Consider the following 68,583-nt stretch of genomic DNA (forward strand, 5'->3'; position numbering starts at 1 on the left):
TTTTTCCTCTCTCTCCCTCTTCTTTTTTGCATTGATGCATTCTACATTTAAATGGTTCCAAAAGATTTTTATGTAGCGTATGTTTTGAATAATTTCAAGCTACCTTTAGAAATCAGTGTGTTTAATATCAGAAATGTAAGTACTGGAAAAGTGGAAATTACATTAAGGGGTCAAATCCTGTTTCTTTTAAGCACTGGGGAAAAGTTTAAGGATTAAATCAAGTATAAGTTACATATCAGGAGTACTTTACCTTTTTTGAGGCAAGTCACATCAACATCCAGGATTCTTGTTAATCCTTAAGGTCATATTTTAGTTCGACCATTATGCCAAATGCTCTGCAATGTATGTGGAAAGTGTGGTATGTCTGTTCTTCAGGTGAGGATTTGTACTTTAGAACATTTCTACAGTTAGAGAATAGCTTTGCAATGCTTATTCACAGTACTCTAAATACTGAACAGCTAATAGACCTAAGCACACTTTGTGGATGTAACTAACAGTGATTTTGCTCAAGCTTCTGGAACTAGATGATCTTAAGGTCCTTTCCAACCCTAACAATTCTATGATTCTAAGTATCTCAGGAGTTGCTCCAGCATCAAGTGACCCGACTCTGCTCTGGTTATGTGGTTACTCCACCAACTATGAGTGCCTCAACTCCTCTCAGGGAGCAGATATTGCATCAAGACCACACTAATCAGAGCCAGTCATTGCCTTGCTGATCTATCCTCACTCTGATACACTGGGAATTGGTTTTCTATCTTGACTCAAAGCTCGCATCGTAAAACATGACGAGAGAGTCAGAAAGCCTCGGGTGGTTGTTTTGCACAACTGTAGGGTCATGATAAGCTGGATATTTTACTTCCAAACGCAAGCAGCTCCATGAAGATGCCTTGAATGAGTTAATTTTGGCTTTGAGCTAGAAAGGATGTAGCTGCAGGTTAAGGAAGACCTGAACAGATCAGCAGCCTTCCTGCAGTGCAGCCTTCAAAGCAAACTCGAAGTCACATACAGACCAACTTTGGCTGGCTGTGAAATGCATGAGCTAGCCATCCATTTCTGAAACCTTGAGTATTTGATTTTTCAGCTTCTCAAGTGTTCTTTTAAAGCTGCCAATTACAGACTGTGTTTAAGTTCCTCCCCATATGTCTTATAATTTATCCAGTGTGTAAAAGATACATTTCAAACTCTTTTTCTGTGACTGGCTCTTTAACCCACTAAAACCTAACACTACTCACAACACCATTGAGATCTTTGTTAATTTTCTAAAGAATTTACATATGTATGTGTGCATAAAAATATGTATATTTATATATACACAGATATATGTATATATATTTATATACATGCCTACAAATGGTTTGTGGATAGAATAAATTCTCTTTCCTCCCGGAAGTCCATTTTCCTGACTGAACATTCAGACAGCCCCATTTTTTCTACACTCTGTATTAAGCTCACTCTGTTTTACAAAGCAAATAAACCCCTACCAGATGGCTAGCCAAGGCTATTACAGGCTGTCATTACTTTCCACACCCACCTGTCCCTCCAGATTCAGATCTATGACTGGAGAGCTGATTTTCCTCATGTGCTTTTTCATAGCAGCCTTGCCAGTGAACAGATGATGCTTTGCAGTTATCTTCAGCTCCTCCCCAAATGCTCTGCTGACATTCAGTGGGGTGGCTTTGCTCTCCCTTTCTCAGAGAGGGAAATGTAAGTTATGAAGATGCATTCCCATTCAGAGCAAAATGCCATCTGATAGAGTGGAGTATTTAACTTTTCAATTAAAACGTGAAGAAAAATCAACTTTTTGTCCAAAAATAGGCACGTGCCAGAGCCATGGGTATCACACTTCTATAGTCAAGGAAAGGACCCCCCTACACTGGCTTATGCTATGTGGCATGCACTTAAAAAATGGACACACAGGTAGCTGTAACCAGGCTCTCGGGGATTTCTCATAAACCAGGCACTTTCTTCCTCATTTCAAGTTCCTTCCTTCTTCCCCCATTACCTTGCAGCACACGTACTTCCAACATGTGGAGGAAAGCCCTCAGGCTTGATGGGAACAGACACGACACTCCAAGCTCTGATTGGTAGCTCTCCTGGCTCCCTTTTTGTCTCCCAATCTGATCAGTGATCTGATGCGCCTCCAGCTCTGAAGGCACAGACTGTGCCATGGTCAGCTAATGGGTGTTAACGTAGAGTGCATGGGAGTACCTGAAGGCACATAGCAGCTGATTTGAGTTAGCATGTTGGTCATCAATAAAAGAGGACCATTTCAAATCACGTCACATTTGCTAGGGCTGTGCTCCCAGGCACTTACTACAGATGCTGTCACCTTCTAACTTGTCTTTTCATCTGAGAGCTTAGGGATTTGCTTCATCTGTTTTTTTTTTCCTTTATTTGCACAGATGTACACATAAAACATAATTTAGTCCTTTCTTTTGCAGAGTGCTCCAAATGCTGTTTGTTAATTTTAGAGCACACAGCAGGGCCGTAAGTCCTGTGAATGTTACAACTGCTGCAACTTAAATCTTGCTCCACAGAAAGCACGATCACTGCTAAGTGCAAACAAATATCAGCTAAGCAGCAGGTCAGCAGAGTTCCTAAAGATGGGTCTGAAGGATTATTATGGACATAAGTGATAAAGGGAGTTTTAATGCGCACGGTGGATGAGAATCTATGGCTCTTGTTATGAGGATGCACAGACCACGTGGGCAGAATGGGGCTTCTGCATCACACAGGGAGAGACAGAGCAGCTCCTGAGCCATCATGACCATGGGTGATGGTGGTGTGGGCTTGTGCCTGAGCACAGGAATGAGCAAGGCCAAGCCTGGAGGGAGCCCTTCATCCAGCCCAGGCAGAGGTGAGGAAATAACCTGACCTTTCTGGCTGTTAGATAGTGCTGACCTTGGAAGCTTTTAATAACTCTGAATGCGATAAACTCATAAATCCTCTGTTTCCTACCCAAACTCACTGCTTTGTCCAGGGATGCTGAAATTCCCTTTCCTGGCTCTGTGAGGGGCAGCCCCTTTCCAGGAGCAGGAAGGAATCTGGACTCTTGGGTGACATGGTTTAGTGTGAGGTGTCCCTGCCCATGGCAGGGGGATTGGAACTTGATGATCTCAATACCCTTTCCAACCCTAACTATTCTATGATTAAAAGGGATGATTAATCCTTATCAACTCCAGTTTGCCTTTTTGCTCCTGCATCAGCATTCCATAATTTAATATTTTATTGGTAAGTAATAGCTGCAAGCTGCCCTCAGGTCCTTCCTCCTCCTTGTATTTATCTTTCGTCACTCTGAGAGCCAGTTTTAAACTCCACATTACTGTGTGCAGGGACAGTGAATGAGAGGGTCTCTAAATTTCCTAAATGAACATTTTTACTGTGTAATTCCAGCAGCCCTGGGGTGATCCTGAAAACTGTTGTGGTGACAGTTTCACTTAGGGGAATGGCAAAGGCATCCGTCAGCTGGGCTCCAGGGGACTCAGATGTGTGATGGATAATTAAAAGTCTCAAATATCTACTATGTTTTTCACTATATCCAAAGTTTTTTCTGCTGTTGAGCCCATAGAAATGAAGGATTAACAGCCTGCATTTACATCTTCATTTAAAGGACTGTCTTTGATCCAAAGAAATGCAACAGTGTTTTTAAGTGCGACTTATTTCACAGTAATTAATCCATTTTTCACTCTTCACTGCCTTCCCAATGTTACAGTAAATGTATGGTGATCACAGGAGCAGATGAGAGCAGCAGCGATGCAGGTCACAGCACAGCCATTCAGCACACACCGAACAGGCATAAACTCCCTATGGATTCTGGCTACCCACTGTAGTTGAAATCACCCATTAATAATTTCTATCTTCAGCATTGCCACCCCTTTGATAACTGTCTAACCACAAGATGACAGCAGAAATATTGCATAAACACCTACTCCTGTTCAAACTATGGACCCAATGATGATTTTGTTTTCATTTCTACCGATTAAAGACCTAAGAACTAATCCCTGCTGGACACAACACACAAACATCCACTTGGTGACATTTCCTTCCTTCTGATTATGTTCTGTGACCTTTTTGCCAGCCAGATTTTAACATGCTTTTTAAGGCCTGAGCTCCGACAACCCATGAGGGTGCTTGTGCATGCAGCAGCATGGGGACCAGGTTGTACAGCTGCTTTGGCCACATTTACGTTCCTCAGCAAACATGTGTGATGAGGAAATGTCAACTGACTAACCAGATGGATGTGAGATACATACAGTGTCAGAATTAGAAGGATTCCTGGGTTTTTTTTACTCTTTTTTTCCCTCCACGACATCAGTTCTACATATAAAGTTTACAACATCAGTGGAAAATGAAAGAGACAGCATAATCAGAGTAGATGGGGTTTCTACTTGTTGACAGTGATATTTTGAGCATGAGGGTTAAATACATGTATAAACAACTTCAGAATTAGCTCCCAGACACCAGATGGGTAGATAATTGAAGTCAACATAAAAAGCTGCATTCCAAATCACTGATATATCTTTAATTCAGGGTTACAACAGGTAGCTTTCATTCGCATTTCTGATCTCAGCTATGATTTCTCTGGGCTTTATTATGTTCAGTTATGATGAATCATAAGCAGCGGACACTGCTTACATTTCATTTCAAGTATGCCATTTACAGGGCAAGCAGTAATGTCTTGCTTATGAACTGAGCAGACTCATCTAGGAAGAGTAAAGCAACAAACATGCCATTTCCCTGTGCCACTCTTAGAGTGACTTTCTGGAACAGAACCATACTTGAACTTGAAAACAAAAAACAACCCTGCCAAGTAATGCACATTAAAGAATGTGATTTTAATGATATCTCATTAGGTTTTGTTCTCTAGGTCTAGCTGGCTCAGAAAGTGCCTAGGAGACAACAGCCTGCCCTGCCATTCATCAAAGCTCTTGGATGGATTGCCATTAATTTTAATGGGCTGAAAATGAACTCTTGAAAGACACATATTTAAAAAGAAAAATAAATCTAAGGTGTGCTTTTTAATTTGTTTGGTATCAAAAAAGATTTCTTGCTTGCTTTTTTAGACCCTAAAGTCTTGAGAGGAGTCGTAACAGAGCCACCGCTAGCTGAGTTTAGTGACAGATACTGCAGAAGCAATTAAAACCTTTTGAGTAGCTGAGAGCAAAGTCTGACTTCCTTTCATGTTCAGAAGGTCACTAAAGTGAATTTGAAGCTGGTGTGATAGATCTGAATGGCTTCGAAGTAAGAACCTGACATAGAGTTGGTAAGAGTTTGACAGGGAGTGTCAAATAGTTTCTGTAGAGCTCGAAACACTCACTTCTGATTATTTATGAAGCAAAGTATCATAAGAATATGGAAGTGCCTTTTCAAAGCCAGACAGTGAAATAAGCTTTAATATTTTAAGCTCATCAGTGCAATAAATACAAAGCAACTTCCAGCCTGGAATTTCTAACCCAGATGAGGAGGCCAACGCTAGCTCAGCAGAAGAGAAAACCCATTGAAGCAATGCTTTTGATAATAGTATTGACCTTTAAAGCCCTAAGGACACTCAAAAAGATAACATCAAGCTTTTAGAAACTGTTTGAATTCAAAGAAATTGGGGTCACACAAAACTGGAAATTGGCACTACCACGTCTCCATCTTACCCAACCAGGTAGTTTAGAGCTGGTATTGCTGCAAAGGGATATATCACTCCATAAAACCCTAAAGTAGTATGCACAGTCTCCCACTAAGGGAAAAGAAGCCAAATATTACCATGGCTACAGGAAAAGCTGGGGTCTAGAAGACACACCACTTTTACACAGGCTGTGCCTAATTCTGGGTCAGGTCATCCTCAACAATGAGACTCCAATGACTGAAGAAGGCTGAAACTAGCTGAGTTTTTTCCTTTCATAGTCTTGCTCCATTTGACCACCCCGTGACAGCCAGCAGTTGCTTACAGCTACCTGCAGGGTTTCTCAGAATTGCTTTTCCCAGTATATGAGTTTTTCTTTTCTTATTCCTCTTAGCCCAGCAGCTGGGCAAAACTTAAAAGGCGATGGTGTATCCCATGATAGCAGAAAGCGATAAGAAACAGTACATGTAAGAGCAGTGTCTTCTGTGACAAAGAGAATTTGATGGAACTATGAAATTTTACTGTTTTTTTTCCAAGGCCACACTGTTTCTATGACTAATGATATATTTGGTATAAATAAATATAAATCAGTGTATACTAAAATGAAAGTGTTAAACATTCAAAAACCTCTTTGAGAGGTTTTGTTCTTTTCAGGTAGTCTTATATCATCCTAATGCTGATCTTGCTTCAGGAGTAAATCTACCAGCTGTAGACCTGAATTTCACTCTGTACAGTCTGAATCCACAAGACAGTGACTCCTACCTAGTACATTCAGAGAGTTGCTTAAAATCATAGAATAGTTAGGGTTGGAAAGGACCTGAAGATCATCCAGTTCCAACCCCCTTGCCATGGGCAGGGACACCTCACACTAAACCATGTCACCTAAGGCTTCGTCCAACCTGGCCTTGATAAAACATTTCTAAGCTATACAAAACAAGTCCAGAAGAGGACTGAAGAGACAGTTGGGTCCATCTCCTATTTCACATCGGGGGATTTACAGACATTTAGGCAGCTACAATTTCAAGAAAGGAGTCAAAAAGGCCTGGACTGAATTTGCACATACTAAAAACAGAGGAGCAGTTGTTTCTGGAAGAAGTAACCTATTCTTGGGACTGAGGAAAATGCTCTTTCAACTATCCAGATACTGTGAAGGTCCCAAACCCATACTCTAGACCTGAGTACCCTCGGAGTTTGATCAAGACCTGAGCTTCAATGAATTATGTCTATCTACAGCAACGTAAGTTGGTCATACAAAAAAGTACATCGCTAATATTTGCATGTACCCCCAAAAAGCACTCAATGTCTAGATTAGAAACACTTCATTCTTTGCCTCTTTTTCCATCATTTAGCAATGCCAAGTGATTCCTCCATTCAGAAGGTGAAAGATCTTACAGTGTTCAAAATACTCTTAGCTTTCAGGCTGTTTGAATTAGCATCTTAAAGGATGTAAGCAAATAGGAAGGAATCTAAAAAAACAGCAGTTACAAAAGTACAGGTTTTTAATATTAAAGGGCTTTTTAAAAGAATCAAAGCTCCTGTGAGCATCACTTTGCTTTGAAGCTATTAATTAGGTCTCTGTTTAAAGTATTTCAAAGAACAGACGGTTTCCAACATTAATGGACCATTAATGAAACCACTGAGTATTAGCCCTTTATTTCTAATCTGGTCTCCTCAGGAACCTCGATAGGACATACTTTAAGGCTAGACCACCTTTCCCAAATAGACATGTCCATGTATATTTGTTCCTAATCTGCAAGAATCACATCTAGGAACAGATAAATATCCAGAGAATCACCAAAGAACTTGTTTTATGCAACTGGATCTTTCAACTTCTCCCACACAGAGAGCTGTAAAGGAAGCAAGTCAGAAATTAATAGAGGTCAGTATTGATTAGTATTGATTTTTGAAAGACAGTATCAGATGTAGGACTTTGGAGCAAGCTCTACCTGAAATACAAACCCTTAAACCCAGGCTGCTTCAACGGGCTCTGCTTCTCATCCACGTGCCTGAAGAAACAACCAGCTTCAGTTCAGTACCTTTCTTTAGAATAAGGAGCTGCATTTTGATTCAGCTTTGCGTAATTAAATATATACTGCATGCTGAGCTATGCTAATGATCTGACAGATTTAATCCCTGTATTATCTAATAACTTAGTAGAAAAGTTCTGCTTAAGTTTAATCACTGTTTGCATTCCCTTAGGTGAAATCTTTTACTCCTGATTTTTTTATTGGGCTCCAAATTAAGGGGCTCATAATAACAACTCCTCTCTTCCCTTTAAAATCCTATGGACCTTAATGAAGTTCTCTTCAGTTCCAAATAAGTTTTCTCTGTGCAAATGAGAACTGGATGTGACCTGACACTGAAAAGGTTCGAAGTCAGAGAAGGAAAAATCTCCCAGCAAACACTGAAGACAACATTTCTCCTCACTGATGTTAGACTTTTAGCCCGTGGTTGATTTATACCCCTATAAATGGTATAATTTCTGTGTGCCTATCTTTTAAAGAGAGGGGTACACAGTTTACGTGCCCCATTGAATTTGTAACCGCAATGTCCCAGGTCAATATTCATACATGCACAGCAATAATCTTGCACATTATTGCTATCATGAGCAGCACAGCAGAAAGCAGATTAAGAAGAAAACAAAAGAGCAAAACCCTGTGGGGGATACTATCCTGATATATCACCAAGGGGGTTGACAGTCAAATTTAGAGTTGTAAATGCCATTACTTCCTATTGGCCTTTACTTTTTTAATTGTTTTCATCTTCAACAGAAGAACTTTAATTTGGCTTTACTCATTTTGTTATTATTAAATGTAGCTAGCTTTGATATTAATGGTAAAAGCAAATTGTTAGTTTTGATCCATTGTCTTTAAAGGGAAAATGGGAGCAGGCTTTGGATGAAGGCCTTCACTTACAAAAACAGATGACAATACCATGATCAGATCTAGACACTTATCATGATCATAGAACAGTTAGGGTTGGAAAGGACCTTAAGATCATCAAGTTCCAATCCCCCTGCAATGGGCAGGGACACCTCACACTAAACCATGCTACCCAAGGCTCTCTCCAACCTGGCCTTGAACACCACCAGGGATGGAGCATTCACAGCCTGTCTGGGCAACCCATTCCAGTGCCTCACCACCCTCACAGTAAAGAACTTCTTCCTTAGATCCAACCTAAACTTCCCCTGTTTCAGTTTTAACCCGTTACCCCTTGTCCTATCACTACAGTCCCTAATGAAGAGTCCCTCCCCAGCATCCCTATAGCCCCCCTTCAGATACTGGAAGGCTGCTCTGAGGTCTCCACACAGCCTTCTCTTCTCCAGGCTGAACAACCCCAACTTTCTCAGCCTGTCTTTATACAGGAGGTGCTCCAGTCCCCTGATCACCCTCATGGCCTCCTCTGGAGGTGTTCCAACAATGATATATTGCCTCCCAACACCTACAGTAACTTACATATTCCAGTATGTTCCTACTCTAGCCTTAGAAGAGTATCATATCATAGCAGTGACAGGCAGCAACAATAAAGTTGTTACAGGCAATTTCTTATGTGTAGTTTGAAAATAAGAATAGAAATTGGACTTTTGACTGATTTCCCTCAAAAGAAAAAAATAAAAACCACCTTGATCCAACCCTAACTATTCTATGATTGCTTGGAAATACAATACTATTCAGCTTTGGAACTATGCCCTTATGTAACTGTACAAACCCAGGGTTTTTAATCTTTAGATGGGGAAAAAAAAAATACTGTATTTTTCAAGGTAAATTCATTAAAGTCAGTATTCAGGACCTGAGCACCTGACGTTTTCTGCTGTAGCGGTACCACAGTGATATATATCAATGTTTCAGTTCATTTCACTTCCTGGTTTTGTCCTTTATCTGTAAGCTATGTAGACTGCACCGTCTTAGAGATGGGTTTGTTTTTTTACCTATGGATACAGGGAAAAGATTACATATTTGTATCTTTGGCCCTTCATCATTTGCTGTAATAAAGCAATGACCATGAGTTTCTATGAGCAAACCTGTGCCTTGCATTTAAAAGTACACCAAACTGTGTTAGCTGACTTCACGTATTGCTAACTACTCCTTTTAACAGCTAAATACACCAAAATGGCACTTTTCATTCCGAGAATAGAGACTATTACAGGTAACATGCTAAGCCAAACTCAGTAGCCTGGCAAACACCGATGCTTTCCTGAAGCATGCATTCTGCTTTACAATGGCTAATATGGAAATGATGATGTTTGAAATGAAAAACCATCACCCAACAGCTGAAGACTGTACCATATACTTGCCATTCTGTTTAGAAATGCTTAGCTTTGCTGTTGGTCTTCCGAAGCCACTTCTTGCCTGAGCATGCTGGGTCCATGGGTAAATGGGGTGCAGATCTCCTTGATGCTCCCAAGCAGCCCTCTGCTCTTCTAATCACAGCAGGGATAGATACAGGCAGCCCTGTTTCCTTTTTTTTCTTTCTTCCATTGCTTTCTATTGCTGTTTAGCTCTGTTTGGGGATGAAAAACAAAGCTTAACCGGTGGTAGGATTGCTCCTGGCAGCCGATTTATCAACATTAGCTACTAGAAGGAAAACAATGTTCAAATGAAACTATAATTTAAAAACATAGCAGCTGATGGGGCTGTAATCTCTGCACTTGGCATGATTCTGAACTGAAACGAAGCCTCACAGTTTCTATTCATCAAATTCTTTTCCTTAAGAAATCTTTCTTTGTATACATTCAGGGGATATCCTATGTAGCTCAAAGTCTGCAAAAATTATACCGATTTCATAGCTGTTTAGGTTTCTTCATTCCAGGGTGAATCAAGAGGAATGCATCAATTCCCACCAGGTTACACCAAACCGAGATTAAAGATACACAATAAACACATCAGTACTTAGCACATTGGTGATAAAAATCAATCTAGCAGGAATTCTACTCATGTTAATGAAAGACACTGGACTTCAGGAAGTATTATATCCCAGGTTGAGCCTTAGACCCCCAAAAACCACATTTAACCAGTCTTCCAGGACAGATTTTTGTGTGGATCATGGCAAGAATTACTAGACAGAGTTTTGCATTTATTTTCCTTGAATTTTTAAGCCTATTATTTGCAAGTAAGGAAATGTTTCAGTTCAAGAAAGACAGCTTGAGGCGCATATTGAACTCCCAGCAGCAATAATGACATTGAAATGGCCTCAGAGGTCTTTCAAAGTGCAAGGTAAAGCTATGCCAAGTATACAGGTGGATAGGAGAGGCATTCTTTAGAAAATGACAGTTTCATCCGTGGGTTTGCTGTGTTCCCTCAATTCCTCTGAGGAAGTGCAGTTATTTCTCCCCCTGCCTGTCAGGGAACAAGGCTCCATATCCCTCCAGTGTCACAGCAGGGATTAAGCTGCATCCCCTGAGAATGCAGCCCATAGCTTGTGAGGATGGTTCAGCAGGAAGAAGCCCTTGCCTTGCTGTAACCATCATTTGCATGAGGCATTTAAATCAAGTAGCAAGAGGTAAATTGTCTGCAGTCTGTGGCCATTAAGGAATGCTAGTGGAATGGAATACTGCTTTAGGTCACTCCTTGCAAACAACATGTGTTGTCTTCGTGATACTGTGAGAATACAGAACCCAGATGGGCACATATATAGAATCCCAGCCTGGTTTCTGTTGGAAGGGACATTAAAGCTCATCCAGTTCCAAGTCCCTGCCATGGGCATGGACACTAGAGCAGGTTGCTCCAAGCCCCATCCAACCTGGCCTTGAACACATGGGAGGGCTTATCTATTCAGATGCACAGGATTGCCTGTAAATAACCCATAATAACCCAAAGATGGAGCTCATTGAAGATTAAGAAGCTGGTGTGTGGTCATATTGTTGCAGTGACTTCAGAGAGATAAACTAAGGCCAGAAACCTGATGGGACACATCCCTGCCTGTTTTAATCAAGTGTTGTTTCTATAATAACCCATGCAATTCCAGTTAAGTGGGCAGCAGAAGAAAGCAACTCAAAATGATTTTGGAAGCGAGCCATAACTCTATGATTCACCAACTGAATCCCAAACCCTCCTTGCCACTATGCACATTGCCAAAGTCACCTATGAATCCAGCAGCAGGCTACTAACTCCGTGCTGTTTCTCTTGCTAAGCCCACTGCAGCTGCAAATCCACTGCTGAAAACTTCTCCCCTCTCTTGGATTCATCAGTATGCTGCTGTGGTTTAAATGTCAGCAGCAGAACATGTAGCATATGATGAGTTTAGAGAGGGAACTAAAATGAGCTATCACGAGTGGCATGTGCATTGCTCCGAGTGGCACAAACATTCATTATAGCAATTCAGTAGTTCCCTAAATATCTCCCCACAGGCTTTAATGACACAGGGGCACATCAGCATAATTATCCAGGATACTTTGCGGCAACTGCTTCATTTTCATCTCTTATATCATATTGTCTGGGCTTTGGGGCAGCTTCCTGCTTTTTTTGCTGTTTGGGGGCTATGAAACGTTTTCTTTAGTACTGAAGACTTCACCAAAAGTCATAGGAACTCAGTGGGATAACTGAGCTGGCCAAAGTTAATGCTGAATGAGGAATTCCTGTATTTCATTTACTTTAACTCCACTGACATTCTTGCCACTGACTTCCCCAGGAGCCGTATAAGCTGTTGTAGCCTAAAGGAATAACTAGCATGCAGCTATCGAGACAGGGCTGAATCTTGGAGTCAACCATGGAACAGACACATAAGCCAAAAAGACCACAAGAAAATTTATGGTGCGGAACAGGAGCCTCAAAACATCGGGACCTGCTGCGTTAGACTTAAGATCTTGACTACTAACATGCCAGGAGAAGCAGAAAGCATTGCAATGCCCAAGCCAAACAAGGTTATGCATTGAAGTTAGGAGGCTTGTGTGTCTTCTTGCAATGAAGAGGATGAAACACAGCTGACTTTAAAGAACCATGTACAAGAGGTACGAGGAACAGTGATGCAACTCCTTATCTTTCTTTGTCAACCGGGAAGCACTTGGAGAGTTCCTACTAATTGTTATTATCTGTATTGCTGCTCATAAAAGCAATTTGTCAATGGTCACACTTTTAACATTTAACAACTCTTCAGCAACCAAAAGTCCCCAGGAGACATCTTCCAAACAGCCACCATACCCAGCTTGTGTCCCACATTTAAACTCTGCTGAATTACAGTAAACTCCTAGTTCCTATCCAAGTCTTTCCATTTGTAGGTTTTTCCTAGCTCTAAACAAAGTCAGTAGTGCCCCAGCTTTTGAAGAAGAAGAAAGCAAGACAAAGAACGTTACCTGTCCAAAGCCTTCTGCATGCCCCATAGAAGCAGGTACAGGAAGATGCTACCAGCAAGCGGTGAGGGCTGGTTGCTCCCTAAAAGACAAAGGGCCACAGGGCATCAGCCTTGCTAGTTAGGTCCTGTCCATAGTACCCAGCAAAGCAGACCCAGGAGCAGTAGGCAGGTCCAACCAAGAGCCTGTATCACAAAGCAATATAGCAGTGATGAGGCAGGTCCCAGGTCCATCTAGGCCAATCCACAGGACCAGGCAGATCCATGGGGATAAAATCAGGCAGAGAGTAAGCCCAGAGGCTGAGGCCAAGATCAAAGAGCTCTATAGCCACACAGAGCACTGCAGGCATTACCTTCATACAGCACTATTGATACCATTACACCTTTAACAGCTCCAGAACTAAGCTTAAATAGACTCCCTGAGCCAGGACTGGGGTGGAGGTTCCAGGTGAAGCTGGTTGGTACAATTACACCTTATTAGTGCCATTAAGCCTCATTAATGCCCTCAGGACCCTGACATACACTCTCCATCAAACTGTGTCTGTTATTTCCTTGGAGAAGAGGGTCCATGCGCAAGCATAGCAATCTGGTTTACTGCCTGTGAGAGGGACCAGAGTACCTGTGTTACATGGATCTGAGCTGTGTATTGCTGGTCCCTCTGATGTGCAGGGCCAGTGGAACATGCTGTAGGAGATGCAGCTCTCTGCAGACAAGCTGTGTCAGGTCCTCAGCTGGTGCGAATTAGCTCTGGTGTTGTTTTAGGAATGATGCAGACTTCAGAATCTTGAATTATTTCCTGTTGCCTGAATCTGCTCTTCTGCAGGACGTGGAAGGCAGAGGGAAGGGAGAAGGGGCTGAGACAGATGCTGCATGTCCTCAGTGGCTTTATTTCACATGCCAAAGGTTCTTTACATGTCAGAGAGCCCTGGTAGAGCTTACAAACAAACTCCCTAGTCACATGAATGACAAGAGGAATAAAAGACAGAAAAGAATCATAGAATCATATAGTTGCTTAGGTTGGGATCTTCCAGCTTTCAAGTCAATGAGTCCCAGGTGCAGAACTTAGCCATATAAGATGTAACTGCCCCTGAAGCTCCATGGCAGCTTTGCTACTGGTTTATGGGAGAAGACTGCTAAAACAGTGCTAGGAAAAAGAAGATGGAAATCACTTTCTTGCTTGTTAAGATTGGATGAGAAAAATGTTGTTAAGTCTAAAACTTTCATAGCATAATGAAATATATTACAGTACTCTATGATTTTCATGGTGTTAATGGGAAAGAAAATGACAAATGATTGGTGATAGTGAAATTGATGATTTTGCAAAGATCACCCACAGCAATTTCATACGTTGTCTTGTTTGCTATTCAGTTTGCAGGAGAAAACTGACCCTATTCTACACACTAGTATAGCTCTACTTTTAACAGAAGAATCATAGAATAGTTAGGGTTGGAAAGGACCTTAAGCTCATCCAGCTCCAATCCCCTGCCATGGGCAGGGACACCACACACTAGACCGTGTCAACCAAGGCTCTGTTCAACCTGGCCTTGAACACTACCAGGGATGGGGCATAATGTCCAGAAAGAAGATGCTGGTTGTTGGCACAATCCTACCCGCTTTTGTATACGCATAGTTAATTTTATATGAAAATTCCTTAGCAGATAATATGACTTAAGTGTAACTGCATTCCTCCTGTCTACACTCCTTGTCTGGAAGCACCAAGTTGTTTGAAAGTGGAATCGTTGCTCCTGTATAACCAGCATGACTGAAAAAATGAGTTGGCTAAACTTCAGATCTTCATTTGTAAAGCTGCAATGTAAAATTACCTTATTCTTTCTACAAAGATTGCATTTAACGGTTTAGCTTGTCAGTTCTGTCACAGCCACTTTGTACAGATGAGTTTATAGTTTGATGATTCAGCTGTACTGGAGAGAAAATATGTTGTGCTGACTGGTAATAGTAGAAGCTGTACTTTCCTCGTCAGCATGAATGTATTTGGATAATACTTCTTTTTTGCAAACAGTTTGAGGATTTTATTCTAATTCTTTACTTATATTTTAATGACTCCTTTTGAATGAAGCTTTAATGTGTGTTGGGTTTGCTGTGTTAATTACACCACTTCCGTTTATTTGATATAAATGTTCTGGATGTAATTCTCTACTCTGCAAAACCACATTGCAGTGACTACATCTTGAGTCTTATGAGATAATACAGGTGTCACAATTTCATGTTCTGCATCGGATATAATTGCAGCTGTCTCGAGATTCCATTTCGGACAAGAAACCAATAAACCAAGAGAAGAAAGGAAAAAATACCCAACCAAAAGAAGCAGCGATTGATGGGCAGACAACTGAGCTAGGATTTCCATGAACAATGTTAGTTACGCAACATGCCAAAAGAGAGTTTCCAAAGAGAATGGGTTTCTGATTAGATGTAAATTACAATCAGGATCAGACTAGTTTTAGGAATTAAATGCTGCTAAGCATGGAAATGAAGAAAAAGGATAACTGTTCTTTTAAACAGGGGTTTGTTTTTCTTGGCATCTTATTTTGTGGCAGCTGTTCTGCCTATAAATTATGGATTTTTATATTTTCAATGGACAAGTAAAAAATGTTATTAAAATATTAAAGCAGAACCCTCCCTGTGTTGCTGATAATATTCCATGTTATTAAATCTGAAAGAATGCTTTAAAATCTCATTTACTTTTCAGTAATTCACCACTCACACATGAGACGCCTTGGGCAATAGAAGTATCCGTAGTTACTTTGCTTTCTGGGATGCCATGTTCTAACAGGGTTTTGCAACATGTGAAGTGCTGAGAGAGGGTTGTAGGCAAACATGGCACATGTTTCATTTCCCTAAAATAAAAGATAAAAGATGTTAATCGATATCAGAGCCTGTAAATGCATTTTGCTGTCTCACAAATCATGAATTGTCTGACTACATCAATAGAGGCAATGGAACTATGTGAGAGAGAAAACTTCTGAAGTTTGGTTTGAGAGTCCAACATGACAGCACAATTAACATAGGCTGTCCAAACATTGGACTCCTGTACCCAGCACAAAGCTGTGAATGGAAATAGAAATTCCTCTGAGCATCAAGATGTCTATGGGATGCCTGCAAAGGGGTTGTGAACACCTAACCCTGTTCTTTCTTCTAGTCTTCCACTTCTCTCAAATAGAAGACCAGACAGAGCTATTAGCATGTTGTCTGAAAACATGTATGTCTGCAGACACTTGTGTGTACTTGTTAACCCAACTTGGGGACTTGAAGCACATCTCCTATGAAGCCAGGCTGGGAAAGATGGGAGAATAGAAAGCTCCTTAAGGGGAGACCTCAGAGCAGCTCCAGAGCCTGCAGGGGCTGCAGGAAACCCGGAGAGGGGCTTTGAACAAGGGCCTGTAGGGACAGGCCAAGGGGAATGGCTTTAACCTGCCAGAGGGGAGACTGAGATGAGCTCTTAGGCAGAAGCTCTTCCCTGGGAGGGTGCCCAGAGAAGCTGTGGCTGCCCCATCCCTGGCAGTGTTCAAGGCCAGGTTGGACACAGGTGCTTGGAGCAAGCTGCTCTAGTGAATTGCTGTTGTCCAGAAATGTGAACTGGGATTTACAGGCAGGAGACACCAAAGAATTTACGAGGATCTCTTGGCAGTTTAGCAGAAGCTCTGTCTCAGCTGTGGCTTGTGTTTGGGCTGGACAGAACACTGGGCAATGCTGCTGGCACAGCAGTACTGCTGGGCACTAGTCACTTATCCAATGGAGGCTGCAACTGGACCAGATTTGTACAGCAGAGGGGGAGAACTTTAATACCCAACCCCATGAAGACAGCAATGGGGGTAAATATGAATCTAAATTATGAAGGATGTTATGCTGTGTGCTCAGAGAAGGGGCTGTATCAAGCTATTTTTAAGTAGGCTCGCTTTTTTCTTAATCTTTTTCCAATAGACTTGCAGCCTATAGCACTTCCCTTACTCCTTACTGTTAAAACCAAAGCAGGAAAAATACGTCAGCTGTTGGTTTCACATCTCACACACAAATCATCTTACTACAAGGTCAACATTGCCTGTGTTGTTCTCCCATGAATTGTCTGCACTTGCTGATAATTCATTCATTTTCTGGCTCATTACCTCTTCCTTCCAAAGGATTAAATGGCCCTCATGTCTCCTCAAGAAATACGAGAGCTTGATTGCAGAGGGATGACAAAAAGGATGAATGGATTGCATTTTGACACGGCTCTTTGCTGATTTCCCTGCTTCTTGACAAGAACGATCTGCTGCCAGTGCAAATGTGCATGAGGAGAGCAGGAGAATTTTACCCTCCAAAATGCACTTAGGGCTGCTGCTAATAGGTGAAAGCTCCCTGTGGAAGAATCCCTCTGAACAGCAGGGTGCTACTGTCTACTGGGAGACTGGCACAAACCATACACCTTTCACAGCCATTTGTTATTGTCTCTGGAAAAGCTTCTTGTAATTAACTGGTCTTTCCTTCCCATGTCAAAGGAATTCCAATGAATTTCCACAGTGGTAGTAAAAACTCTTCCCCCATTCCTCAATGACAGCACAGATGAAGTTCTGATTCTGTGACACATCTTCTCAGGAAAAGTCTGTGTGAGAGTACTGGATTTATGCCATATCCGAGCAAGACAGAGGCATCATTAGCAGCCTTCCAGTATCTGAAGGGGACCTACAAGGATACTGGAGAGCAGCTCTTCATCAGGGACTGTAGCAATAGGACAAGGGGTGATGGGTTCAAACTTAAACAGGGGAAGTTGAGGTTAGATATAAGGAGGAAGTTCTTTACTGTGAGGGTGGTGAGGCGCTGGCACAGGTTGCCCAAAGAAGTGGCAAATGCTCCATCCCTGGCAGTGTTCAAGGCCAGGCTGGACAGAGCCTTGGGTGACATGGTTTGGTGTGAGGTGTCCCTGCCCATGGCAGGGGGGTTGGAACTGGATGATCTTAAGGTCCTTTCCAACCCTGACTTATGATTCTATGATTTTACCTCCTTTATTCCTTATCTGATCATTTAATGCCAATAATCACTTTTGTTCCCCATGACACCTTGGATCTTACAATGGAGGACTTGTCACAGTTACTTTCACATTCAAACCGGACTTTTGGACACCCATTTCTCTTTGTGGTTTTACAACCTGCCTTTGCAGAGGTGCAGACTGAACTGGCCATGGAGAGAGCAGCAGGAGGTGGCCGTTAGGACTGTCTCTCTAAAGTCAGCTCTAAAGTCCTATTGAAGCACTAATGAACACCTTGTCTGTCAGCAAAAATGCTTGTCTTTCAACTATATTTCTATTTCCGATAGAATTAATCATAATTTTATGTAGCACTTCCCACATTCAGTACTGGGATGGAAAACAGCTAATTAATTTCTGCTCAAGCACACTTCAGACAGAATCAAAAGCAGATCTGCAATATATATTGAATGGCCAATATGTGCTATTAAAGGGTTATTAGAGCTCCTAAAAGCCATTGTTCCGCTGCAGAGGGAAATACTACAGTTGTAAAGCTGCTCCCAGATTCTTCTGGATAACTTCTGGGGTTGGGTTGAAGGAAGGGGGTGAGTTGTCAGTGCCAAGGATATGCCAGACGGTACTATGAGCCATAAGTGGCTCTTGTACCTTAACTCCTAAGGGTTGTTTGAGTTATGGAGATGCTAAGGAACAGCTTAAGGTCATGGGGCAACAGTGCTTTAAAGCTGTTTTATTTCCCTCTGTGTTATGTTTCTGAGCAGCTCCACAGCTTGGAGAGCCTGCATGGCTGAGACCCTCAATAGGAGCCTGGTGCTTGGCGTGCCTCTGAGCTAACACAGGCTATTAGCAGCTCGAGCACCTGCTCAGAGCTCCACAACACGAAGGAAACAGCCTCTGAAAGAAGCTCATTGCTAAACGGGAGGTTTGTGAGTGATGTGTCCTGTGAAACCACCAGAACCCAGTAACAGAGATCATGCAGACCGACAAGTCACATTATACAAGTCAGCCCCATGCACATGTCATCAGAGGAACTCACTCATAGTCATTACACTCCCTTACTCCAGCTCACACGTGTGAATCCCAATCCAACCGGTTATCATAAAGGATATTCAAAGGAAACATGATTTTTTCCTGTTCAGAGTGAGGCCCATCAAGCCACTGCTCCCTTGGCCCGTGGATGTTGTCCCGGTGCTCCCAGAGTAAGGATTTCTGCACATATGGGTGGCATTTCTGCACAGATCTACCCACACGAGCATCAGATGGTTTAGGAGCCCACTGCATACCAATTTGCTCTGCCAGTAGGCAAGCAGGGATTGCTACTTTTCTGCCAAGAGACACAGTGAAAGGCAGTACATGGTCTGTGTTTGAGTACATAGCTGAAGGCACAGCTCAGCTATGTGTAAGCTAAGTGGTATTTTTGGAGCATGCACCATAGACATAGTCATAGTCTTAAGGCCTCTTTTTTGGAGAGGAAGCTATCTCATGAATACAATCCTTGCTTGAGTGAAAGACATTGTCATTATCGTTTGCTAGGAATGGTACTTAGAATCAGTCTCTTATGTATATTAATGACACACTAATTGAATGTGGAAACTCATTGCTCAGAAGCAATGAACTCAGGGCTAATATTAGCATTTAATTGCCTTGGATAGAATGCAAGTAAGGGTCTTGCCAGGATAAACACAAGGTTTGCTCTTATTGCTGGCAGGCACTGCTGGAGCTCCATTGTTATAGCTGGAGTTCAGCACTGTAGATCAGCACACAGCTTAGCCTGAAGTCTTTAACTCACTGCTGCGCTAGAGGTGGTCCTACATAATCTGCGCTGAAATTCCCTTAGTAAAGAGAATTGAGGAACTCCTATGTCCTTTCCGTTCTTGACACTCAGTATGAAAAGCTAAAAGACTCTGGAGTTCACTGTTATTTTAAAGTGCACTCAGGAGAGCAAGAAATGACAATTTCTTTACCTTTGCGTTGCAGGCTTCCACTGGTACATGACATTTACCACTGGGTAATGGGGAAGGTTGGATGGGAACACTCTTTACCAGTAGCAAACCCTTGTTAAAACATGGGTGGTGTATTTCAGAGCCAGACATGGCCAGACATACCATCCAGAGCTGCTGGGGGCACTAAGCACTAAGACACTCTTCTTGTCTGTCATAGGAAATGCTGTGCGTGATTTCTGTGGTTTATCAAGCATCTAGAACAGACTTTTTTCCTCTCTATATTCCAATGGGATTTTCAATCACTCTCTAAGGTGCCTCAAAACACATTCATCCGGAGAGCTATGCTCTTCACACAGACCTTGTCTGCACAGCCCTGGAGGCAGGGAGTTGTGAAGCTCTTTAACAAATCTTGGCAAGTGACATTTATTCATTGCATTTGAAACCTGGTATATTCCTAAGGGGGCTGCTTACAAAGATGACAACCCATCTGTCTCTACTTCTGGTGTTTTCTCTGCTTCCACATCCATATGTTAAAGGTAGAAATAATGTTTTCAAGTCAAAAGCCTAATTTGGTCTGTAAATTACAAATTTGTAATGATCACATCTACTTGAAGCCAGACAATGAAGATTTTTCCATCACCATTTGCTGATAGGATTCCTTCTTCATAGCATGAATGGCTACCATGTTACTGCCCAGATATTTGAATTCAGTATGGTGTATTGTATCAGCACCAGATCCTGCTTGTTCCACTCAGATCCAGATCCATGATCATTTAGAGTAACCATTCTGCCGCACTGGTCCCTGCCCATTGGAACTAGATGGTCTTTAAGGTCCCTTCCAACCCAAACCATTCTGCGATTAGCTGTTCCCTCCTAGTGAGGTTTCTATTATAATAAATGTGGGCAGTGTAAATAAGACATTGCAGAATATTGCTTTGATTAGCAAAGTGCTGCAGTGATGTACCAGAGCATCTGTGTTACATGTGCAGACACCTGGAATGAACAGCAGACACAGCGTACGTGGGCACTGCTGATCCTGCAGACAAGATGCCTGACTCCATGACTGAGAAGAAATGAGTTTAGATGAGATGCACCGGGCAAGGCAGGCTTTTTGAAATGAGGCATTTAGCGTTGGCAGGATAAGGAGGTGAGAAGCCCAGAGCGTACGGGAAGTGTTGGATGCTCTTGGCAGCAAGAAGGGGAGACAGCAAAGGACATCACCTCAAATCTTCGCTTCTGGCAGCCTCTGTGGATGGTGCATATAGTGATGGCAGAAACCACTGTGGAGATGGGCTCCTTGCCAGGGGACCCCTCTGGAGCCGCTGTCACCATTCAGGGTGCAGCAGGCAGAGGGACAATGTGATGTTGGCTATGGGCATGCCGGCTCCCCCACCAAAGACACTCAGTGTTATCCCAGTGTCCTCATTTGAGCTGGGATAGAGTTAATTTTTTCCTGCAGACACTGGTTTTCTGCAAAGGGTTTTGAAACTTTACCCCCAGATCTATTCTTCACATTGTTTTTCTTCCCAATTTCCAGAGGTTAAGGTCAGCTGAACTTCCCCTTTCCTTCCCAATCCTGCCATCAACTTCTATTGCAAGTGAATTCGGTGAACTCAACAATCCCGACACCCTGCAAAAGCCTCTCCTCAAGGCCATGGTGGGTACAGCACTGCCATTGATCTCATTGGATTTATGCCTGGTTTGAAGCACTTCTGTCCTTCCCAGCAGCTTCCAGAGTTCCACCGGTGGCCACGCACAATCCCTGCAATGCTTTTAGCTGACGCATGATTTTAACTTGTACTTAGCTGAGCTCTAATTGCTTTCCCCTCAGTGCTTCCAGTACAACATCTGCTATGATTAGCTGTGCCATTAATTATCTTGTACTTTAACTATGAACCTCCTGCTGAAATCCGAGGAAAGGTCAGTGTAAATCTAGCGAAAATGGTACATAACAAGGTACATTTATCAGCAAATTAGGCACAATGTGAGTTCAGCACACACATGCGGTCTAAAGGGGGTTTACTAGTGTGCTAATGGTACCTGTTATCCTGCCAATGATATATGCTTGTGGTGAACAGGATACTGCCTGGCTAAAACCTCCCATATCTGTAGTGTACAAAAATCCTTTATACATTACATCAGGTTAAAGGATGCAACTGATATTGGGTAAGTAGTCCAGTCAGCACAGGTACTGGTCAAATGATACCTGGACTAGCTGTTGTCACACAAAATTGTTCTCTCGTGTTTTTACCTAGAATAATAAGAAAGAAATAGTCCACTCAGTGTTCACAGTTATCACCTGAGTATTATCAGACCCTCTATTTCTCCCTTCAATGTTTCTTAGCACAGATAGCAAAAAGGAAAGAACTCTGGGCCTGAGTATTTGTTCTGCAATGCTGTGACACTTGGATCTAGGCACCATAAGTGATGGGTTTCATTGCAACATATTTCGTAGAATCATAGAACCATAGAATAGTCAGGGTTGGAAAGGACCTTAAGATCATCCAGTTTCAACCCCCTGCCATGGGCAGGGACACCTCACACTAAACCATCTCACCCAAGGCTCTGTCCAACCTGGCCTTGAACACCACCAGGGATGGAGCATTCACAACCTCCCTGGGCAAACCCATTCCAGTGCCTCACCACCCTAACAGGAAAGAATTTCCTCCTTACAGCCAATCTAAACTTCCCCTGTTTCAGTTTGAACCTGTTACCCCTTGTCCCATCACTACAGTCCCTAATGAAGAGTCCCTCCCCAGCATCCCTATAGGCCCCCTTCAGATACTGGAAGGCTTCTATGAGGTCTCCACGCAGCCTTCTCTTCTCCAGGCTGAACAGCCCCAACTTTCTCAGCCTGTCTTCATACAGGAGGTGCTCCAGTCCCTGATCATCCTCGTGGCCTCCTCTGGACTTGTTCCAACAGTTCCATGTCCTTTTTATGTTGAGGACACCAGAACTGCACACAATGATCCAGGTGAGCTTTCCCTGTAGTTACAGATACACAGAGGCAATCTTTTTGTTTTGCCCTGTTATCCCATTCCTTTATGGATATTTCACAACATCATGTTGCAGTTCATAAATATTTTTGGGGAGTTTCCTCTGGTTCAATTTTAAGTGTCACCATCAACATACATTTTCCATATTTATTTTCAATAGCTTGAGTTAACTTCTTACCACCCAACCCTCTTTTCTTGTTCCAAACATTACCAGCATCAATGGAGGTACAGTAACTCTTTGCTTCAGCTGTTTCCTACACAGATGTTCCCAACTCAGAACATCTCCCACCGAAGGTAACATCTTCACAGTTTGCTTTTGTCAGTGTCCATTATTGTCCACAGCTACCCACTAACTTCAGCTCTTACCTACAACTGCTACTAAGGAAATTTGGGCACAATAGGCACATATTTCCCCAAACAACCCCACCTCCTGTTGCAAAGCCAAAATAACGTAAGTGATTTGCTCTGAAAGCCACTGTGTCCCTTTGCTGGGTACTCAGGAGCATCTAAAGGGAAAGAAGACAGGTCTGTAAACCGGACCCCAGTTAGGCTGTACCCATTCCATGGGTTGGAAGGGACCTTAAAGCTCACCCAGTTCCAATCCCCTGCCACAGTCAGGGACACCTTCCACTAGAGCAGCTTGCTCCAAGCCCCTGTGTCCAACCTGGCCTTGAACACTGCCAGGGATGGGGCAGCCACAGCTTCTCTGGGCACCCTATGCCAACACCCCAGCACCCTCACAGAGAAGAATATTTGCTCCTGCTTGAGGGCAAACACCCTGCTGATGTGCAGGCAGGTGTGAGTAGCTGTGCTGCACCTTCATATGGGATGTGAACCTGGAAGAGCCTCTTGTGCCCTGGTGAGGAGGATTGTGAGGTGTTCCCCTCCTCACTCTCAGGCTGAGGTTTTGGGGTGCGTGGTGCTGGAAAGCAGCATCTGGTTCTCAGTGTAGTGGAAAGCATCCTGCCATTCACAGAGGAAATGTTCAGCGACGGTTGCTACCACCCCTATGTGCTATTCCCAGTCTGCCAGTGCAGTTCGTACATTTTTCAGTGTTGGATGAACACCAACAGATATGGCATGTTTTGATAAATATAGGAGGATAGAATGGATCGTTTGCAAAGTGTGGACAAAACTTAGCCAGGGATTTAGGACTCTCAGCTGTTGCCAGATAAACCTCACAAGGAACAGCTTGGCAAGCCTGTGCCTTTGGCAGTGCTGCTGGCATACCCAGCCCCATGCTGCCTCCTTTGTTGTGGCTGAGCAGTCATTTGGTTCTCCAGAATCAGGAGCTGAACCAGGTGAAAAAGCCTTTTTCTGCTGGGTTACATTTAACCCAGGTGGCCTCACAAACAGCAACACAGACACTAACAAGTAGGCAGTTGAGTGGTCAAAATAGGGGAAGGGGCTTGCAAGGGTGATGCTACTACTCAGAATCTGTCAAAACACCATCAGTGGTCACAGAATCAATTAGCAAATTGAGTCCCTTGAGTTAAGTAAAATTCACGCTCAAGTAAAAGCAGCCCTGCCACAAGCCCTTTGAACACAGCGTGACTGTGTTTCCACCCCGACCTTGAATTATGCTGTATAAGCGGTCTGCTGCAGCTGGCATTTTGAACTTGATCCATTTAAAAGAAAGGCACCAAGTTGAGGTGATATTAAAATATTCTGGGGATGTGTTAAAATCACTCGGGATGTTTCAGTTTGATTTATCTTACAGGGTTTGCATCTTGTGCGATTTCTCTTGGAGGAAAGGATCTACTATCAAAACAAAGGACTCGAGCCTGAAGACGCAACACAGAGACTGCACATCTCTTTGGCACTTCGTTTTCATCTTCCAGGTTTTGAGTAATAAGGCATCTGGGTGCAGGGAGCAGTTCTGCACAGATGGCTGAGCTTAGGATGACTTGAGAGCCAAAACAAACCAATTTATTGCAGCTCCTGCTTGGTCAGCTGCAAGTCTAGGCACTGAGGCTGCCGTGTGTTCCTGCTTCAATTGGCTTCCAGTGCAAAGGGAAGGTATAGGCAGCCTAAAATCAAGCCTTGATGTTACAGGAGAGATGCCTGGTCTATCTTCAACACCCAAGACTGATTCAAAGAAGTGTCTCAGTTTCATTCCATTCCATTTGGCATGCTCTTAGCATATATATAGGTAACAGCACATCACCTTAAGACTGCAAAGCTCATACCTGAGCAATCTGGACAGATGGTCCCTGGAGACATTCAAGGCCAGGCTGGATGTGGTTCTGAGCAACCTGATCTAGTTGGAGATATCCCTGCACATTGCAGGGAGGTTGGACTAGATGAGCTTTGTAGGTCCCTTATAACCCAAACCATTCTATAATGATACGACTCTACACAGTCTCAAACTGGTCAGTGAACACACAGTGTGTATGTGCAAGCTAACCCTGCTGTGGCAATGTCCTTTTACCTGGCTCCTACTGGAGTCAATGGAGAAAATACCTCTTGATTTCAGCAGCAACTCATCTTAGTAGGGAGGGGAAATGCAGTGACCTTGAATTACCTGATCAGACTTGTATTGTGCCAGGCAGGCGTTACACAGAAGCTGCCTGTGACACTGATTTATAACCTGAAAGCTCTGCTCAGGCAGGCGCTAGAACATAACCTCGTGCTGCTTGAGATTTAAAATATTAAGCGTTTGGAATTAGCAATAAGCACAAGAGGTAAGGAATTGCACAGTTGTCTATGTCCACAACTGAGGCTGCCAAGATCCAGTGCTGGTTTTTAGCTCTGAAAAGCACGAATTCACCTGAAAATACCAATTTAATAGCCAGGAGGTAATAAGATTTCAGCCTTTATTATCACTAACCAATAATACTTCAACCTTCACACAACTTCCTTCTCGTTAGGGAGTTCCCAACCCCCTTTACAGCCCAGGTGGCCCCCAGGGTATCTTCACACGTGCTTGTGTGTTTTGATTCATGCAAAATCTGCATTGTTCTTCAATTTAATCCATGTTGTAAAACCAGCAACACGATGAAGTGAGACTAGAAACAACGAGAAACCACCCTGGAAGAGTTTAACGCACACAAATTTAGGTCAGTTGTATTGATATAGGTAGAACATGGCTGTATTACTGTAGACTTTAGGTTGATTTTTCCCATGAGTGGCTCACCTGTGCTGCTGTGCTTAGCATCTAAGTACGATGAAGCACCACTATCTGGGGACTAGGGCTCCCATGCATATAACCTTACAATCCACCAAAGCTCAATGAACACACATTTTAAAGAATTTCAAAGCAATTTCACCTTTTTCCACATTTCAGTTTATTAAGAAGATAGCAATCAAGAAAACCACACTATGATTACCTGATGTCTGAGGAGCTAAAGTATCTCTCACTCTCAATACCAAACATGGGCCTAGGCTAATGACCTTTTAGGGTACAATTTGGGTCTATTTTCTAATATATAGATCATTGCATATATATTATATATATATTCACATCAATATATGGATCATCGTAAGATAGATGATTGTATATGTGTGTGTGCACATATACACATGTAATATGTACATCAATGTACACAGGCACTTATACCTGTTAGTTCTATATAGTTATTATCTCAGTTCAGTTACTAGTCTCTGGCAATAGCTCTTTTTATACAACAATCAAGCATCACTATTTTCTAAGTGTGTTATCTCCCGAGAGGATTCCACAAATCATTCAATACGAGATGTCATTATATTTCAATCAATACACTTGTCCCACAATCCTATCAGCGAAGGATCTCCCACCAGCTAAACCCACTTATGTTTGTAGAAAGGATGGTCTGAAAAACCACCTTAGTCCTGTTTATTGATAGAGCTCGGGTCTGAAAAAGGGGTTTCTGAACAAATCCTTTAGCTGAGACGCTTTGCAGGAATACTGCCACCTTCACAAAGCAGCCTTTGAGGTTATTTGTTTCGACTCTACGGCTGCAACTCCCATTTTTCACTCAGTACCACTGTCATTATTTTCTCCACATGCAGCCTCCACTGAGAAGCTAAGGGGGAGAAGATAAAGTATTTGTCATGACATAGCTGTGCTCCCCTTCCCCTGCAGCCAGCTACTTTATATTGACAGAAAACTGAGCTCCGTTTCTCCATTCCCTTCCATAGCTCCCCTCACTCATCACTTAAGAGACTCTCCCTGGATGCTGCTTGGGCTACAGCTCATTATTTAGGAATTCAGAGCAGTGTTTTCAGTCCGTTGTGCAGATGGAGAAACTGGGGAAAGGACAATCATATCTGAGCATCCTGCAATGCAAAGAACATCATGATCCCCTGGGCTACAAGTAGATGAATAACTGTTTCACAATATCCATTAACAAGCCTCGGCTTAGGAAAACTTTACCTCTGCCTGCACTCTCTCTAGTTTCTGATTAAACCCCTTCACTACTCATGCACTCAGAGCAGTCTCAAGCATAATTACTGCTTCAGTTGCATTCATCAGGCCATTTTAACAGGATTGCATTAAAACTTATTTCAACATTCTTCTGGCAGAAAAGGAGACACGAGGTCAACTGCTTGCTTTCTTCTGCTCTCAGACCTTTGTTCTCTAGTATCAGCCCTTAAACAGACACACTTTACTTTTGCTTGCCTGAATGTGTACGGATACGAAGCTATTTTATTGACATACAAAACATGTTTCTTCTTTTATAAACTCTGTATGTAAAGGAAGTCTGGAGAGTCCTAGGATTTGAAAGCCATGAAGCTGAAAGCACCATTCCTTACGCGCACTGGGAGAGCTGTGTTTTAACTTCAAGAAGATGCATTACACGGGGTTTTTGTACCTTCCAAAGCAGCTCAGCTGAGCACTGCTGCTGCGAGCAAAACCTGAACTGATGATCACCTCTCTTCAGGTTGCTGAAAACTTCCACTGCAGAAATAAGACAAGATCTGAGGGGTTTGCAACAAAGGAAAGAGAAGTTTATGGTTTTATGTCCAGAGGTTGCTTTTGCAGTTAGGAATAAACTCTAAAAGGAAGCACAGACAATGGGAGTGCTGACTGATGGTTAGGCTGTCAGTCAGAGGGACCTCAACAGGCTGGAGAAATGGGAGGAGTATCTGTGAAATTCAGCAAAGGCAACTACAAAGCCCTAGGTCTGGAGGTGAACAACCCTAGGCCCTGGCACAGCCTGGAGGCTGACCAGTGGGAAAGCAGCTCTAAAGAACAAGTCCTGGGTCCTGGTGAATGGTGTGAACACCATCTACACTCTTGCTTTACCACTGTTTGCATCAGGCAGCAAAAGAACATAATGTTCACTCACATACTTGCAGGTCTCTGGTCAAAACCCCACATGCAGGGTGGAGAACACTCTAAGTAATGCACCAGATCCCAATGCACTGTAGAAATGCTCATCTTTCCCTCAGCCCCCTTCCCCATGCTGGGGGGGGGGCACCCAGGAGCTGTGTGGTACCCACAGCCTGTCTTCTGCTTTCCTTCATCTCCTTATCATCATGGGAAGATGGGAATCTGTTAGACAACGTTACTAGTAACCTTCATCCAGATCAAACAGAAACCCCTCACTGACTGCGGAAATGCTGAGTCCCAGCTGGTCTCTTTGCAATCATATTTATACTGGAATGGTTCCATTAGCCTTTGGGAAGGTTTTGGGCTTCCCTGTAAAAACCTGAATCACAATTATGAAAATCAGATAGAAATCTAGAGACAAGCTCATATTTTAAGAGTTGCTGTTACAAGGGTCTGAAAACAACCACCAGACTGCTCCTATTAAATCAAAGTAAGCTGTGACCTACATCATTTCAGTTAAATAGCTACACCAAGAGCACTGAAACGGGAGCAGGCATTTGAAATAATATTTCCCACTATTAAGCACGAAATCATGGGATATTTTTCTATCACCACTGGGGAACACATCCTAATTCAAACTGACAACTAAAATAAATGCCCAGGAATGCTTAGTTTGGTCTGAGAAAGACAGCACTCTCCAAAACATACAGGGAGGAATCAGGGAGAGTGTTATTATGGAAATAGCTTTTAGGCAGAGTTTCTAACACATCTATCATATCGCAGATATGAAGTTATAAATATTAATGTAACACCTACTGGAAAAGGACCAGGACAAGTCCAGAAGCACAGAGACTGAAAATGTGCAGTGTTACACATCTGCTAGCATAAGGCAAATTTATCTGATTATGCTTCTTTTCCAAACAGATGTGCAAGGAGGTGTTCCCAGAACACAGAAACGATCCCTGGCAGTAGAGGCAATGGCTTGTGAAGCAGCAGGGGAGGAGCAGCACTGAAAAGGTCTTTCAAATGAAGTAAGTTTGCAGGGGAAGATCCAATTTCATTCATCCATTCTTTTGGAAATTAGAGCCTCCCATTTTTTCTTGGAATTCATGCACAAAACTTTCCACCTGAAGATTTAATCTTCCACAAGGTCTTAATGCAAAACTGGACTTGGCATTTGGAAGGACTATCCAGAAACGTGTGACCTTTGAATGGAAGCTGATTAGTTTTTCACTTCTCTGCTTGTTTCTTTATACCAATTTATTCTGCACATTGTGTTCTTCTGTCTGTGCCCTTCACTTTTTCCGTGGCTTTGGGTGGGGAACAGACCCAACAACCTTTGGTTCCTGCACACATTCTCTGTTGTAATGCCATGAGGATGAAGCCCTTGTGGAAAAGAAGTCAGTGGGAGCACTTTCATCCTTCAATGAACTTACTTTCAAAGAATATACAATTTAACAGAATTAAAGTTGAGAAATAAAAATCAACACTTTGTTACCAATGGGCTTATCCGGAAGCATTCATGCCATTCAACACTCCAGTTTCCTCACAGGAGAGTAAAGGCATTTGCTTTTCAACACTTGCACCAAACAAATCACTGTATCTTCTCAACAGCCTTCAGATCTTCATAAATGTCTTCAGACACGGGTTTGGGCATAGAGACAGTCTCCCATTATACAAATAAAAATCAGGCTGCATCAGAGCAGCAATGGAAGCATCAGGTTCAGAAGCTCCTCCAGAGAACAATTAGCATTAACATGTTAATTATAGGAAATATTGATTTAAATAGCCCAGCTAACCTCAGGGCACCACTCTCACCAGTGGGTAGGACACAGGTGGCATTACTTAGAGCATCACATTCATAGCCCAGGGGACCTGTTTTCTGTGACTGCAGCATTTCTTAGAGCAGCTTGTTGTTAAGACTTTAATGATGACTATCTGTCACCAAATAACACTGCAGGTTTGCAGGAGTAGGAAGGGAGCTAAAGTCACAGAATCACAGAACAGTTTGTACAGGCCCTTGTAAAAAGCCCCTCTCCAGATTTTGTGCCACCTCTTCAGGCACTGGAGCTGCTCTCAGGTCTCCCCTTCAGGAGCCTTCTCTTCTCCAGGCTGACCCAGCCCAGCTCTCTCAGCCTGGCTCCAGAGCAGAGCGGCTCCACCCCTTGCAGCATCTCTGTGGCCTCCTCTGGACTCACTCCAACAGGTTCATGTCCCTCTTGTGCTGCTGCCCCAGAGCTGGATACAGGTCTCTTTAGGAAAGCCACAGAGCTGCACAGGGCAAGATGAATCCTCCACACTCTATCAGGTGGTTTCTGTCAACAAGAATTACACATTTTTAACCTTCTGATATGGGCAACTTCAACTCTTTTGCACCTACAACTACACCACGGGAGCTGTCTCTTGGGTTAGGCAGGTGGTGCCAGCATCACTTTGCACCTCACACCATACTTGTTCCAGTATTTCTGCATACCTCCATGAGCCTACTAGCACAACTCCATTCAATGCAGCACTGTCCATCACCCCAGTCTGTGTTTTCATGTTAGTGCCAGCTGTAGACACACCAGCAGGACTGCAGAACACAGCCAGGATTTACCCACCTCACATGAAAACCTTTCATTTAAAGCCCACAGGTAAGCAGCTAAAAAGTCACTAGGGGTGAGTGATGTTTTCTGGGGGGATCCTAGAGCCCTGAGCCTAAGAGTACTGATGTGAATCCTGGAAGTACCAACACCACAGCAGAATCAAGCATTTCACTCCCACCACACCACATCAGCTGCTCCTTCCCCACTCCTGCCTCTATTTTCCAATAAGTTAATTTAAATAGTTTCACCTTAAATTCTCAGTCCTCTTTTCCCTGAAGTCTGAAGCAGTACTTAAGCCAGGGCAGAATCAAAGTAGCAATGGGATAGTTCTAATTCCCAGCACTCTGGGGTAGGTGAATATTTCCCCTTCTTTTCTTGTGCTATTATACCCTACTACACAGATACTTAGATTTTAAAAAAGTAAAATCTGTAAGTCAAAATAAATAAAACCTAACAAGCCTACAGCAATATATATAACATATATATATATACACATCAGAGGCTGTGCTGTGCATGGTCTGCCTAACAAGTTGTTGCACCATGCAGAGGAAGTCATACATCCATCTGTAGCAATGGAAACTCACTCTTTAAACTCCATTTGTTTTACAGTTCTTTGGTCTGTATAATCATTGTTATGCTGCCATTTTTCCTTCCTTAATGTCTGAATTTCCCTTTTCTTTTGAGGAAGCACTAACTACTGTAGCTGCAGTCAAATTTTTGTCTACCTAGAACCGATTTTAATGCTATATTCCCAAAGCAATTCCCCCATCCAGATGGTCTTCATTTACTTAGCAATATCCTCCTGTGCATCCTTCCATTGCAAAATAAGCTCCTTGCCAGCCAGGGTCCCCCATGCAGCACCACTTCTCACATACCCAGAGAATTTTACTGTACCTAGGTGCTGCTGTTGCCTAACCTGGGGGGCTGTATCACAGCCCATCAGACCTAGAGTAGAAGAAGAAAGTGAACCAGACACCATCAGAGGCATTTAAAGCATATTCATCAATTAGTCAGTATTGCACAGAGATTATAAATATGTGTACAACCTTCCACTCCATGATACTTCAGATGAAAAGGATGCCAGTGGTTGAGGCTTATGGTCTTCTGTTGGGTTGTAAAGACTAGGGAACTTGGCCTTCAGAGGTTGATTTACAAAGATACAAATATGTTTTTTCTGGATAAAATGCAAGATGTCCAGCAGTCTTCAGTCTTGAGAAGCCAAACAGGAAAATCTTACTGTCCTCAACTATCTAACATGGGAGTACAGGAGAATACAGAGACATCATTCTTGAAGATGCACAGAGAAAGGACAAGAGACGTAAGCTCCACCAGGAAATTGCAATTGTGTATTAGAAAAAAGAATTACAATTACAGCAGTCAAACATCAGAATAGAGCCCAGAGAGGAGAAATGTCTCCACCCTTGAGCATGGCCCTAAGCCACTCTTGCTTTGAGCACGCAAGTTGGACTAAGTAACCTCTCCAGAGGTGCCTTCCAACCTATTTTTGGTGATGAAATACAAACCCTTATTATATATACACACTGGAAATAAGGTATTTTTAATTATAACCAAAATATATAAACTGTGTATTTTACATATACCAAAAAAACCAACCCAAAGGCCTTTCAGCATTCATTTACTGACATAATGAGGCAAATAGTCAGCAGCAAGGTTCGGTCATTCATATTAAGAAAAGCCACAGTTCGCACGTCAGTTGAAGCCAGAGGAAAGCTACAGAAGCTCAGTATTCAAAGTATTTCATACTACTCAACTCATCTCAATTTCATTACATAAGAACAGAGTCTGGATTGCAGATCTGGATTTACATCATTATCTAGTACCCATAAGCTTCAGACTACTCCATTTACATTAACTGCTCTGAGATATTAAACTGCAAAGTCAAGGTGTTTTAGTTCTCGCACCTGCAGCTTAGTTTCTCTAAGATTACTTTAACTACCAGATCAAAATGTTGTTTCAAATTGTTCTTCATTTCAGGAGAGGTGAACACTGAACTGGCTGTAACAAGCTTCTAACATTTTCAAAGTCAAAGGTTCATTTTTGCTTAAAAAAAAAAAAACAACACAATAAAACTCTTAATAGAGGTTTAAAAAGGTCTTTATAAAATAATCTCCATCACACAACAGTAAGAAAATTATTATGGATGTTAGTTTTTAGTAGATATGACCTGTTTGGTGTAATCTGTATTAAAGATGGTTACAACTACACTTTGTTTCTAAAAGATGGATGAACAAATGTATCAAGAAAAGCAGATTTTTGCTGTTTCTCAACACGTCCTTTTTAATAAGGACATGATGCCTTGATAGGCAAAGCATGTTTGACAGCCAGCTGAGACAGGAAAGCTGAAGGAGAGAAGCAATGATCTGCATGCCAAAAGCAAACCCCCTCTTCGGCGATCACTTTATACATGGCAACTGTACAATTAAACTGATTTCAGGTCAACATTGGGTGATTCCATTCATCTCTCGAATGACAGTGCTGATCATCTCAAAATGTAAGTTTGCTTGAAGGGACATAAGAAGGTAGAATGTGAGCAAGTTCTGAACTGGCAGAAAAAGAGTCTGATGCTTATGCTGTCATCTGTACCTACGAAAACACCAGGTGCTGTTCAAAGTTTTTCACCAGGTCTCTCGGGGCAACAGGTATGGCTGTGCAGAGAAAACAGAACATGTACACATGGGAAATATGAAATATATCAAGTTTTCTATTCCTGCAGTACTAATAACATTAAATATGCCAACATTCAATTTCAAGAAGACTCAATACAATAAGCTCTGCAATATACTTTTTATGGACACAAATTGGCAATCAGTTACAAACAGAAAGCTCACAGGATGTCATCACTATACATTGTAATTACCTACTGGATTCTTTTAACTTGTGGTAAGAAACTATCCTACTCTAAATAGAGATAGAAATAAAGATGCTACAATTTATATATCCAAGCTTTAATATGCTGGCGCACTCTCCTCCCTCCCTGGGGCCCTCTTAAAAGGGCTGTAAAAATAGGAATAATAGAATGTATAGTGACTTGAACAGATATTCTAACCAAGACAGTGAAAGATACTCCTATCAATCTAAGCAAAAGATGCTAACGATGGCTATGCTTTACTAAAGGACTACGTTCTCATTTGCAAAAGTCACTTAACATCTGTTTTTAGCTTCCTTTCAACCAAAATAGATACAAAAAAAATAAAACTCCAATTTACATGTTCAAGTTGTCCCAAAGATTTCTCTACATTCTTTATATGGAACCCCTTATTACTGGCTCACTAAGAACACCTTTAAGATGACCTAGAGGAGCTGAATCAAGTCACTTATACAAAATAAAACAACTCAGAAGGTTTTAATCCCATGGGTACTCTCTTATCAGTGATTAGAAGCAAACAGATATTGGTAGCTACTCACCAGCTTTAAATGCAATAATTCTTCTCGTGTAATTTTAGCCAAGATAGTTAATGCTACTGACTCAATTTAGCCAAGAGTAAGTTACTAGTAGATGTCAAGAAAAACCTCCCAAGACAGAACACTACACAAACATGCTGTGCAACAGACTGTATGCAGCAATGACCCTCTGCTTTCAAACTTCATCCTCCATGTGATGAAGTACAGCGGCTACCTTCATTCCTCTTCTGCTCTTAAGAACACTGGTCAACTCCCTTAATCCTTCCAAAGGAAAAGGATCAACTAACTCAGACCAGAGAAAAAAACAAACACACAGCTCCTTCCCTTAGCTTGCCTCTGCTAAATTACCACAGTCACAAAGAAGCTCATGGTGCTCTTGGACAGTGCAGATCCCTTTAAGATCAACTTTCCCAGGAAGAGGTAAGCATACTGTAGATTCTGTCTCTTCCACTCTGCTGACAGCAGGCACCATGAAATTAAGCTGCACAGCAAGAGACAGCTCTGAATGTCAAAGCACGGATGTGCTCAGGTCTCATCATTCAAAACATGAAAAGCATGAATACGGAGCCCAGAGCCGCCTTTGGCATTCACTCTTTCCCTTGAGCAGCCCACAATAGAGAGAAGCTGTTTCTTCACATACTCTACTTCTAGAGAGGTAAGTGGCTGTTGCTGTCCTATGCACTGCTGTATAATCCGTTACCTTCACACTACCACCCTTCACATTTGAAGGTCTTAAAGGAAAAAGGAAACTATGCCAACCTTACCTGACTGCTGCCTACCACAGAAGGACAATGTTTCTTTTCCCTGCTGGAAGACTTACATGGTAATATTTGACATTTCTTCTTACATAAAAAAGATCCCAGTCTTGTAGCATGCAGCCTTCCCCAGGTACCACCTGTCATTAAGCATGTTCCAGTGGGCCCTAAGTGCTCTCTCATTTAAGCCTCTGGGATCTGAATCCTAGTCTCAAATGCTGTTCAGTCAAGGAAGTGTCAAGAGAAGTTCTGAGCAATTCCATATGGTATTACAATCACAGAGACTTCCTTGACTGTGCTTTGTTGCATGACATCCTCCAAATCCTTCCTCTGACTGTGTGGTTCTCAATGAAAAATAGAATTATCCCAGCAACAAACCCACTTTTAGCTCTGCGGTGATAAATTTTCACTTCCCATGCCCCCCTCCACAAGACTGAAAGTTATTTCTGCAGCACTAAACTTCACATGCTTTCACCCTAAGCAGTCATCGATAAAAGCAGAGAAAAATATTCCGCAGCTATGACTTGAGACTCTGCATAAGGCACTGTGATAACTGACACACCACTGGCACAGCTGTGCAGCCAGACACTGCCTTCCTCCTGCTTTTGGCCATGCTTTCGAAACTGCATTGGATCAGCTATGCCATTTCACTTTAAAAAGATGCTATCAACTGACTATCAGAGCACTGTGTTTCAAAAGACTACTAAAACTATGCTAGCATTGAAGGTATCTAGAACATTCCCCTGAAATGTCAAGTATTTCTCTTCATACTGGGTATTTGTGCACTGTGACATTATCAGTTCTTCTGAAAAAATGGAGAAATACATTGGAAACTATCATGCTGTATAATTCCAAAAAGGCAAGATGCATACTTCTTCCTCCATGCCTCTCAAAAGAGAGTATAGTCTTTTCTACAACAGCCAGTGGTGCAGTCTGGTACAGATCCTCAGTTAGGAAACACAGGTCTTAAAAATACCTGCAAGTATATTTCAGATTTAAGATACTCAGTTTATACTGCATCTTTCTTTTCAAAGTGAACCAAATTCCATGTTACGTCATTTCATCTGTTCTACTGCAATTCTTAAGCTATACAAAGATAATAAAATACTGGCACATAGAGAGATCTTATTCAGTAGTTTATCAATATTAATTTTTAACACCTTTTTGGGAGACAAGCAACTTCTTCCCTGGCATATATGTGCACAAGCAGTCAAACCAATACAATAATGCAGGCATAACAGCAGAACACTGTTGGTGTCCTTTAATTTACTTCACTGTAAATGGAGTTTCATCATGTCCAATATCATCAAGTTTTCCTATGCTTGAATATTCATTGAACGACTGAAGTAGGGGAGAAACATGATAAAGAGAGGTCATATTTTTTGACATACTTGTACTGCCAATTATTCTCCCATACCAAAAACTCTAACATCAGGTATCTTTCAGGAATGAAGGAGGGAAGAACTTGAATACTTCTCCTGCATTTAAGTCTAGAAATTGGTTTTGGCATCAAAATGACACTTTTTGGCTGCCTGCTTTGTAATTTAAACTTCAGAGGAAAAACCAGATGTAAAGACACCCAAGTTGCAGCTGAGTTTGGTATGAGTACGTAAGTTATATTAGAACAAACTTACAATTCATGTTTCTATATATCAGTGCTGTGGCTGCTCAGGCTGGATATTCATAGTCCTGTATATTTCTTTGAGAAATAGCAAGGCAGTGTCTTCAGATCCCCTGTGAAGAAAAGAAGAAGAAAGAAAAAGTGTTATGTTAGTACTGCCCATGTTTCATTTCTTGTAAACTATGCTTCACCCCACTCCAGCTCTCTAAAATGTTTGTGCACCCTATTACCCCGGTACTTATCTTTCAGGAACATCACCTCTACCAACTTCCTTCAAGCTCAATTCTTCATCAGCTTTGCATTATTTCTACTATCCTTTCTTTAGTGCATTTCGCACCCCCACTCTGTCCTCCCTAACTTACCATGCTCCAACTCAAAATCCCCTTCTCCACTCACTCCTTTGATCTTACTCATTTGGCTTAAATTTCCTCAAATAACCTATCGCTTTTTGTCTGCAGTGAGCTCCTGAATATATTCCACCATGAATACATTCTACTTGTCAAGGCTTTCTTCCTTTACTTGTGCTACTGCATCTATCAGCCCAATGTCAAAATTCACCTTTGCCACTTCTGTCAGCAATACTCTAATGCTTCTCTCCCAGCTGGCTGGCCCTTCCTTGTAAATAGACTATATAATAGACCATAGTCTTCATCTCTTCCTTACCACTAAAAAGGAAGCTCTCAAGTAATTTAAAGCCTAATATAATTCAAGTGCCACACTTCCAAGTGGCTGTTTTCCGTCTTTTCAAAGTCAAAGCTTGATGCTATCTGAATTTAAACTGAACATCCACAGATTTATCTTATGCATCTATAAAATGTTATTCAAAACAATACCAATATAAAACAGAGACAACCCCTGTAAAAAATAACAAAGATAAACAGGCAAATGATAGCAAAGTTCCAAAGGTGGAGGTAAAGGCAGCTTCCTGGGATTTTAGAAGAAATTATATAGGGAGACAGTAAAGGCGATTTAGATGATTGGTCAGAACTGTTATCCTCCAAACGTGAAGAACATCATTTTACAGAGCTCCACTGAAGAGTTACATGTGCAAGCCAAGGAGCTACAGATATTATCCACAATTGAGGACAGAGATAGTCACACATGTCGTGGTGGTCTCTGCTATTAAATGAGTAAACAAATAAGCAAGCAGAAGGATCAACACAGAAGCTTTGTTCGCATTTTGGTCATTAATCATTGTGCTTCCTTACTTGAACGCCCAAAAAATAAGCTATAGGCAGCAGGTTTGTAAACTCTAGCAAGGATCGGCTGCCGCCTTGTGGAAAAGAACTCCTTGCTCCTTCAACTCCACCCGTGAAACAGCACTGCCACCACCAGGTCACAGACTAATCGGGAGACCGACCAAGCTCAATGCTCAGCCGTGCCAGCGCACGTCAGTACCATAGCCCTGAAAACCACTCCTCCGGCTGCTTAACAACGGATGTGAGCGATACTGATACTTTAATAGGATTCTTCAGGTAATGCTGTCGATTCCTTCTTTTAACCTCTGGAAAAATGCCTGCTTCTAAAAATTCTCAGCTATTGAAAACCGAAACCTTTAAAAGTAGTGTAGAACATGTTCGGCACCTGCTAAACTCAAAACAAGAGACCAGTCACTCCTCCCTCGCCAGCACCTTTCTGTACAGCTCAGCAACTGACACCAAGCTTGTCTATTACATATAAAGATGTTGTCACGTTGTTAAAAAGGGCAAAGGGTTTCTGTAATTAGAATTACATCTTTCTCCACTTGAGTGATAGAATCACAGAAATGGTTTTGATTTGGAATGGACCTGAAAGCTCATCCAGTCTCAACCCCCTGCCACAGGCAGGGACACCTTCCACTAGAGCAGCTTGCTCCAAGCTCTGTCCAACTTGGGATGGGGCAGCCACAGCTTCTCTGGGCACCCTGTGCCAGCGCCCCAGCACCCTCACAGGGAAGAGCTTCTGCCTAAGAGCTCATCTCAGTCTCCCCTCTGGCAGGTTAAAGTCATTCCCTTTGTCCAAAGCCCCTCTCCAGGTTTCCTGCAGCCCCTTTAGGCACTGGAGCTGCTCTCTGAGGTCTCCCCTTAAGGAGCCTTCTCTTCTCCAGGCTGACCCAGCCCAGCTCTCTCAGCCTGGCTCCAAAGCAGAGCTGCTCCAGCCCTCGCAGCATCTCCATGGCCTCGTCTGGACTCACTCCAACAGCTCCACATCCTTCAACACATCCCCCCTGCGTTGCTGACCCAGAGCTGGATGCAGGATTGCAGGGAGAGTTCCATGAGAGTTGAGTGAAGAGGCAGAATCACCTCCCTTGACCTGCTGGTCACTATTCTTTTGATGCAGCTCAGGATAAGGCTGGCTTTCTGGTTTTCATGTTCATTTGAAACACGTAAGCACTTAAAAAAAAGTAAATCCAAATCCAGATAAGGCAATGGTGTACTACAGCTCTGACTACATGAGAATACCAAACTCTGCTTCTCGTTCTATAAATGGCGCTGTATACGAGCAACCACTGTATAGAAGTGGTAAATCAGAACCACCCAAATTTACAGGAAGTTTCACTGTGCATTTTCTCTTTCATTTCTTTTGTTAATATGTGATAGCAAAGCAGCAGTACTGAGCAATTTCATTCCAACACAAGGAAGTAATAAAGTTTTACTACACACTGTAGTCTAATATAACAATTCATGAAGGAATTATAGTTGAAAAGGTACATTGTCAAAATGCTCACAGAGCTCTCCTTGTTTTGGAAATGACTGTAGCTAAAGGTATGTGTTTTGAGTCTCAGTGTGCAATGTCTTTACTGTGAAAAGGATAATGCATTTACTTTGTACTAAAGCAGAACTAGATTAGCTAAGAGTGACATCTAGGTGTGATGCCTTGAGACTGGCATTGCTGCACAGTCACACATGCCCTTTTTACCTTCATACCCAAATTGTCTCAATCTTACAACACTTGGGTATCCAGAGTGTAACAAATTTATAATCTCCCAAAGGAAGTGGGAGGTTTCCCAGTGTTTGACACTGAAGATTTGGCTGGACATCTAGTCTAGGTCATGCTTGCTCAGTAAGGTTGAACCAGATGATCCTTAAGGTCCTGGCATTCCACGATTCTACGGAACTTATCTTTACAGTATGCCTGTGTAAGAAAGCAGCATCTTTCCAAAGAAGAGGCTATTTCAGAGTTAAGTGATACAGACTCTATCCAACTCTGCAGTCATCTTTTCCAAATGTTTAAATTCAAAGACCCAGAAAACTCAGGACTGAAGTCATATGCATACACACTGACCACTGGAACAGCTCCTGTTCTGGTTGCTTTATAATTGGTTGGTCCTTCTACAACCCTTCTCAAATCAGCAGTAGCCTGAAAAATAGATCTGTATATATAAATCTGTATTATTTTCATCAAAACGTGCTTGAAGTGAAATACTAGGGCATGATTTTTGATAGACGTCACCTGAGTTTTCATCATAAACACCAAGATAGGAAACATGATTGCAGCTATTGTCAATTGGTCACAGGTAAATAACAGACAATAGAAGCAAGATAAATGGCAGGCATGTTACTACCAACATTTAAAGATATACAGTTATCTCAGACAAGCAGTAGTTATAGAATCCCAAGCATTCCCTCTTACCAGTAGCATAAATGACTCTGTAGAGCAAAAAGGTATTCATTGAAGCTTTCTATTGGTTTTTCTTGTAGAACATAATCAATCCGACGCCCTCCATTTAACATTCCAACCTTCACTTGATAATCTTCATCTTTTGGAGGGTCTGGACTTTCAGTGACCTTTTCAGCTGAAATTAGAGTTTAAGATTTAAACTCAAGCATAGCCTGCTTAACTGTAATCAAGAAACATCACCCATTTTCCCTGGTTTGATTTCCAAGTACTTTCAATGAGACATTAATAATAGCCTTAACTGACAAGCACACCCCTGCATAATTGAGAAAGGTTACTGGAACTATAGGCTTATTTCTTTCAGAAGAGTATAAACAGAGTGTATTCGAAGAACAGCTCACAAATTAGCAGCTGAGCAATTTTAAAACCAAACCCGTGTTAATACATAGCAGACCCAGTCATTCCACAAGTTAATAACCTGAAATAATACATTTTACATCCTCTTTGCACAGAGTCAATCAGTATCCTCAATTTAAACTAGAAGGAATGTTTTGGTTTTGTAAGTATAAACAAAGGCAGCATTATGAAACACCAACAGTTAATTCACAACTGGGAAACTTGCCCTTGGTGTCATCAGGGGTAATATTTATATCCAACTTAAGACTGTTTTCTTCAACAGCATTTTTTTCTTTTCAAGTACACACTTAAATGCTTCTTAGCTCATCCCCAAACCTCAGCAGAACACTACTAAAGAGATTAAATCTCACAAATGCTTATTTGTATTAATTTGCCCTAAGAAGAAAGAAAACATAACTGATTTAGAAACCTGCCCTTCCAGCAGAAAGTTGGAAGGTTATAGAAAATTAAGCCTAAAATATCCTTCAGTAAAAGTTAACTTCTCCTTTCCTAATAGACAAAAAAAATACAGCAGTAGATCGGTCCCAGAAGTAGCCCACACTGGAGCAGGGGGATGCCTGAAGGAGGCTGTGACCCCATGGGAAGCCTGTGCTGGAGTAGGTTTGCTTGCAGGAGCCATGACCTCTGCACGGGACCCACACTGGAGCAGCTTGTTCCTGAAGGGCTAAACCCCATAGAAGGGGCCCATGCTGGAGCAGTTCATGAAGAACTGCAGCCCGTGGGAAGAACTCATGTTGGAGGAGTCCACGGAGGACTGTCTCCTGTGGGAGGGACCCCACGCTGGAGCAGGGGAAGTGTGAGGAGTCCCCCCCTGAGGAGAAAGGAGTGGTGGACACAATGTGTGATGAACTGATGAACCTCAATCCCCCCTGCACCAATGGGGAGGAGGAGGCAGAGAAAGCTATGAGTGAAGTTAAGCCTCAGAAAAAGGAAAGGGTGGGAGAAGGTGTTTTAAGATTCAGCTTATTTCTTATTACCTTACTCTGATTTGATTGGTAATAAGTTTAACTAGTTCCCCTAAGTCAAGTCTGGCTTGCCCTTGGCAGTAACTGGTGAGTGATCTCTTCCTGTCCTTATCGCAGCCCATGAGCTTTTGATATATATTTCCTCTTCCGTGGTCAGTCGAGTGACAGAGCAGCTTTGGTGGGTAGCTGGCACCTAGCACAGAGGCCTCCTTAATAGGGTCAGGAAAACCAAAAGCAAGCCATCACTAGGATACTTAAGTTTCTTCTCATCCGATATTGACAAGTTAGAAGAAAAACCATGATGTGTCCACATACCTTCTACCACTTGTTTTTCTTCCTCCTCTTTAATTTGGTTAGCTACTTTCTCCAGCTCTTCTTGCAGTTGAGATGAAGACGTATGAGCACGTGCAAATTCATTCAGGGTCTGCCATGCACTCTTCAAAGAGCTAATAAAACCCTGTTTCAGATCAGAACCCATACGAGAGAGAGAATCTTTCAGCTCTAAGAAGGCAAAAAAAGGGAGGGGGGGGAAGTTACCATAGGAGAAAGATGCAAAATCATAAACAAAAACCACAATGATGAAACACTGCTTTTCCTAATAATTGGGACTTTTGTTGAGAAACAGGCTGCTATGTCACAAACATGGGTTTCTTGCTTCTCTATTCTATTCAAAAAGGATTAACTGAATTAATGCACCATTGATTTCTCACTGAATGGGTCAATGAGTTAAAATCTACTAGCACAGGAAACAGTCCAACAGCCTCCAAATTCAGAAGGGTCCACAGAAATAGCTTCAGCAACTAATCCTTGAACACCACCCCCCACAATCACTCCTAACACCCTACACTAAAGGAAGAGTATAGACAGAGTAGTTTCAAACTCCAGCAGAGCAGAAGAGCCTACAAGACCTGCCAAAGTCACTTGCAGTAGCAGTGATTTAGAGAAGCACTCCCAAACAACTCTAGCCTGGAATTCTGCTACAGCTCAGTAGCTGTGTCACCAGTAACTAAGCTGCCATTCAGTACTGGTGGGAAACTCTGAAGGAGCTCTTCCCAGTAACTGGTTAAGACCACCAGGATCTCTTAGATCAGGGCTCACAACTGTTCCATTTTTAAAAGGAACTTTAGAAGCTCAAATCTGGAGGAATTACAATTCTTGCATCTGAATGCAACTGTGAATATCCAATTTATAGGGCTGGGAGGAATCCCCCTCTGATATTTAGGCAAAACAGAGGCAGATATCCAAGAACATTAATTAGTCGTTCGAAATTTTACAATATCCTAAAGGAAATGAGTAAATTAGGAATGTGATCTATATATGAAAGAAGTTTTCTTTTTACCCAGATGAAGTCTTTTTCTGCCTTTATGATGTGGAATAAGAACTGGTTTTAAATCCAGGTCTTCAGTGATCATTGGCTCTAACCTGTAAGCCACTGGATCAAGCTGTGAAGAAACAACACATTGACATTTAGTTAGCTTAAAAATCATTCTAATTATCACATTTCAGAAAAAAAAAGAATAAAATCCTTATTTATGAATAGAGAACCATTCTGGAATTCTGTGCCATTTCAGTTTTATAAAAACTCAGTTCATGACTATTTGATCATAAAATTAAAAAGGTTCTATTAATAAATTAAGACTTACTCTCCTACAGACAGAGATTCTAAGAAGAAAACACAACAGTGAAAGAACAGCAAGCTTTTCTTGCACTCTGGTGATTACTATCAACATGCCACTGTTTAATTATCAAAGAAGATGGGACAGAAGAGGACAAATGTGCTGTATGTACTGAAAAATATCTAAGGATTTCCAAATTTCCCAGAATCCAAACTGGAAACTCAGAAGAGCCCTATAAACAGCTAAAACAGTTCATAAAAATCTACAAGAGGGGCTTGACATTTATGGGGAGAAGAAAAAATGTTGAACATGGCAAATATTATCAAGCCAACCCATACCTAAAGTGCTAGGTATGGAACCTGTAGCCAGCTCCCTCTTGCAGTAAACACCACAGATATTTGGAATATATATTTCATACGGGTCAATTCTTCTTAAAAGGGTGTTTTGGGAAATGTACATAGTGGAACAGGAGGTGTAATGCTCAGAGGTTAAAGCTTAAGTCTTCTGCATTGGTCTCATCTGCATCAAGCAAAAGCAAATCTCGAAAGTACTGCTTACTCACTGGATGATAGATATTGAAGAATCCCTTGCAGGTTGGAAGCCTGTAGTTTTCATCAATCTTCTCCACACCTCTCACAGTAAGGAACACACCAATAGGAGAGCCAAGAGCAAAGAAAATGTCTGGTTCAAAGTCCAGCGAACTGTAAGCCACAGAAACCTACCAGACACAAATCAATATGTAATCTCTCACGACTGCCAGATAGTCATGCTTAGTTGGGAAGGAAAAACAAGCAGGGCATTAAATCAACCACATGCTCACAATAATTCCCACCAGTTTTAGTTGTTGCCCTCTTCCACACTAATAACTTGGTACTAGTGAATATTGATGATCTAATACTAAAATATTCTTAAAGAAAACTTAAAAAAAAAAACAAAACTCAAACATATGTTTGAAACAGGAGGTCTTTGAAGTTTGGGTTGTAAGTTAAGTTTGAAGTAAATCTTAAATGTAACAGTACAGATGGATCAGTTTAGGCTGACCACTCAATATCATTTCATTCAGGCAGTTCTGCTTCTGGAACAAAACTGTGTTTACAGCTCACTCACTGCTGAAAATGAATTTTAGTGACACTCTAGTTATAAGAGGTTTGGCTTTCACTAATCTAACCCACTTCTCCAATCCTCCCACCAAAGGGTAAAGTTCTGTGTAAGTATAACTTTTGTACAAGGGAAGCAGCAGAGTCATCAACATTAAGAAAACGAAGCCCAGCAAAAGGACAGGATTGTTCCAAGTGAATCATTTTAATTTATGTAGTCTCACCTGGCCAGTTCCAACCTCAAAATACTCATAGTCAATGTTCATTGAAGAAACGGATGCACCAACTGGAAGCTTCCTCTTTGAATGCAGCTGACCTGACTCTGAAGAGGAGACAGAATTAACTGTCTCTTTTGCTTTCTGGGCATCTTCGTGAGTTTGGAGCGTGGCAGCTAGCACTGCTTTCTTTTCTGCTAGTGCCTTCTTTTGTTCCTTTGGAGAAAAGTTTCAAAAATCAGAGGGAAAAGAAAAGTTTATTTCACAGTGAACAAAAGCCAGGGCTGTTCAGCCTGGAGAAGAGAAGCTCCATGGAGACTTCATAGCAGCCTTCCAATATCTGAAGGGGACCTACAAGGATGCTGGAGAGGTATTCTTCATCAGGGACTGTAGCAATAGGACAAGGGGCAATGGGTTTAAACTAAAACAGGGAAAGTTCAAGTTACATATATGAAAGTTATTCTTTACAATGAGGGTGGTGAGGCACTGGCACAGTTGAGCACAGAAGTGGTAAACACTCCACCTCTGGCAGTGTTCAAGCCCAGGCTGGACAGAGCCTTGGGTGACATGGTTTAGTGTGAGGCATCCCTGCCCATGGCAGGGGGATTGGAACTGGATGAGCTTTAAGGTCATTTCCAAACCAAACCATTCTGTGATTCTATGATTCTATATTACCAAGTGTGTTAAAGAACAGATTTTACTCCATAGCAAGGAATTCAGTTACATTTGCTTAACAATGTTTGTTTCATTCCTGAAAAGTGTGTTTACCTGCTTAGCTGCTCTGTCTTTTACAAAGTTAGCTATTTTCTTTCTTGGTCCAAGAGGTATTCCCATTTCTTTCAGGTCATCAATTGTACACATGAGCTAAAAAACCCCAAACCAAGCAAAACAAAATTAAAAAAAGTAAAATCAAACACATATCAACACTTACTTTGTAACTTTTCTAGCATTATATATGATTTCTTATTGGCAATGACATATGAATTAGAAAAGACATTTTTATAAAGCTATAGAATTTACAAGAAAAGAGGCACGATACAAAGTACCTTAACATAATGGGGGGGGGTTATACACCACACTAAGAAAAAGAAAGAGTCACATAGCAATTAGTCCTCATGTCATGCAATAATTCTCTTACCTTTGCAACTGCCTTCATGCCTCATAGTACATTAAACTCAAATTAAAACAAAAAACCCCAAACAAACCCCTATAAACCCCAAAAGTCAAGTGAATATTATTGTACCAGAGACTCCATGTCAATTTTCTCCTTTTCAAATGTGCTAGCATATTCTGACAAGCTAAGCAGTTCTAGAGTCTTCTGCAAAGTCGGAACATCATCATCTACTTCAGGCTCACAAAGGTCATCACCAGTAGTAATAGAGGAGCCCAAGGAACTGGTATCTTCAGTGATCTTAAAACAGCACAGAAACAGAATCACATCATTTAAGTGAATAAATGAATGTACAGCAAGATAAACAGTTTAATTCCTTTATCTTAAAAACTTTATAATATAAGCTTTATAAATTTATGTCCATTTTCACTAAAGCAGGATACAGATTCTCCACTAATAATAGATGAGCAAAATACACAGTAACTTTTAAGAGGCAAAAGGTTTCTTGAGCTTTCCAACACTCAAAAATATTCCTTTTCATCAAACAACTCATCACTGTTTCTAGTATGAACACAGATAGGTTCTTTGCCCTTTTACTCATCTACCCTACAATTCAGATACTGTTAAGACCAAGTTGTATCTCCACAAGGGTCAAAGCTGATGTTCTGATCAAATCCCTTCTTCAAATTTGAAGGAGATGCCAATAGTTTGTCCTGAGGATTGAAAATATTTACAGAACTGCACATTTCCGTTCCCATGTTAAAATACACTATCAGAACCACAACTGTATTTCAGCTAATAAATTCTTAAAACTCAAGAAAGCTGCTGAAAAATATCAGAACCATTTGCCTGGAAAGACTAACATACAGACATTACCTGTTTATCATGACCAGCCACATCCTTTCCAGTCCCATTAACATCAGAGAATGGTCCAGTATTTACTGATGATGCCAAGTCCTTCTGATGAGACAATATGTCAAATAGAATTAAGGAACCTGGAAACAGGAATTAAAGTTGCTTTGAGAAAAAGGTCAGATTTTCCTGTCACTAAATCCCAAGCAAAATTTATATGCAGTAGCAACATATAGATTGATGGTATTTCAAACTAAAATACCTATATATTAACTTGGACATGATCACTCTCAGCAAGAAACAAACCTTTTTTCCCCTCCTCATTCATGCTTCACATAGTTACCGTTATCAAACTTTCTTTATTTAACCATCTTAGACTGCTTGCCAAACAAGTTCCAGCCCCAACCACTATGTCACGTCGTTATAACAATCTATGTTAAAAAAAAAAAAAATAAATCATCTTACTTGTACTAAGTGAGGGTTTTGAGATACAGAAGTTGCCCACCTACCATGGCACCAAGTAACCTGTCAACTTTTAAACACAAAATAGACACTAAGTCTTCACGTAGGAAGCTAAAGGGGAATGGGAAATGCATGCATACATGAAGTACCTAACCTTCTCTCAAAGCTTAATGAGCTTAGGTATTGAGAGCTATTGACTTTAATCAGCCATTCTCTGAAAGACAGCCACCCCCAACAGCTAATTTTAGCCTTATGCTTAATGAAGGCTTCACTTCCCTTAGTGTAGGGATGCTGTTTTTATCCCAGATCGGTTCCTAAGAGAATTACCTAAACTGTGGCCAGCCACAGAGACTCCTCCTTTGAAGTCTGGGTTACGACTCACAAATAGGGCATACAAACGATTCATTTCCAGCCCCACTTTGTCCACAATGGTCTGGCAGTAGGTGGGGCTGTTGTAAAACAGGACGTCGAGCAGGGTTTCGTTGGTGAAGTGCCGCAAGCGTCCAATGCTAGGCAAAGTAATCTTCTTTATGTTCCTAGTAACACAAAATCATTAGAAACATGAATGCCTTTAAAGAAATGCAGATACAAACTTTGTTAACTCTGGAAATGACAGGTAGTGGAACTGCAATATAAATAGCACAGATATGGGATCTACAGACATTAAATAAAGCATAACATTGCATCCTCATATGTTAGAGCTATCTGCTGATTATATGTATTTGAGAAAGATACAGCTTCCTTTTTCCCCTCCAGTCTGAAGGGATGCCTGAAATAAACTCTTCTCTGTTTCAACACTGCTCTTATCTAGAAACAGGAAGTTTTGTGACCAGATTGGTCAAAGTGGATGAAAAAAGAACTTGCATGTAAAAATTGAAGATGAAATTGAAGAAACAGGCAACATAATTCTCATCACCAGGCATCACATCTGCTTGCCTGGTGTTAAGACAGCTGGAATTGGTAGAGAACTGAGACTGCTTAGATAGCATTGCCTGGTTTGGTTCATAGAATAAAGCTCCTTCCTCATGATAATGCAGAGTTCAAATCAAAAAAAAAAAAAGACTAAGCTTCTAGGAAAGCAGTACGACTTGACTGAGCTACAACAGCCTGGAGAACACCAGCGTGCGCTCTAAGCGGTACAGGTTGCTACCTTCACAATTTCTACTTCCCCATCTTTGAGCAAGAGAAAACAGTTTGAAATGTCAAGCAGCAGCAAAGGGATAGGTTCCAAGAAGTGCTTTTAAAATAGATCTTAAAATATTGTAACACTCCTAACCAATATAGATATTTTTTTAATTTTATTTTGAAATGAAGTAAAATAATCTTAATCTCAGCTTCACTGCCTAATCCTAATTCAGATACTACTCTAGGACTGTACAGAGGGCTCAATGCCTTCTTCAGGAAGAGAACACTAACATCTCATCTCCTCAGGTCAGACCCAATCAGACTGCAGAAGATACAGGAGAGAAAGTTCTTCACTCCAAACTGTACATAGCTGCGTTGGACAACATGTCTTCGTGCTCAGCATCTCATACTTACTGTCACTACCTCTACACACTCATCATGTTATCAATGCATTAGCCACTTCCATGAAAATGTAGTGCTGAAACAGTGTGTATATGCATCCTGTCACCCAGTGGCATGAAAATTAACAAGAGAAAATACTCCACATGCCTTTTCAGCTTTCCCTATACACCTCATCAAAAAGATAAGGATGCAGCTTCTACAAAGTTCTCAACATTAAGCAATGTACTCACCTGTCTACACCTGTTGCATCTCCGTGCAGAGAACTATGCCAGTGAACTGGGAGGAATTCCACCCTGCTCACTTTGTGTTCCTCTAAAGCCTTCTTAAAGTGAGTCTGTAACAACTTCAGAGAAACAGTCCTAAAATCGTCAACTATAGAGAAGAATAGTAATGAAAATCCAATAGTACCAGTACTCAAATAACACATAAATATTCTCTTTTGGTTTTCCTCAAAGACATGCTTATGTGAATACAAGAGACCCACATTTAAACAGTTAAGAATACAAGTGCTCATTAAGCAAGCAAAAACTTACCACATTCAACAACACTTCTAAACCTCAAGTCACATACAGGACCTATGCCATGAACCATAAATACCAGATGGTCAATTTGGGGCATTTCTCCTGTAGACAAAGGAAAGAAAAAAGATCAGAATACTAGTGTGTACTGCAGTGGTAGAGTTTACAGTCCAGCAACTTTAAGATATACTTGCTTTCTAAAGCTTCTCATACAACATGGTTCAGGACATAACATAGCCCACAGGACTTCTCTAATTAAAAAAAAAACAGGTAACTTCTTTCAGGCAGCTTATATTGAGGAATAACTTTAATCTTTAGACTCTAAGCATGAACAGTGCATTGACACTCCACCCACTATTGTCCTTTGTGCACTACCTTTGCACAGAACCAAACTAACTGCTCAAGCTGCAGACCCATGTAGAGCAATTACATACCATCAGGAATTTCATCATGGTCATCATCAATTCCACGCTTTACTACCCTTGGTCTTGCCTGAGCACCATCCTGAGAGGTGCCCCATTCATCTGGTGTGGCAGGTTGGAACTGGACTATGACCTGAAAAACATATTGTCCAATTATAAGCACAAGAAAACCTTATGATGCATACTATTAGTCTGAAAGCATTGCATGGGTTGAGACACTTTTTGCTTGATTGCTTTACCTTGCACCTGAGATTCAACTACTTTGTATATATGCAGAAAACACCATTAGCAAACCCTAAGGGTATTCCCTGTGACAATGACAGCTTCACTGCCACTAGTGAGGTAAGACTTTCACTGACTCAGCGTAGTCTGAACTCATAAATATGACATCAAGTGGTTTCAGCACTCCTTTTCTAGGTTTTACTGGACAGAACTCCTCAACCAGCATTATTAAGTGTCTAAACAAGGAGCAACCATGATAAAATAATCCAAGGGACAGAATTTATTTATTATTACTGCATCTGTGATAAGTGAACAGTTAACAGCATTGGTCAACAAGGCTGAAGTCCAAGTTTTAATCCCATGAGACTGATGGCAAAGTATTTAGAATAACTTTAAAAGCTTTATTTGCTAGACTTTCTTATGGCCTAAAAATGGTTGCTTGCAGTGGAAACTTCTTGTGGCTTAGATACCCAAACTAATTACCTTGTAGTTAGATTAATGCTCTTCTCCACATGAAAGCTCTTAGTCTAAATTACCTTCCATTTGATACAGACTGTCTGAGGTTAAACCAATTCAAAATGCCTCCTGTTTGCTGCCAGTTGATGCTCAGTTGAAACACTGACTATGCAAACCCTTACTTCTCTTAGGTTTTAAAAGCATCATCTTTTAATAACCTACAGCACACTGAAACAAGCAGGAGTTCAGTGTTCTATAAACTTCATCATCTTTAATGCACACATACACAAAACAATCAACAAGTACGTTTCAAGCAAGACTGCATTCAATTTATGCTGCCATCCACCTGCTCATTCACCCCTAATGAATCCTGTGAGAATCCACTGCCAAAATCCATTACCTTAGGATTATGCATAACAATTGTCTCCCCATTTGGGAATTCAAGTCGCCGGTGCCATTGATTTGTAGTGACAGCCTTTTTATATTCTGCCTGAAACAGTAAACAAGTTACACAAAGTCAGTATGCTTTCTCAAACTATTTCTTGGCCTTGTGCATCATCTGTGATATTAAGTTTGTATAAGCAAAGTGATGGCAATTATATGAAGCCCTACACAAGTTGATTTTAGATCTCAGCAGTGTATGAGTAATGAGGCCTTCTAGCCACTGCCCTGTGCAGGATTTGCTTACTTATACTCCAGGGAGTGCATTCTGGAAGTCATTTTAATGAAACACAAGGAGGTATTTCTAAAGTCATAAATACAAAGAACTATCAAGTACTTAGTGAAATTTATCTAAAGGTAACACTAACCTCTAGCTTGTCACTAAAATCCTCAGTGTAAGGAATAAACCGGCTGTCCTTGTCTCCCTTATAAAACCACACACAGCGTCTCACTTCAGAAGGCTCTTCATCCCAGTAGACAGCTTTCCTCATCCTGTCATACAGGTACACATCATAGCGTCCCCCGTCAGTGCTCAGAACCACACTCTCAGGATCAGGCTGGACTACGACACAAAGTCACACTCTATTACAATACTAACATGTACAAATCTTTCTTCCGTCTCATCCCAACCCCACTCACTTCTGTTATACGTATTAGGCCATTAAGACAGATAATTACAACATGGAAGAAAAGCTTCATAGTATCAGGCAACCACCATGTTGCTTCTAAAACACTTACATGTCTTCTGTACACAGCAAAAAGTTTTGAACTCCCAGATACAAATGCTTATTCCAGAGCTGACAGTTTAACAAGAAGGCAAACCAAGACAAATAACAAAGGAGTTCTACATAAAAATGAGATATCCACTAGGCATAGAACACCTTCACAAAATGACAGCATCAAGCAACACATAATGTAAACTAAATAAATTAGGTGGCACAAAATACATCTTCAGACATGTATTAGTATTAAGTATTATCGCCATATCATACTCTCATACATGGCATTACTCTAATATCTTCCTTCTAGTCCTGTTCATCTTTGAGTAAGACACAACTTACCGGAGTTATAGACTTCCTCTAGTTTTGCAGAATCCAGCATGCTGAATGGCATCCACACCTGCTTGTCCTCCACCTCCTTACAGTAGAACCAATGGGGCTGAACTGGCTCATATTGGTTCTGCAGCAAAGCAGGAGGTGCCTGCACCAGTGAACCTGAAGGCCTGGGAGCTGAGAGCTCTGACTGAGACTCTGGAAACTGAAAATACACATGGGCTTATCACCTTAATCTCATCATTTTTACGGAACTGATCTATACTTTGCTCTACATAACACAACCTTTACTTCTAACTTTCTTTTTTTCTTCTTCAATATCACTACCAGAATGAATGGGGAACCAATTTTTTAGCTCATACCTTGCAAATGGCTCAATTTGACCTGATTTACAGCAGAGGCACAAAGCAGCCACACAGCTGAAACAGCAGCAAACTCAGTAACAGCCAGAAAAGAGCAACAGAACTTCACCACCTGGATTTGCTCACCTAGCTACAGCCTCAGGGTATGCTCACTTCAAAGATTAGAGTTTTCCTAAAGCAGCTAGCTCTAGCGAAAAGATTTTGCCATCAGAAATGGTTCAAAAAAATCTTCAGAAGACAAAAAGACACAATTCAGAGAGGAAAGTGACTTGAATTGGTTTGTTCTGGTAACAGGCCATCAGGAATGATTTCTGTACCTGTGTCAATGACCCTGGAGGTGTCTGATACATCTGGACAGGTGGCACAGAGCATGGAGGTTGAACAGGATGACTCTGTTGCAGCTGTGGTGGAGTCAGGTATGGGTTAGCTCTGCTGCTTAGGCTGGTGTGCCGGTAAGGGTTATACCCCTGCTGAGATGTTCCCTGGGGAAGAGTAGATGCACTTGCAAGTGGAGGACAGCTCTGCTGAGGAGTCTGATATGCTGTGATTCCCACCTGGGAAGCAGGTGGTGCACTGTAAGAGGATTGTGACTGTGGAATATGTGGTGAAAAGGCATTTTGCCCATCCTGTGACCCAGAAACAAGTGGAAATGAAGTTGAAGGCCTGGAGAAGGCTGGTGCTCCAACAGGTGGTGCAATAGTTGTTAAGGGTGGCTGCCCAATACTTCCAAATGGATCACTGCTACTAGGTACTTGAGAGAAATAGTTGAAAGTCTGTGGTGGATTGGGGCTGGCAGAAGTCTGACCCAAGAAGCTGTCCTCTTCACCAACATCTGCAGAATCATCTGCAAAAACACAAAGATAACTACAGCTATAATGGGAGCTAGCGTATGTAGTCAAAATGTTCTGTAATTATCAACTATTACCAAAACTCTGTTGGTCCCCATAAAGTCAGAAGGATTACAAAGCTTACATGTACTTGACAATTAAATACATCGTAAAAGGAAACAAAATATACCAAGTCTTCAAGAACATTTAAAATGGACCATAACAGTCACTCAGTGAACCCAGATAAAGCAACAAAAGTTAAAAACCTGGAATAAGAGACCAAAGTATGACTGAAAACAGGACCTTTCCAAGCCAACTTGGCAAGGATCCGTGCTTCCAGGGCACCAAAATCCCCTCCAATTTCCCTATGCCTACCAAATAAATGCAAGAGCAGCCTTGGTTCATTTCCTTTCACTATGAAAATAGTTACTAAGCATAGGAGTTTACACTCTTAATTTCTAGACTTCCAAGATCAAACTCAAAAGCAGATCTTAAGGACATTCCCAAATATGCCAAACCTATTGGTTAACAAATCCATCCTGGCCTGCTCCTTCAGGCAAGATCCCTCACAAGGTTTCTCATTTGACTTGCAAGGTGGCCATAACTCATCATTCCAAGTTACTGATGAGCATGACAGACTCCAGTTCTCTCTGAAAATAGTACTCTAGACTGGCACAGAAAATAAGTCCCCATTCTGCATAAGTTCAAGAGTGGGCTTAAAAGGTGAAAGGTGCAAGGCCATGACTACCACTTCATACTGAGAATATACACAAACCAGGTCCTGGTCAATCCGGGTTTTCTGCTTTGTAGTAACCTAGGAACAACTGGGGAAGAAAAAGTGGTTTGACATTATCATAGGTCTCACAGTAACCTCAGTTAAGCCTGTGATGTCTGAGCATCACCGCCTGCCTGCTGAGGGAACAGCACCATGCAAGCACCAGTACAATCTGCAGAAGTCATAAGTGTGGTGTTATCTGCTCTGGCAATCAGATAATCCCCAGGCTGTGGGGAAGAAACCACAGAGTTATCACTGCTTCTCCATTATTCATCCCTTGCCAAAGCCAGAGGCCAAGCATCTCTGAAGCTACAAGAAGCCAGTAACAAATGTCATTATCCTCAGCCAACAGAACTGTAACGTAGAGCATCAAGGGAGCACAGGGGAATCCACAGAGAAGTCTCCCTAGGAAGCTGCTGTTCTAATTAATTAATCATAAAAGCAGCATGAGTAAAAAGGACTATTTTAATCATCTTTTACTTAGAAGTCTTTTCAGACTGGAAATTTGAGGCATCAGTTGAATTTGCCAACTTTCCTTACTTTCACCTATAACATTTTATCCCACTTTGAGGAACAAAACCCAAAATCTATGTGTGTGAGCCATGACATGGAGCATAATAAAACTACTTATAAGCAAAGAACACTACAAAGCCAGGCCTATGGATTATCTCCCAACTACACGCCAGAAAAGCCATTTATACTAAATAAAAGGTATCAACTGCTAAACAATAAAATTATTCTTTCTTTCATTCTGTATAAACACTGTAGAATAGAGAGAAGCATACTGCGTGCCACACTCTCATAGAATCATGGAATCAACTCGGTTGGAAAAGACCTTTAAGATCATCAAGTCTAACCGTTACCCCAGCACTGCCAGGGTCACCACTAACCCATGTCACTGAGGGCCTCATCTACACAGTTTTTGAACACTTGAAGTGTCAGGGAGGTTGTGAATGCTCCATCCCTGGCGGTGTTCAAGACCAGGTTGGACGAGGCCTTGGGTGACATGGTTTAGTGTAAGGTGTCCCTGCCCACTGCAGGGGGGTTGGAACTTAATGATCTTAAGGTCCTTTCCAACACTAACTATTCTATGATTCTATGAATCTCAGCTTTCCAAAATAACTGCAGAATAGGCAATTCACCATCTCAAATCACAATAAACACATAGCAATGTGCTGAAGAGTTTGGGGCTTTATTAAGTGCCCATTCACAAAACACCTGTTCTCCAATTTCAGCTAGGTTTTAGAGATTTAGTCTCACTACATCTTTCCTTGAAAAAGCTATGCAAATACAAAAATTCTATGTGCATACATACACACGCCCCACACACAGTTTTTCAACTCATTACTTCATACTTCACCTGTCTCTAGTTTTTCAAAGCCTGTGTTACAACATAAATCCAGACTGGCAGAAAAACAAGCACTTCATACACATTTAAAAATATTCTACGAGTATACATCTTGGACATACAAAGGCAGTATTCTTCCCATACATAAAACAGGCTGCCTTCAAAAGTGACTGTGCCAACCTCCTGTATATCCCTCCTTATACACGGTTGAACCTTGTCATTCACAGATTGTCACCCGACAACCATAAGTGACATTAGCCCACTTCCTCATTGGGAATACTCCTCTCTATCTACAATCAGTATATTGGTTACTTCACCCACACCTGAGCCAGGGAATGTATTTTCTATTGTCACAGAAACACAGAATGTTCAGGTTGGAAGGGACCTTAAAGCTCATCCAGTTCCAACCCCCTGCCATGGGCAGGGACACCTTCCACTAGAGCAGGCTGCTCTAAGCCCCTTCCAACCTGGCCTCAAGCACTGCCTTTGATGGGGCAGCTGCAGCTTCTCTGGGTGACCTGTGCCAGCACCTCAGCACCCTCACAGGTAAGAATTCAAACTGCAAAGCATAAACATTCTTGGAAATGTAATGTAAATTCAAGAGGCAAACTGTTCTACACAGCCAGATCCCTGGTGAGTGCAGTGGGCTACAGAAACAGAACATTTAACAGGACAGGGGCCTTACTCGGATAGCACATGAAGGTAGCACAACCCCCAGCACTGAAATTCACCCCAGCTGCAAACCTGTGAATCTTCATTTGATCAAATTTAAAGTGAGATGGAGAGTACGTGATACACCACATTAATGAAATCCCACTGGATCTTCTTCCTGGGTAGCTTTTAAGTCTTCAGGAAATTGCAACAAGGCAGTTGCCTGTGCAAAGCCACTGGCCAGACAGGCACTTCAAAATTACTTTTGTTTTTAAATGAGAAACAATGTATATGTGCAGGAAAGAAAAAGTACTAGGATTGCATAATGGAAGTGGTAACAAACCATCTATCAAATACCTCAAGTATCGTAACGCTTTTATCCCTCCCACCCAAAAAAAATGTAGCTTATCAAAAAAAGTGTTTCAAAGCCATATCTGGCAAACTTTTTATTACATCTACATAGATGTACTCCACTGATTTCCATCTGCATTAATACTTATTACAGCTAAGATATAACACTGCTGAAATAATGACTTGGATTTTGGACTCAACAGATACCAATGCAGTAAAACTTAGATTATCTGACTTCTAGACGTATTCTTAATGCTTAAGGTTTTAGTCTCAGACCGAATGAATTTCCAGAAGTCTTTTCCTTTCTGAAACTATTTCACAGAATCATAGAATAGTTAGGGTTGCAAGGGGCCTTAAGATCATCAAGTTCCAACCCCCCTACCATGGGCAGGGACACCTCACACTAAACCATGTCACCCAAGGCTCTCTCCAACCTGGCCTTGAACACTGCCAGGGATGGAGCATTTACAGCCTGTCTGGGCAACCCATTCCAGTGCCTCATCACCCTAACAGGAAAGAATTTCCTCCTTATATCCAACCTAAACTTCCCCTCTTTAAGTTTTAACCCATCACCCCTTGTCCTATCACTACAGTCCCTAATGAAGAGTCCCTCCCCAGCATCCCTATAGGTCCCCTTCACATACTGGAAGGCTGCTATGAGGTCTCCATGCAGCCTTCTCTTCTGAACAGCCCCAACTTTCTCAGCCTGTCTTCATACAGGAGGTGCTCCAGTCCCCTGATCATCCTCGTGGCCTCCTCTGGACTTGTTCCAACAGTTCCATGTCCTTTTTATGTTGAGGACACCAGAACTGCACACAATGCTCCAGGTGAGGTCTCACAAGAGCAGAGTAGAGGGGCAGGATCACCTCCTTCGACCTGCTGGCCATGCTGCTTTTGATGCAGCCCAGGATACGGTTGGTTTCTGGGCTGCGAGCGCACACTGAAGCCGGTTCATGTTCATTTTCTCACTGACCAACACCCCCAAGTCCTTCTCCATAGGGCATCAGGTTTTTAGACTGCAACACCATTAAGGATTTAGAAGGTAAGGATATTAAAGCCACGTTTAAATTAGCAAGGGAACCTTGTACTAAGAAAGTACCTCTTTAACTCACTAATTCCACACAGGGAAAACGGACAGCAAGAGGAGCTTAAAAAACCAAACCCATTAAATACACCCCTCAAGTTCTGTCAGCTTTTAACTGCTGAAACAAACACGCTGATCAATGAACTGAAAACACGATAACCGTCCTGCTATCCTTACACACAGAGCTAGAGATCAAACACATAGCCACGACATACGCTCAGGAAAGCCGGACGCGCACACCTCAGGCAGCTTATCCTCCCTGAAGCATTAACGCCCGCCGGTGACAACCAGCTCCGGGAGCCCCTCGGACACAAGATGAAGGTCTAACCGACACGTAGCGGGCCCAGACGCCAGGCAGACCCGCAGCCGCTCTGGGCAGGCCCCAGCTCGGCTCCTTCAGAGCTCCCACCGACCCCTCAAGCCCGTTATCCAGCGGTACGGAGGGCTTCGCCCGGGTCCCGCGACAACCCCTCCGTGCCCCTCCACTTCTCTCACAGCAAGCCCTCAGCACCCTCCCTTACCGGCTGCCAGGAGAGCCGAGTCCGGCGGTATAACCGGAGCCTGGCTGACCGGGATGAAGGGCACGGTGAAGTTGAACTCGGTAGCGGAGGAAGAAAAGAGCAAATTGGTGGTAGCACCCGTCACACCAGGCTTCGCCGCCGCCATGGCTGCACCCGGCCACGTCCCTTCCCTCACGGCATCCCCGCCCTTTCCGCCCTCATCGCTTTGCCCGCTTTCAAGATGGCGGCGGCGGCGCCGCGCCCTCACGGCCTGTCCGCGCGCGGGTGAGGAGGAGAAGGCGGGTCCGGGGCTGGCAGCGCCGCCATTGCCGCAGGAAGAGGAGGAGGAGGAGGAGGAGGGCGGAAGCGGAGAGCCCCCGTGCTAAGCTTGCGAGCGGGAGTTGGCGGCAGCAGGGTGCTGGCAGCCCCTTGCCTGCCCTCGCCATGCCGTGTGTGGCCGACTGGCTCAACAACCCCTTCAGCATCGTGCAGGGCATCTTCGGTGAGTGCGGGCAGGGCGGGGACGGGGCCTCTCGGCGCCGGGAGGGCGCCTGTAACCGCGCGGTGGCCGCACGGAGCTTCCCCTCGTGGGGTGGCGGCGGCGGGAGATCGGCGAGGCCGGGGATGGAGACGCGGCTGCGGGGACGGCGAGCAGCTGCGGGTGGCCGCGTTCTCCTTCCCCGCCTGCCCGAGGCCTCTGAAGGCTGCCGGCTGCGGGTCCTGTCCTGGCGCCGAGCGGGTACCTCACCCGCGATGTCTGCCGCGGCTTGGCAGGCCGGGCAGGGTTAAAAAAGAAAACTCAGCATCTTTTGGGCTTCGGGAACAGCGTGTGCTGGCTACATGGAATACCGATCAGTGGTAGTGTTACCAGTGCCAGCAGCTGAAGCTGTTTCTGGGCTTGATCTTAGCTACATACGATTTCCGCAGTGAATGTAAAGCAGTGGTACCTTACGTCCTCTACTTCTGGCTGGGTGTACTGGCGTGTTTCAGAGCTTTCCTTCGTTTCTAAGAATAGCTATATTCATCTCGGTTTGCCTATAAAGGTATAGGGTAGGAAGTTAGTGCATTTATGAGAGGCATGAAGTAGTCTAAAATGCAGTCAATTGCCCAGAATAGAAGGAAATGTTTAAATTGGGTGCTGTGTTAGGAGTATGGCAACTAGACGTCGTTTATGTGATGCTAATCCACACGTAAATGTGTTTTGTTTATAGCCCAAAATGTTCCAAACTCTGATTGGGAAAAGAAGGTAACCGAATACTTCAAGGAGAAATTAAAAGAAAATAACGCTACTAACTGGGTAAGACTTTTATTCTTTCCGAGTTGCACTTCTCTTAAAGTTCTTCTTTACTTTAGTTTAGTTCTTTTTATCTCTCGATTATTGCAGTGATATGCTTTTGAGAAGTACTTCCTTTTGGCGATAAGTACACTTACGAATTCTAGGCTTTCACTTTGGGAGCCGTTATTTGCATCTGAATTGGGTTTAATCTCCGTGTAAAGCAAAGATTTAAAATCCTGACTGAAACCGGAGAAGCGAATCCACTTGACTTCAGCGCGCTGCTTCGCCCTGGGCCATGACTGCTGAATGCTGCCTATTTGTAGTACAAGCCAGTAGATGGCAGGAGCTGACAAATGCTGTCAATTCTGAAGGTGTTAAATCCTGCCCTGCCCGCTGTGTCTGCGGTGAGCATTTGTGCACCACAAGTTTCTGAACTGCTGCTTATAAACCCCCTCTCTGGGGTTGTTTAGTCTGGAGAAGAGAAGGCTTAGGGGGGACCTTATCACTCTCTACAGCTGCCTGACAGGAGGATGGAGTGAGGTGGGGTTGGCCTCTTCTCCCAAGTAACAAGTGATAGGACGAGGAAATGGCCTCAAGCTGCACCGGGGGAGGTTTGGACTGGATATTAGGAACAATTTCCTCATAGAGAGGGTAATCAGGTATTGGAACAGGCTGCCCAGGGCAGTGGTGGAGTCACTGTCCCTGGAAGTGTTCACAAACCATGTAGATGAAGCCCTTGGTGACATGGTTTAGTGGTGGCCTTGGCAGTGCTGGGGGAACAGTTGGACTTGATGATCTTTAAAGGTCTTTTCCAGCCTAATTGGTTCTATGATTCTCTCATGATCTTTGATCGCAATGCTGCAGACTTTGTGTGGGTTGAATCAAATAGTTGTTTGGGCTTTCAGGTGTTAGGAAAAAATGCTTCCATCTAAAATTGTGCCTTATTGGGCTGGATCAGGCCTGGTTTTCACAGTTGAGCAGGGAAGGTCTGCTTTAGATTTAAAAATAAAGTATGCACTCTTGAGTTCATCAGCTGATATCTTTCTAAGAGACTGCTGAAAACAGCATCGTGAAGAACATTTCTAAGTGGATTAGAAACTTTCACATCAAATCTGCCCTACTTATGGCTAAAAAAAACCCAAGTGGAAATTGTTTGGTTCCTTTTTTTCTTCCTCTGTCAGAGTATTCTGTAATTAATATTTCAATGGCAGTTTGAATGGAAGTGTAGATGGCGAAAGCGTGTTAAATTTATAACATTAAAAGGAATTGAAAGTTGATTTTCTCACTTAAGAGAAACATAAGGGAATATATGTTACAATGCTGTTTCCTATAGGGCCACTTGTGGGTTTTGTTGCATTTTAATGTGGGTTGTGGGGGTTTTTTTCAACAAAGAATTTATCTTCCAAATCATAAAACTATTCTTGTTGCAAGTCTCTTTATTTCAAGTTATACCACATGCTCAGGCATTGATTATTTTTTTTTCTCCTTCTGTTTCTCCATTGTCATGTAAACATGTGAAAAAGACTCCCCGAGTGTGGACTTGGAAATTAACATACAGGTTTTCCACAGCCTTTTGTTAAAGAAATTGTGCATGCAATTGCTATGGTACCACTGGTGCATAATACGTGCTGAAAGTGCTGTTAAGTGGAAATAGGATAAGTAGTAAGTTCTGTTTAATACTGCAGCTGCAATAATTCCCTAAGAATTAGTTTTAAATGTTGTACAGTTGTCTTGCACTGAAATACATTTTTTTTTATAGTCCAGTAACAGGACTGGAGGCTTTGGAACTGGAAGGATTTGGGAAATCTTAAGTGTCTGATAATTGTAACTAAGGTCTGTAACAGCATGTATATCTCTGCCTTGAGATATACACGCTTTGTTACTGATTGGATTAGGATGGGAGATGTACTCAGAAAATAGGAACTATGTTACCTGATGAGGCATCATATCAACACCAACAACACTGGGGTTGGGGCAAGTAACTGGGCAGTAGGATATACTGGATGATCAAAGTAATAACATAGTGACAGCTTTTGCACTGGTTTTTGGCTTACTTCAGAGCATTTCTTAATATATACCAGTTGTTTAGAGTAAGCTCTTTTGTTCTTTTTTTTTATAGGTTCCATCACTGAATGATGTTCCTGTGCACTACCTAAAGCCCAATAGTTTAGTGAAATTTCGCTGCATGGTCCAAGATATGTTTGATCCTGAGTTTTACATGGGAGTGTATGAAACTGTTGACCCAAACACAAATGCACGTGTAAGTGAAATGCTGATTTATTATTTCAGTAACCATTTATCATTCTATCTATTCTAGTCCTTGTATTTCACTAGTTTCTGAGTTAAACCTATGGAATCTGGGAGCTATTAATAGTAGCTCTATTTGTGTGGCTCAAATGGTATTGCTAATACATCATCACTTCTTACATATCTGTTGAGGAATAAAAATGACTTAAAATGATGAAAGCTTTGGCAATGTGTCTTTGAGGGACTTTTGACTGCAGTGATTTTGGTGTAAATCGTTCATATTCAGGCTGCTGTCAGAATGATTGCATTGCCTTTTCCTTCTTGACAGGTTTTGCATTTTGGCAAATACAGAGATGTGGCAGAATGTGGGGTAAGTTATACAAGTTAATGTGAGTTTTGAGATGAAATATTAGACAGAAAGGTGCAGTTTGTTTGGTAGCTTAGTTGGTACTCACCAGTGGATTCCTGGAGACACTGCTCTTAAAAAGCAAAATTAATCTCAGGTTTGGAAAGCAGAGTATCCTTTACTGCTCATGGGCACTCTTAAGTTCAACACCTTCAAGCTGTTTCTGTAGTATTTCAGATTTGGTTTGCTTTCAGGGAGAGGGGAAGTGCTCTTGATCTTGGAACTTTCTGCTATAGGAAACAATTTACTTTTGGTAGTGCAGTGCAATTACATTCAAAGCACTACAGGCACAGAATGGATTCATGGTTTCATGTGTATGTAGCCTTACATGTTCATTGGAACTTTGGCCGAGTAACTGAATCTGTGGGATTAGTTGAAAAAAGAAAACAAACTCTAAATCAGGTTTTTAACAAACTTTCTCTTGGTATTCCAGCCTCAGCAGGAAATTGATTTGAACTCCTCACAAACAGTCACCTCAGAAAGACAGACTTTCTACTGTGTTCCAGTGCCTGGTGAATCAGCATGGGTGAAAGAAATATCCTTTTTGACTGAGGAAGTCCTCTGTTATACAGTGATCACCAACTACTTCATTAGATTGAAGGAGATAGCTTTAAACTTTGTTTTGAGTGAATAAGGAGAGGTGGTAGGTGTAGAAAAAGGAAATATTGAACAGGGGAAGTTCAGGTTAGATGTGAGGAAGAGTTCTTCCCTGTGAGGATAATGAGGCGCTGGCACAGGTTGCCCAGAGAAGCTCTGGCTGCCGCATACTTGGCAGTGTTAAAGGCCAGGTTGGACGGGGCTTGGAGCAACCTGCTGTAGTGGAAGGTGTCCCTGCCTGTGGCAGAAGGTTAGAGCTGGATGATCTTAAGGTCCTTTCCAATCCAAGCCATTCTATGATTGTATTGTGTGCTCTGTGCACGAAGGATGCAAATTAATTTAGGAGCATTGCTTTTTGATTTAGTAGGGGTTTGGAATAGATCTTCATGTTTGCTTGATAGGGTCTTGAAAATTTCTTTGAATTTCTATTTGCAAATGCTTAGAAAAAGAGACAACTCAGTCAAACCATTGGCATCCTGATTGGATTGGCATTTTCTGATTAAGTTAGAACACTGTTACATAGTGAGAGTCTTTTGCGAGAACCTGCAAGAACACCCGTAGCTGAGCATGTTAATAATTCCTGGAGGTATAGTGGGTTTAAGGGTTCAACCACAGTATGACGTTTTCTTAATGAGTACAGGAAACATTTTGGGAAGAAACAAATCACCTTAAGTTTCTCCTAGTAAATGGAATTTGAATTATCTGAGTTGAATGGATTCAGGATGCTTATTTGAGCATCTTTTAGTAATTTTATATTCACTTCCTCCCCAAGGGACTGGGGGAGAGCTCTAGAAAACTTGAGATATGTTGCAGTTTGTGAAAAAGATGTGAATTTGATGGGAAATCTATAATGATTTGATAGTTGAGAATTTAAGAAAACTACTGCTTGTCTTTGGCACAGAATGTCGATTCAATTTCAAATGAAGCTAACACAATATATGCAATAAAATTATTTTTAAGAGTTAGGCTTTGAATGGAGCTCACAGCAAAGTAATGCAGCAATGGAAATGTAAAGTGAAAAAGACATACAAAACCAGTGAACAGGATTTCAGTGTTTGCCCATCATGCTAAGAAGTGTGTTGGCTTTTCCAAAATGCACTTACCAGTGTAGTATTGCCAGTATCTGACAAGTATGTGAACATTTTCTGTGTGTTTCTTTTTAAAGTAATAATGATAATTATATCAGAGAGTAGGTCTTCATTATTATAATGTCTGCTCTTTAGGCTTGAGACATGGGAGAAAAAAAATCCTTGAGATTCTGAGTTGTACCTGACCACAAGCATGTTCTCTTCAGAGACTGATGGTGGAATAGCACTCAGTAGGTTTCAGTTTCTATTTTCAACAAAGCCAATGACTGCCATACACTTCTTAAGCAAGTTATTTATGTGTCTGAAGGGATGATGTCTACATAACAATTTGAATCATTATTCTAACGTCTTGCTTAGAATAGGATAATAGCATTTTGTTACTACAAGCAAACAAAACCCTCACTTTGCTTCATCTTTCTCAACTGAGTCTGTGGTTGTCCTTAATCCACAATGTTACGCATATATTAGTGCAAGCCAAGCTCGAGTCAGCCCCTCAACATCCTACACACCAAGTCGCCATAAGAGAAGCTATGAGGAAGATGAGGACATGGATCTACATCCATCTAAACAGAAAGAGCAACATATGGGTAATTGTAGTTACTAAGGAATAATTGTTGTGATATCTTTCCAGAACTTGCAAAGATTTCCTTTTCAAAACCTGAAACATTTGCAGCTGTCTGGATTAGTGGTTTTGTTGCAGCTCTCAGAATTAATTTGGTGGATTTGCTGAAGCCATCAGTGGTTTAAACTGAAGCAGTGCAGGAGAGCCTGTAATGTTGCATGTGTATTGTATGACTTGTTGACTTTACTTTCTAGACTTAAAGCCTAACTGTCCTGGGTTCAGCAGTAGCAGTCATGTTTCTCCTTTGTGGTAGCTGGTGCAGTGCTGTGTTTTGACTTCCAGCCTGGGAACAGTGTTGGTGAAGCCGATGTTTTCAGTTGTTGCTAAGTGATGTTTACCCTGACCAAGGACTTTGTGAGGCTCATGCTCTGCCAGGGAGGAGGGGAAGCCGGGAGGAAGCAGAGATGGGGCGCCTGACCCAGGCTAGCCAAAGAGGTATTCCATACCACAGCACGTCATGCCCGGGGTGGGGGGTAACTGGGAGTTACCCAGAAGGACACGGGCTTCCGGGTGGGACTCGTTTCTTGGCCGGTAGTATCGTATTCTCTTCCCTTGTTATTTTCTCTTATCATTGTCGTTGGTGGTGGTGGTGATGGTGATTTGTGTTGTACATTGGTTGCTGGACTGTTCTTGTCTCAACCCATGGGAGTTGCACTCTTTCGATCCTCCTCCCTGAGCCCTGGGGCAGGGGGGGCCCTCGATTGCTCTCAGCCTGGCACCACTCACTGGGAGTGAGTGAACAAGCTGTCTGGCTAGGGTTTAAACCACGACACTAACGTTGATGTTCTGTACAGCAGCATTTGTGTATTATCTTTTGTATGTGACAGCACACAAACAATTCATAGCAGCAGGATGAAGTTTAGGAGTTCCTCTTTAATTTCCCACTCTGTTGCCAATTTCATGGTCTCTCTTGTCTCTTTCACATGCTGTATGTGGATCTCATTGTGTAAACTGAAGCCAAACAGCAAGTCAATTAGGTGCTGCTTTGTTACAAACAGTAGTTTATGTCTAAAAAAGATCTTCCAGTATTACCTGTTTTCTAACATCATTTACTAACCCAACTTCATAAAGGAACCAGATTAATACCAGACACTTATAGCATCCTGAAGAAAGCTCTTTAACCTTTTAAGAGGATGGTGTTTGGAACACAAGCAGCATTCAGGTGGTGTGCAATTCTTTCTTATGTTTTAGTAAGTCTGAACTATTTGCTTTGTTCGTCTGTGGAGATGCCACTTAAGGTGGGGGGTTTCTTTGAGATTTGGGATATAGGGGTTTTCTTGGAGTTTTTTACAAGTTTTCTTTTGAACGAGAGAATGTGGTTAGTTAAAATTGTCAGTCCTGTTAAAGAAAACTAAACCAAACAAGAATCTATCACTTTCTTTTGTTTGGTGCTGCTCTGTCTGTTGGGTTTGTTAGCTGAATTCAGGCTTTTCCTTTTGTATTCTTACCAGTTTGCAAGACAGTTTAGACAGTTTTCATACTCAGACTAGTCAGTGGTAGAATACATGTTTATAGCTTTATTATGCATAAATATTTAATGTAAACTGTTTCATTGATGCACACTCTCACCTTTTGAGGTCTGTCTTTTTTAGATGCGCAATATTTCCCTTGCAGTCCTATGGAATTTAGAAAACCAGTCATTCACCCAGTTTTCTCATTACCTTTGAAAATCGTATTTCTGGCCATGTTTAGATTTCTAAGACATGGCGTTCTCTTCCAGTACACTCTCTCACACTTGATAATATAGAATATGCATTTGTGAGATTTTTCTATTCTGATGAAGAGTATTTTCTGTCAAATATATTGCATTATTAAATATTTTTGTCTCAGATGTCTTGTTAAATTAGGCTAATTCTATGTTGCTCACTGAAGAAAGTTGCTCATTTTTGCATTTCTGCTTATGAATCCTATTTTTTCAGGCAGTGGAGGTGATGTCCATGGATGTGTGGAGCCAAAGAGATTAGAAACAGAAGCTTCTGCAGGTCATCATCTCATTTCTCCCAACTGCTCCCCTCCACTTGACTTAAATTTTCCATTGCCAGGAGAGAAGGGACCAGCATGTCTTGTAAAGGTAACAGAAGTGGAGAGATGATGAGCATGGCTGTGGCCTCAGAGAGGCAGGCAGAATCTGGAGGTTGAGTGTAAGTAGTTAGCCCTGCATTGTTTATAAAGGCAGGGAAATTGGCTCTGAGGTCCAGAATTTTGTTTCTACAGATAATTATTTTATTTCTTTTCAATATTACGTTGTTTCTCTTCACAAGTGCTGTAGTAGAAATGTTTTAACAGCACTTACTAGAGCTTGCACCTTCTCACTACGCTTACTTATAAAAAGTCATAGAATCACAGAGTGGTTTGGGTTGGAAAGGACCTTAAGATCATCCAGTTCCAACCCCCTGCCATGGGCTGGGACACCTCACACTAGACCACATCGCTCAAGCCCTATCCAAGCTGGCCTTGAACCCTGCCAGGGATGGAGCCTTTACCACTTCTTTGGGAAGCCTGTTCCAGTGCCTCACCACCCTCACAGTAAAGAACTTCTTCCTTATATCCAGCCTGAACTTCCCCTGTTTAAGTTCAAACCTGTTACCCCTTGTCCTGTCCTACAGTCCCTGGTGAAGAGTCCATTACTAGATGCTTGAGGATGTAGCTGGGATTGACTCCTGGTATTTTGCTTTTAGGATTTGTTCTCTAAGGAAGAAAGGTGTGATGGAACAAACAAAAAAAAACAATAAGCTACACATTTTTGTGTTCTATTTGAAATAGTCTTTGGTATGCTGTATTGACAAGAAACTTCCAACACAAAATTTCTAGGATTTTACTGTGTTGACTGCTCCCTTATTCAGGAAATCTTGATAAATCAGATTAGAACACACTGATTTGCATTTGTGGAGCAAAAGAATGCCACTAGGAAACAGCATGCAGTTGTGGAAACTCATTGTTTCAGTGTCAGCTTACTGACACTGGGAACTAGGAGAGACATCTTCGCACAGAGTGCTCTCAGTCTACAGCTGAGTCTTCTGAGATGTAATTTCCTTTTGCTTGTGTCTGTGTGCAGCCTGGCCCATCTGCCTCTGTATTTTATTACTGTCTCTTTGTGGCAGGTCTATGAGAGCTGGGATAGCTTCAAAGTCAATGATGTTCTGGAGGTATATGGCATTTTGTCTGTGGATCCAGTGCTGAGCATAGTAAACAATGAAGAGAGGTAAGGCTCCCCGGGTGTGTGATCCTGAAATGCAGGGAATTTTTATTTCAATGAGGAAAATATTTTGGGGAGTGAAAATGACCAAAATGAGTAAAATTTGTGGGGTTTTTTGCATTATTTAAGGTGTATCGTCACAGTATACCACTGATGGAAACTTCCCATTTTACCTGCTGATTCTGATCAGTTACTTGCTTGACAAAATACAGACTAATCCAGAAGGACATAAGAAGTCAATTTTGAAAGTAAAACCACTGACTGATCTAACATACGTGCTACTGATGCCTTGAACCATTGTGCTTCAGTTCTGCTGGGGATTTTGTTTATCTTTCTGATAAGTACAATATGGCAAGTGCAGTGTGAATCCCTCATAGTGCCAGCTTCTGAAAAGCTAACTCAGCCTGGTCAGCTGCTTTTGTTTGTCAGCTTTCTGACAGCTAATACCAGACTGACAGCTCAGTTGGCCTGTCATAGCTTGTTGGGTTGTTTTCCTGCCTGTCATTCTATCACAAATAGACAGACTGGTGGCATTTAGCAATGTTTTTAATGTAAACAAAAGACATTTCTTTCAATGCAAAGAGTGGATAGTCTGGTGGTAGACTGCTGAAGAGGCTTTGAAGCTGTAGAGCTTTTCAGCTTTACCAGTATAAGTTGATTCAGTTTGTGCTAAGCTTTATTATTATCTGATAAAGTCACTTCAGGGATTTTAGTTCCTGTACAACAAATGAAAACCACTTGGAAGGAATTTTATAAGGCATCATCAGGAAGAGCAAAGCTTGTGTATCTCAACTCTTAGGAGGTAACACCTTCAAGTCTGAGCTGAGGTACATTAGGATTTACTTATTTCTTATTACTCAGCTAGTGATACAGGTGGTGACTGTCTAGAAGATCTTGTTGTCAGGCTCTGGAACCTGGTGGAAGATGGAAGTCCCACATGTGCATACACACACCAGTGTCATAAATCATTACCTTATTTTCTTAAAAGTTCCTGGTTAGATTTCATTCAGCACATGCTGGACAGAACGTGTGTGACATTTTGTTTGAAGCTACATCGTAAGTGGTGCCCAGCTTCTCTGCCTCAGCACCCTCACAGGGAGGAACTTCTGCCTAAGAGCTCATCTCAGTCTCCCCTCTGTCAGTTTAAAGCCATCCCCCTTGTCTTGTACAGGCACTTGTAAAAAGTCCCTCTCCAGGTTTCTTGTTGTCTCCTTTAGGCCTATGGAAGACTGTCATATCATTCAGTATTCATAGTGTTTATAAAAGTCATAAAGAAGGTACTAGGAATGTGGGAGGAGTTACCAGTAGCTGGGAGGGGATGTTGTTTGTTCCAGTGTGCTCAGTTCTTGGCCTGCTTCCAGCCGCTCTTAGTCAGCTGGAGAGAAATTTGTGTGGAATGTTTCTAAGTCCAGTTGTGCTGTGCCCTTTCCTAGGGACAGCTCAACCCTCAATGCTGTGGAGTCTATGGACACGGCAGAGGAACAGAGAGTGCACAGTCCTCCAGCCTCATTAGTTCCCAGAATCCATGTGATTTTGGCACAGAAATTACAGCACATTAACCCATTACTGCCTGCCTGCCTTAATGAAGAGGAAAGTAAAACCTGTGAGTATCTGAACTTGACCTCTCTCTGTGTACATGTAAAGCTGTGGTCTCCTAGTACGTGTGAAACAATACTTACTTGCTCAGAGACGTCAAGGGCAGGGTTTGAATTTAAATCCTGTTAGACAGAGGAACCATCCAACACTTCAGACTGGGCAGGGATGCAAGTGTTTGTGATGCCTACATGTTTATAGTTCTGAAATAAATGTGATTTATATAAAACTTGGTTTTGC

The 68,583-nt window shown here is 42.0% G+C and overlaps 1 protein-coding gene across 1 annotated transcript; it reads right to left on the reverse strand.

Annotated features, from left to right (window-relative positions):
• Positions 1–32,750: 32,750 nt before the first annotated feature.
• On the reverse strand, positions 32,751–57,823 carry SEC23IP (SEC23 interacting protein). The gene is given in 20 exon segments (XM_057417381.1): positions 32,751–33,317; positions 36,464–36,563; positions 40,063–40,225; positions 41,745–41,930; positions 42,769–42,871; positions 43,608–43,763; positions 44,367–44,573; positions 45,126–45,221; positions 45,601–45,768; positions 46,345–46,463; positions 47,110–47,318; positions 48,540–48,681; positions 48,843–48,932; positions 49,262–49,382; positions 50,328–50,417; positions 50,737–50,930; positions 51,430–51,625; positions 52,100–52,626; positions 57,340–57,631; positions 57,633–57,823. Coding segments are annotated over 19 exon segments (3,324 nt in total). The 5' UTR covers positions 57,816–57,823; the 3' UTR covers positions 32,751–33,317; positions 36,464–36,481.
• Between the last annotated feature and the right edge of the window lie 10,760 nt (positions 57,824–68,583).

This window comes from Pezoporus wallicus, unplaced genomic scaffold (assembly GCF_028554395.1).
Source record: "Pezoporus wallicus isolate ANWC-B61680 ecotype Strahan unplaced genomic scaffold, APGP_CSIRO_Pwel_v1 contig_8188, whole genome shotgun sequence".
Classification (NCBI taxonomy): domain Eukaryota; kingdom Metazoa; phylum Chordata; class Aves; order Psittaciformes; family Psittacidae; genus Pezoporus; species Pezoporus wallicus.